This window comes from Chenopodium album, chromosome 15 (assembly GCF_948465745.1).
Source record: "Chenopodium album chromosome 15, dcCheAlbu1.1, whole genome shotgun sequence".
NCBI lineage: Eukaryota > Viridiplantae > Streptophyta > Magnoliopsida > Caryophyllales > Amaranthaceae > Chenopodium > Chenopodium album.
Genome location: NC_137848.1, coordinates 47,782,274 through 47,854,362, shown reverse-complemented (window position 1 = coordinate 47,854,362; position 72,089 = coordinate 47,782,274). Strand labels below are relative to the sequence as shown.

At 33.3% G+C, this 72,089-nt stretch overlaps 4 protein-coding genes across 5 annotated transcripts; 3 read left to right on the top strand and 1 right to left on the bottom strand.

Moving 5' to 3' along the window:
- Positions 1-1,989: 1,989 nt before the first annotated feature.
- LOC145582384 (large ribosomal subunit protein eL33y) lies at positions 1,990-5,283 on the top strand. The gene is made up of 4 exons (XM_081639386.1): positions 1,990-2,145; positions 2,827-3,055; positions 3,141-3,189; positions 5,077-5,283. Exons 1-3 carry the CDS (start codon positions 2,078-2,080, stop codon positions 3,180-3,182), a joined length of 339 nt encoding a protein of 112 aa, XP_081495512.1. The 5' UTR covers positions 1,990-2,077; the 3' UTR covers positions 3,183-3,189; positions 5,077-5,283.
- A 20,362-nt stretch (positions 5,284-25,645) lies between these two features.
- On the top strand, positions 25,646-29,609 carry LOC145582383 (heat stress transcription factor B-3-like). The gene is made up of 2 exons (XM_081639385.1): positions 25,646-25,930; positions 28,957-29,609. Exons 1-2 carry the CDS (start codon positions 25,688-25,690, stop codon positions 29,470-29,472), a joined length of 759 nt encoding a protein of 252 aa, XP_081495511.1. The 5' UTR covers positions 25,646-25,687; the 3' UTR covers positions 29,473-29,609.
- Positions 29,610-30,923: 1,314 nt separating this feature from the next.
- LOC145583242 (ABC transporter A family member 1-like) lies at positions 30,924-62,744 on the bottom strand. 2 transcript variants are annotated; one of them, XM_081640433.1, is made up of 40 exons: positions 62,437-62,744; positions 60,373-60,452; positions 59,640-59,811; positions 55,705-55,787; positions 55,233-55,449; positions 53,068-53,297; positions 52,920-52,980; positions 52,730-52,816; positions 51,384-51,616; positions 51,187-51,301; positions 51,014-51,103; positions 49,702-49,859; positions 49,505-49,617; positions 48,906-49,012; positions 47,912-47,974; positions 47,397-47,483; positions 46,314-46,412; positions 46,042-46,226; positions 45,670-45,724; positions 45,413-45,484; positions 44,420-45,115; positions 44,084-44,262; positions 43,183-43,393; positions 42,329-42,412; positions 40,880-40,921; positions 40,668-40,764; positions 40,124-40,251; positions 39,922-40,026; positions 38,736-38,882; positions 37,530-37,802; positions 37,318-37,453; positions 36,245-36,324; positions 36,059-36,166; positions 35,488-35,638; positions 34,850-34,986; positions 34,685-34,759; positions 34,258-34,561; positions 32,307-32,440; positions 31,326-31,384; positions 30,924-31,250 (listed from the first exon to the last, which is right to left on the bottom strand). In XM_081640433.1, exons 1-40 carry the CDS (start codon positions 62,521-62,523, stop codon positions 31,169-31,171), a joined length of 5,622 nt encoding a protein of 1,873 aa, XP_081496559.1. In that variant the 5' UTR covers positions 62,524-62,744; the 3' UTR covers positions 30,924-31,168. The 2 variants fall into 2 exon arrangements, with proteins under 2 accessions (XP_081496559.1, XP_081496560.1); XM_081640434.1 differs by lacking the exons at positions 60,373-60,452; positions 62,437-62,744 and having other exon boundaries at positions 55,283-55,449; positions 59,640-59,777.
- A 4,094-nt stretch (positions 62,745-66,838) lies between these two features.
- On the top strand, positions 66,839-70,668 carry LOC145582382 (meiotic recombination protein SPO11-2-like). The gene is made up of 11 exons (XM_081639384.1): positions 66,839-67,056; positions 67,131-67,214; positions 67,337-67,466; positions 67,563-67,700; positions 68,173-68,261; positions 69,296-69,424; positions 69,514-69,608; positions 69,696-69,758; positions 69,836-69,912; positions 69,998-70,125; positions 70,244-70,668. Exons 1-11 carry the CDS (start codon positions 66,979-66,981, stop codon positions 70,376-70,378), a joined length of 1,146 nt encoding a protein of 381 aa, XP_081495510.1. The 5' UTR covers positions 66,839-66,978; the 3' UTR covers positions 70,379-70,668.
- Positions 70,669-72,089: the final 1,421 nt, after the last annotated feature.

Sequence of the window (72,089 nt, the reverse complement as noted above, 5' to 3'; positions counted from 1 at the left end):
CCTTAAATACCAAACTCCTTAGTTCTGGACACCATCGCATCAATCCATGTGTATGTTTATTCCATGAGCCATCTACCAATATTATTGTTGTAAAATAACATGCATGCAATCATTCTTTAAAATAGCTCACATGAACCCTAGTGGATGATCCAATCATGCTCTGAAAGGTGCATACACCATAGACTGTCCCTTGTATCCTCTGAAATAGACTCTGCTACCTTTACCCTTCTGATATAATAGTCGGCATCGACAACTGACTGCTATTTGTACCCCAAAAATTTGTTATTCCTTGTAATCCATTAACTTTGTAAAATTTCTTCACTCCTTTAATGTGTATGCCAGAGTGATATGTTGTGATTAATAATACAAAGGAAGTATATACATTGTCAGCTCCGATTTAATTATCACGCCAAGTATTTGTAAACAGATTTATTATTTCAATATAATAGTCTTGCAACAACTACAATAAGAATAAACTCCAAAATCGACAATTGTTAGTGAGGTGGCCAGTGGATTGACCAAAATAGGAAGGAGTCCCCATAAGGAGGATCCACTTAATAACACAATTCGACAACGAGTGCACTTGTGTCGAAGTTAAAATCCCCGAAGGTATGTATCACTAAAGCTCTTACCATTGCAAAAGTAAACATTTTCACATCATTGAAAATTTTAACCAACACCGTCAATTCACAAACGTGAGCGCCATGTCATGGGACGAGCACAAATTGCCCATGCGATGCTCAAGTCCCCGAGGCTCGATCTAGTCTTCTCTATATGCACAACAAGCTAATGAAACAACACGTAATGACACTAACCTACACCACAAACACATGCATAAGTAAGGCACACATGCATAGGGTAGGAGGTTCTCATGCATTTTAAGACTTGTTGTGCTAGGGTATCGAGAAAATTATCGGTTCATGACAACAAGATGTCATAAAACGAAAGATAAATACTTTTTTTTTTAATGGTGTAGCACGAAACCAAGACTTTTCTTTACCAAAATGTCATTTGATAAGCATTTATCAGATTTATCAAAATTATAAACTTGGGTCTCTTCACTAACAAGTCTGATAAAAAGTTTTTTTTTTATTTTTATTTTTTTAATCACAAGAGTAAAGGTTCTACTGTTCAAAAAAAAAGGGGTTTTTCTAAGCTATGCCCCCCAATTTCTTCGGTTTCTAAGATGTACCCATGCTTTTTCAAAGTTATAAGTTGTGCCCTCTACATCACGATATTTTATCAACAATACCCTTTGACAGCCATATCTGTCAACGAAAGTTAAGTTATTTTATCAATAATGGTGTCATGGCGTTATCAATTTGACACGTGTCCCATTCTAAATGGTTTAACACTTTTAAAAAAAATTTAAAAATCAGAAAATAAAATAATAAAAAAAAGGTTATAGTTAAAAAAATTAGTGAGGTTGAGGGCACAGCTTAGACGTTTGAAAAAGTATGGACACAGCTTAGAAACCGAAAAAGTTTGGGAGCATAACTTAGAAAAACCCAAAAAAAAAAAGTAAAGGGTACTACAGTAACTATACTAACTTTGTAAAAAAAAAAAAACTACACTAAGGCCCTGTTCTCTTCACCTTAAAAAAATAATATTAAGTAAAAATAATTTCAGTTCAGTAAAAATAAATTCAGTTCAGTAAAATTAATTTCATTTCAGTAAAAATAATTTCAGCTCAGTAAAAATAAGTCCAGCAGTTCAGTAAAATTCAGTTTTCTTAAAGAAGAGTTATAATAGAAAATTAGTAAAAATAATTTCAGTTCAACAAAAATAATTTCAGTTCAGTAAAATTAATTTAAGTTCAGTAAAAAAAATTTAAGTTCAGCAAATATAATTTTGTTTTAGTAAAAATAATTTCAATTCAGCAAAAATAAGGTGAATAGAACGGGGTCTAACTACTTGTTAGTTGTTACCCAAATCTAGTTAAAACCAAGTTCAAACAAACCAAACCCATAACCCGTATTATAAATAGGATTATAAAAACAGGTTTGCTAGGGTTTTTCTCTATCGCCTTCCTCATTTTCCTGCAACTAAAATCTCCTCTTCAGAAAGCTGCGCAAAAATGGTGAAGGGACGTCAAGGTGAGCGTGTTAGGCTCTATGTCAGAGGTTCAATCCTAGGTTACAAGAGGTATAATCCCTTTTATCCTCTTTCTTTTCAATTAATTCTTATCTTATTTTTTTAGAGAACAATATTTTAATCTACACTATGTTAAAGTTTAGATAAATTGTTGCGTCGTTGTTATTTCAGCAGAAATTTATGAAAAGATTTGATCTTTATTTGGAAAATCAAGCCAGCAATTATATTGAAGTTAAAATAGATTAATAAAACCTGGAAATCTAATTGAACTGCACTGATTTTTTCTCGCCTTTTTGTAATGAATTGAAATGAGATTCTAGAATGTGAGAGTTTGTGATTGAGAGATTTTGATACTGGTATAAATATATGGAAATTTGGCCATTGAAAACTTTATCTTTAGGTTGGTTGTTTGAGATATTGAATTAAAAGGGATTAATAGAGGTGACAATTCAGTCAATTCAAGATATAATTGACTAAAGAAATTTTTGGAGAATGTTAATAGATTACAGACTATTTTGTTTGGAAATCAAAACATGAAAGATGGGAGAGAATTCAAAGAGTTTCATTTGGTTTAATGAGGAAACTGTTAATTTTCCAATGGGGAAATGGGGCGGCACTTTCCTTAGGTTTTGGCCTAACAAGCTATAATTTTTGCGACTTGACCGCCCTAAACCCGGGCTTTCTGGGTATTGTTTGGTTAAATTGTAATTGGGTCATTTGAATGTAAAATAGGTCTAAATCAAACCAGTACCCAAACACATCCTTAGTGCAAATCGAAGGAGTGAACACACAAGAAGAAGTAGCATGGTATTTGGGAAAGAGGATTGCTTACATTTACAAGGCTGAAACTAAGAAGAATGGATCCCACTACCGTTGCATTTGGGGTAAGGTTTGCAGGCCTCATGGTAACAGTGGTGTTGTTCGCGCTAAGTTCACTTCCAACCTCCCCCCTAAGTCTATGGTATATTTCTTTCTCTCTCTTTTTTTAATCCAACTTTTCATATTTTGGGTGAAATTATTGATTTATTTTTTTAATACTATTGTAGGGAGACAAGGTTAGAGTTATGATGTATCCCAGCAACATCTAAGAAGAAGGTAATTGTTACTTTAATTGTCATTTGTGATATATTTTTTTTTTATTTGATACCATTGAGGCATTGATCAGTTTGGTAGATTGGTATGCATTTTATAAATTTTTGTTGGGTGATATAAAATGTGTAATTGTATGAATGAAAGAAAATTTACTGTACCATTTTTACTGATGTTTGAATTGTTGTGCTTAATGTGATGGGGAAAGGGGAGTAGAAGTAAATGCGATGCTTAATGTTGTTTTAACTTGTAACCGTGAAGCTGGTGCCTCATCAGCCCCTTTTGATGAGAGTAGCAAAAGCTTAGAAGGATGAAGTGAATTGTTATTATGCTTCGTGTAAGATTCTTTTGAATATATATAAGCTTCGTGTTAAAATTCTTCAGACTCAGTAGATATATTTTGTTGGGTGTAAGATATATATTCGAAACATGAAACTCTGCATCTCTTATGTTATGACTTATGAGTATACTTCTGAAATCAAGCATATCATGTGAGGCTGTTTGGGACAGTGCTCATCAAGTCATTAAAACTGGCTTTTATTGTTAATTAGTGATGTGTTTGTCAGTGCAGTCATTAAAACTGGCTTTTATTGTTAATTAGTGATGTGTTTGTCAGTGCTTGCTTGATTAATCAAAGGTAATTATGGATCCTTTGGTGCTTGATTGGAATTTGGAAAGACAAAGGAATGTAAAGATTCGAATGACGAACGCTAGTAAAGGTTTAGCAATTTTTGGATACTTGGATATATGTCTTATATATTGCCATGCCGTGACTATTATTTAGGGGCAAATACAAGTTTATCTGCCAGATAAATGAATTTTTATTTTTGTTAATCTGGTGGCTTTTTTGTAAATATATTGAAAAAGCGTGGTTATTTATTCAGTACTTTTGGTGAGCTGTCCAATTACTGTTTGCAACTTGCTTTTAATGTTTGGTAAGGAAATTATACATGTACCCCTCAACTGGTACATGAAAAGACGCATGTACTCCTCCACTGGTACTTGAAAAGACAATTATACCCCTAGTTCATTATTTAGCAAGTTCAATATTTTATGCCTATGTGTTGTAGTGTTATGGAGTTCAATGTCTATGTGACTGTTTTCTAAGGTGTTGGATCATCCTAGATTGATGTCATACTATGCTGGATTTGCTCTTTGTCGTATCGTGAAAATGAGATTTTTTACCCTAAAAATGTTACTCCTGTATAATCAAACTTTGAAAACAGAACAAAAGTAAAGTAGTTTATTGGATATTATGGAATGGTTATATAGAAGTGAATTTATGTTGCCACTTCATGATTTGAAGATTGTTATATATTTGGAACATGTTGCCTGGGTCCAAAAGATTGACTGTTTTTCAAGTTATATTCTCTCCACCCTAATAAAATACATGGATGTTGATTTATTTATTGCATTCTATGTTGTTATATGGTACTCTTTGTGATTGTTTGAATTGGAGGATGAAGGCTTGTGTAGTGTTGTTTAGCTTGTTATTGTCTTTGTTATGGTGACATTCTTTTGACAACATAACAAGTAGTCATGCTGTTCTGTTTTTGGATTCGATTCTTCAGTTGGACCTTGAATGGATTTTATTTAATCTCTATCCTTTCTAGTCATTTTAGATGTTAAAATTTTACTTTTTGCTATGTCTTACTCCTTATTTCTTGAGCTTTGGGTTACTTTAAATTTTCTCAAAATTTTTCACTTTTCTTCATGCTTACAATCTCATGAAGATGATCAATATATGTTATTGTTTGTATGAAGATAAGCAAATTAGACAATAGTATGATTTTTTTTGTGTGATTGCATCATCTGGGCTTGCTGGGTTAGTTTGAGCTTATCATTTTTAAACAAATTTCAAGGACTAACTGATTGCCAAATGTCCTCTTGCAGAAAGTTGGATATGCAAGATGATGGTGAAGTGAGGAATTATTGGACCAGAGCTGTTCACTGGAGTTTCATGCCGAGCCATTTTCTATTTTATCTAGTTTGTAGTAAGATAGTTTTTTGTTCGAGTCAAAATTTTTGTGTTAGGATGATTCATTTGGTTCTGGAATATACTGCTGGTTTTGTTCAATGGCGAAAGAGTTATTGGCCCAAGTTAATGATGATTTTCTGTTTGTTCTCAAACGCCTGATTGTTTATCTGATGGAGGGAACTGTGTTGTAGTTGTCTAATTACTTCCCACCTGAATCACAAGCTAAGATGCTTAGCTGTTTAATCGACTTCCTAGTGGGCTAAATCGCGATGTAATAGCTCAGCAGGTCTCCAAGATTAACCTTTAGGCCCTGCCTGGTTTGGTATTGAAGTGGGAATAAAAATGTAGGGAAGAAAATGAGCTTATCATCAACATGAAAAAATTACGACTTTGTGATCGAAATTGACCAATACTTTTAGATTGGCAAGGTTAAAGCTGAAATTTGAGAACAAAGGAATTAAATTATACGTACCTTGAGAAGGTTTAGTAAACCTTTAATAGGAGGTTTACAAAGAAGAGTACAAGCATTGTAAGGTTGTTGGTGTTGTAAGGTTGTTGGTGTGGTGGCGTGGCTTGTTCAACGTCTTCAAGCAAGTGTTAACAATTGTAAATTTGTTTAAGCTTGTGTTGCTATGGAGGATAGAAGGGATAGAAACCTTTACTCTAGTATTGATGCCAAACTTTACAAAATGAAAGTTTTACCCCGTAATGGATCCTCCAATAAATTTTTCCCCATTGGATTTTAATCCCTAAACTTGATAGGAATCCAGGCATGGGGAAACATATCTTAATATCTTAAACACTACCTAGGGAAGTAGGGAGGGTCAGAGGGGTGGTATAATGTAACTAATTTAAAACTCCAATATTAGAAAGTGTAGCAACTAAAAAAATCAAAGGAGGAATGAGGAGATGGAAGGGTGGTGAATCCCTCCATCTCCCCCCCATGTGATGGGGGTTCGATTCCTCATAGCCCCCTTTCATGTGATAGGAAGGGGGCCCCTCCCCGTAGTTTACCGTGCAAAAAAAAAAAAAACTAAAAAAATCAAAGAAAGTAGGTAAATAGTGCAAAATTCCAAACAAAGCGATTAAAAAGAAATGGATGAAGCATGAGATTGTACAAGGCTAATGAGTTTAGATTGCTTGATAGCCTCTGGTTTTAGGGCTCAGATTGATATACTCATCATCATTCATCAATTCCTATTTTAGTAATCGGATATGTGTTGTGTTTTTAACCGTTTTACTAGGTTATGGGCTTGAACTTAACGTTTCTAAAGACAGATCAGACAGTAACACACTGAGAGCTTAAGGAGTTAAGCACACCAAGTTTCACCTTTGTAATCTTTGTTTTTCTTTCCTCCGTTGAAGATAGTAATAAGATCTCCAACTTCCATCACCTAAAGTGGATGTAGCTCATTTGAATAAATTACTATGAATATCTTGTGTTATTTAATTATAAATTTTAATTGCTTTCTCAATACAACGTGCAATGTTCTTCAATCAAAGTTCTAAAAGGTCCTATTTCATAATAATAAAAACAATGAAGTATATGTTTTTCTAGCTCGATCAACCGGCAAACCTCTAGTCAATCAATTGGAGCATGATAGATTATAAAACATATTCCTGGACCTTAATCATCAGCTTAAGCTGATGGTTGAAGCTCGGAATCGGGCATGATTCTCCGTCCAAATTTGTATGAAAAATTATGAATTCCAACTTCTTTTTTTTTCCACACATTCGTGCATGCATGATGCAAAGAGTAAGCTAGTAGCATGCAAGGTCCCACCATGGAGGCTGGTAGCATGCATTTCATCTTTTTCCTTTCTTTCTACTTTTGCGATTTATCTTTTTTAATTTTCAAATTTAGTGGCTGTGAAATACATTTTGTTAAAACAAACATACATAAATTTTTATTATTCTTCAATTCCTTTAATTGTTAGTCATTTTTACCTAATTTTCAAAATGAAATTCAAGTATGAAATATGTGAGATTATGCAATAAAGGGATTATGATACGTTGCACAATTAACTATATTACATTGATAACCAGTGTTTTTGACGAGAGAATTAAAAAAAATATTCCATTTTGTGGGTTTTTTTTTTTTTTTTTTTTTTTTTTTTTTTTTTTTTTTTTGTTTTTTGTTTTAGACAGACCATTTTGTGGTTTTGCTATCATATTTCAAGGAAAAATCTTACGAGTATAAAGAAAGAACTAAAAATAGTGAAAGAGAAGACGGTTAGCAAAGAAGTGACTATTGCAACCAAGTATAGACAACCACCCTTGTATTTATTTACGAAATACTTGTTTATTTTTAATGATTCCCGTTCATAATATTAATATACTTTCCCTCTCATCCTTCTTGGTTTCTCCCCAAAATTACAAATGGAAAAAAGAACAAAAGAAGCAGAGAAAATGATAACTTTAAATTAAATACTACTCCCTCCGTCCCCAAAACTTCGACCTTTTTGGGTTGATTTTGCGGTTATTAAGAAACTTAAATAAAAAGAAATAAAAACATATTGGAAAGATAAATTTATATGAGGTTTGTAAAAAAGTAGAGAGATAAAGTATTAAAAATACATGAAAAAACAAAATTTTATATGAGAAAGCTAATTTTGCACAAATATTGTTGTAAATTGGTGGGTATTTTAATGCAAATGGATCAATCATTTGGGGACTAAAATTAGGCCAAAAAAGTCGAAATTTTGGAGACGGGGGGAGAACTTCTTAATAGAGTTAGAAACTTTAAATTCATAACCTATAAAAAAGTTTTTTTTATTTTTATTTTTTCTTTTCTTGTAACTCATCTGGATTATTAGCTCGAGCTAGAGTTTAACAACAAGCTCGAGCTAGAGTCAATCAGCTTGTTTACACCCCTATTATGGTCACCCTACTTGGTATGTATTTGCTTGACGACCCTAGCCATTACCTTGGTGATAGTGTGATACCAATACAATGCTTATTGAAAGATAATAATTTAAGACACACATCCTTCGTTTCTTTTTACTTGTAACATACATTTTAGACACGTAGTTTTAAGAGATGATTTCTTAAAGTAAACGAGCAATTTTATCAAATTAATTTTAACACGAGGATTAGAGTAGGATTAGGTATCATGCGAAAAAATAATTTTAAATAATTTATCTATTTAGGCCTCGTTTGGTTGCATATGGGAATTAAATGCCTATAGGAAATTACAATACATGGAAAGTTTTATTGCCTAGGAAATACTAAAATTGTGTTTGGTTGATATATAGGAAATCGTATTTTCCCATGAATTAGTTTCCTATATTTTGTTTGGTTAACTTATGTAATACCCACTTATTATTATAACTTGAATTACTTTTCCAAAATTTTGAGGACAATAATGTAATTTCACCCAAAATACATGTGGGAAATTTGAGTGACCAAGGTAGGGTGTGGGAAATTAATTTCCATGTTTTGTAGGAATTCCAAATTCCTAAGGAATTTCCACTTCCTACATTTTTGCTAACCAAACAACTATTCATAAACACATTTTCCATGAATTTGTATTTCCTCCATTATTGAAGTGCAACCAAACAAGGCCTTACAATATATAATCTCGACCTGTGTGTAACAAAAGGCTATGTTGCAACTAAATAAAAACGGAGAAAGTATAATATAAACTTGATAATAACACTGGAAAGGAAAGGAAAAAGTCACTTCACCAACCGAACATTTAAAAAGGAAGAGAGCTGGTTTCTTCCGAAGGATCCAAAGCAAATGTAAGACCACGACAGTTGATACTCCAAAGATTAATCATCAAAATCAAATTATAATAAAGTATATCAACATCTCAACTACATAAAAAGAGAAGAATGTTATAGAAGGTTAAAATGCATACGTAATTGACACTTTCCAATCGGTGTAAAATGCAATTTCATCAAGAGATTTTACAAATCTAAGCAGGTTTCATCTCGAAAATAAATGACAATAAGATTGGTCATTTATTTTTATAAAAGGTTTGATTATTATTTTTTTTTTTCAACGTGGAACACTTGCATATATTGTTTGGATATTGAAGATTATATTCGAACAAAGAATCATTCCATTGACGGTCAATTGCTTTTGTTCATTCACAAATGTGTAAAAAATACCTGAATGATATTCTCTACTGGCTGGATGGTATTCTTTATTGGCTATATGATATCATAGCTAGATAATATCATATAGCCAATAGAGGATATCATCCGGCCATGATATCATATAACCAATATAGGATATCATTTGCCAATAGAGGATATCATTTGCCAAAGATGATATGTATAAATGATTGCAGGATATAAATTATTTGATGGATTGCAGAGGATATGTATAATTTGTTTTAAGATATGTATAACAATGGCGGAACCTCAATTGAAGAGCTCGTACTAAAGGTCATGGGTATAACATAACTTGCTCAGTTCTCAACCAAAATACATGCATTTGTCATCAAAATGCTTACAATTCAACATACAATCATATGGGACAAACATTTTCACCAATTATACATCACATAAGAAAGCCCCAATTCGATCTTTTGGGCATGTTTCAAAAAATCCGAGAATTAAACTTTCTCCCTCTTTTGCCATGAATGACCTTGCTTCTCTCCTTCACCATTGATGTCGTCATCGTCATCGTCGCCTATAGGGAGAGAAGGAGATCCACCATTGTTCTCATCATCCTTATTGTCGTCTATATCGTTATCGTCATCGTCATCTCCTCCGCCGCACGAACTATTTGGTCAGAGGCTTGACTGACCCAATAGTTTGTATACAAATAATACCCTTATATTACAATTAAAAAGAAACAAAAGTAGTAAATTATTCTCCTTTTCACGAGAATAGATTGTCCACTTTTCAAGTTCTCAGTGGGAAACAAACTTTTGATTTGATAAATAATTCTAAGTTTCTAACAAGTAGTCAAGTAGTAAATAGTAGAGTAATAGGCTAATAACTTGAGTATGATTCTAGATTGTTTGTGCAATTAACAAAAGTCATGACTTTGGATCTACAAGACTAAAATGCATGCTTAACTTTGGAATAAGTAGACTACACACTTCGGATTAGCAGAGAATTTTCAACTACCGTGATCACATATTTCCATATTTAAGAATTTGACTTCGTTAAACGCGGCATATAACAATATTTAGTATTGTATGTTCATACACACATCACACTTTCAATTTGAAAAATTTAGATTAAGTCCTATATTACATTAATTAATCTGTAGGAATATCACTTACAATCAATTACATATATGTAATTGCATATTGTGTTATGGGGTAATTCTTAACACTTTTGAATTTTTGCTTGATATTCTATGCTAATTATCCTCAATTTGACTTGTTATTTGAGGAGAAAGTCTTAGATGATGTATGATATTAGTATTTTACAAGAAAATCCCTAAGTTTTTAATTGGTTAAAAATTCAGCATCATTTGATTTAAAGCAATCAATATGAATAATCATCTACTATGGAGCATTTGAAAAACGAGAAATGCTTGTATATTTTAAAACAGATAGAAAATAACCCAAATGATCAAGTCCGATCTTCTACTATGGCCCTGTTTGACAAATTAGTAGCGGATGACTTTTAGCGGTTGAGTATTGGGTAGCTATTAGATTAGGGAATAGCTAGTAATGATTAGTTGTCATTTAAAGTGGACAGTGATTAGCTGTCAAGATAACAATTAATAATAAATTAGCGGTTTAAATATTAAAATACACTAAAATCTTTACATATTGTTTAAAAAGTAACCAAAATTAGATAAACACTACCGACTGCCCTTGAAGCACTAATGTTTTACCATTTGAAAAAAAAAAAAAAAAAATTACCCAAATGCTACCTCTATCATTAATTGCAACTTCAACCATCCTATCGCCAAATAATCTTATTTTTTCTAGTAGTGGTTGACTTGGACAAACACTACCACCAAACATTATGGAAGGGAAGGGTACCTAAGTTATCTTTTCTGAAGTTTGGAATTGCAAAACTTATATACTCCATACATAATATGTGCGCATCATAGCTAGCTAGTCATGTATGGGAAGCTATTTTGATTTAGTCTTATTTCACAAGTTTAGTTGTTGACAGCTTGAATGAGGGAAATATGTAAAGTAATATTGTGAGGGGATAAGTGTCTACCCATTATTTTTAAGAGATAAAAACAGAGAATTAATATGAGTATTAATGAGGACAATTAAATTAAATAAAAAAAAATATTCGGGATAATTAAATTAATATGAGTTTCACATTGGAAGATTGATAGGAAGGTCAACATATTATATGTTTCGTTTTGAGAGAAGAAGTGAGCTAATGTAATTTCCATATTAACGTAATACGGTGTACTTTGGAAAACATAAATACATAATTAAATTTATCTAGTGACATATGTGTTCTTTAATTTGGTGCTGTAATTTTCAAGTTCTTTGCTAGTTATCCTCAATTGACTTTTTAGTTGAGGAGTAATTAAGTCTTTGATGATGCATTATATTCTTCTATTAGTTATTTAGTTATGACCAAATCCCTAAGCTTTTTAATTGGTTAGAGATTCAGCATCATTCTAAGTCAAAATCGTCTATGGAATTTTTGGAAATCGAAAAAAAAAAAAAAAAGAAGAAGAAGAAGAAAAAGAATATGACCCTATTAATCAAATAGACGATTTTTTTACATATGGATTCGTGTAAAAATAAAAATTTTCTACGTCGAATTGAAATATGGCAAAAGCTAACGAACGTCCTGAGGGTGTTGAATAAGATAAATAAAAGTAGAAAATTATATTAAAATGTACATTAATTATACCGATCGACGAATGATTTTATCATACATTTAATAACATTTTAAGTAATAATATAAATGCTTATCTAACGCTCCCGGACATTCATTAACAATATCCTTAAAATATTGATAGGTTGGTAACATCCTAACATGCATATAAAATTTGTGGGTTTAGAGGTTAAAGTATTACAAATTTACAAGACCTAAGAGAATGAAACTGATAGATGGAAAGTTTAAGGAAAAGACTTTTATTTATATACTCCATATTTTTTTCAAAGTCTTCTTACAAGGCTGTAACCTAATTTATCAAACTATGAAATTAAACAAATTAAGGGTAATGCTATACGTAGCCCGTTATATGCAAAGGCTACATATAAGCATTTAATATACTTCCTTTTTTAGTATTAAGTTGGGAATTTATCGACATTTCACGAGTAAATCGGTGTAATAAATACTTATTTATTGTCAATTCTTTTAGATTCTTATATGCAGCCCCAAGGGCTACATATATCTTCTTCCATAATTTAATGATTTTAATTTTACATCTATATATGTTTATCATTTTCCATATATATATATATATATATATATATATATATATATATATATATATATATATATATATATATATATATTAGTTTTTTAAGGGAAAACATAAAACACATTTTGGTACTTAGTACTGGTAGAATTTACATTAACTTGTACTTTTAAAAACATGACTTATGGTTGTTTAAAAGATATTTAAATTTTAAAACGCTCCTTAATAAAGTGTGAAATAGACGACCCATCATGTCCATTGTACAAGACTTTCTGACTTTCTCTTTGAATCTTTGGTTGATTGGAAACTAAAATACTCGTGTATTTAATTACAAATAGCCAAGGAGTTTATTAATTATGCACTCCATATTTAGAATATTCCAAGCTCACCTAACGATGGATCAACTTGAGGTCATTAACGTTACGGTATTGTACCTCAAAGATAGTTTAATAGGCTTAGTACATATTGGTAGAGATGGCAATGAATCCTGGATTTGATCTGGACATCGGATCCAGATCCCCTTTACAGGATCTGGATTTCCAATTTTTGGACCCGATGGATCTGGTTCTGGATCCGAATCCGTTTTGATGGACCGGATCTGGATCCTTTTTTTGAGATTTGAATTCGGTCCGAGTCCGACCCGTGAATCTGTTTTTTAATCTTTTTTTTTATATATTTATTATGGTGTTATTTAAGATTTATGTACGTACTAATTAAGTTGACTAGTCTTACATGAATATAAACCTGTATTTTTTCTATTATTACATACTTTGTTTGTTATTATTTTATGGACTAAATTTTAATCAATTTTCAAAACAATGATCTAATTTTCGTCAAAAAATAAAATAAAATAAAATGGATAAATCATGTAGATACTCCGTATATATTAATTGAACTTATAAATATATATTTTAGCTCCTTTTACACAAACAAAACTTTTAAAAGTAATAAATTTTTAAAACAAAAAAAATTCATACAGATCCGAATCCAAATCCGTGGATCCATTACATCTGGATCTGGATCCTAAAATTTTGGATCCATGGATTCGGATCTGGATCCATGTCCTTAAAATGGATCTGGATTCAGATTCAATAGGATCTGTTTCAGATCCAGTGCCATCTCTACACATTGGCATATTGCTAATATATACACATACTCCATTCTTTTTTTAAAGAGTTTATGGAGTACTTGTTTGTAATTTGCGCAATCTTTATGTACAATTTTGGGTTTTGAACATTGATATTAGATAGCTAGGACAATACTTGCAAAATAGTGAGGTAGGAATAGCTTAGGTAGTCTCTCTGTTTCAGGAGATTCTGAGATCAATTCTTATCAACTGCCATGTATAGAAACAAAATATTCTTCGAGATCAGACCTTTGATCAAAACATCTATTCATAAATCACATTGATGTATACATTTTTTTAGATATCAAATACATAGTACTGTATTATATATAAAGCATGCAATGCTTGATGGAGGTGGTGGGCATTTTCTATAGGGGGTGTTTGGTTCCCAAAGAGGTATGACTGTATGAGGTGTTTAGTTCACAAAATGGTATAGTCAGCTTGGAATCAAGAAAAAAACTAGGGTGAAATAGGGGTTAGAACTTGATTCTAATTATAATTACCTTACATTTGGTTGTTGTTAAGGAGTGAGTTTTTTCTTTTTATTTAATACATGGAGCCATAGAGGTGTGGTATGAGCAATTGAGCCATACCCCTCCTCGAGTTTCTAAATCTAGTCCCATATACCTTGTGGTGGGTTTGAGTTTTGACATATGACTTTAGAATTTGAAAATTTCATAAACAAATATTCGGGATGGGTTTTACTCGCTCATTCCAAATTAACCCAAACTCATACCTCCTTAAAATATGTACGTGATGTATGCGATGCTTTAAAAATTATTTATTTTAACTATACATTACATATTTTTCACAAATATAAGGGAAAAAAAATATTAAAGATAAAATATTACATGAAAATAATTATATTAATTCTCGAAAATGGATAAAGGTAGATAGTTGGGTTTAGTACTGTAGACACCTAAATGTGTCTTCCCAAAACCAAACCCAGTGATGAATACCTTTCACGTCATTTGATTATCGAACGAAGTGAAAGTGTGGAAAGTCTAGTGATGAGTATTTTTTTATTAAAATATTTCTTTTCTTTTTGTTTTCAAAAATATTTCTTCTTACTCTATATAAAAATAGCCAGTCCAATTTGGTTTGGTCTATGATAAGGGTCCAATAATAGTGAAGTTGGATTGAGCTTGAAAAGAGTTTTCCAATGATATATTATAAGCTCAATTCCGATGAATTATGAGGAAGTTATGGATTAAATTAAATTAGGCCCAAAGATTTTAAATGTGGCCCAGTGATCTAGAGGAGGGCCTATTAATTATTATTCCTAAAGTAATTAGGATTGATTTTGATCTTCTAGGAATATCTAGAAGGTTTTCTTTAATTCTAATAAGATTAGGATTGATAATTATATTTTAAAAAGATGTTTTATTTTGAATAAAATATATTAAATCTGCTTGGACGCAGAATTACCTGTAACCGGTTTTAAAAGTGATTCTGCGTGTAAAAGCGTGTTGTACTTTTGAACCAGCGCGAGACGACAGAGTCGTCGCTTGGCGTTGACTTTCGTCGTCTGGCGCTGACTCCTATCGTTGGCGACAGGAGGTATTTTATTCCGAATATGATTTTCTTTGATCCCGTGCTATTTTTCCTATAAATAGGGGTCGTATTTTTTTTTGAATCATCGACAACCATCATCTCTCTCTAAAAGCTTGAAGCTTTCTCTTTCTCTTCTTTTTCTAAACCTTCCCCCCTCTCAAAATTCCTCATACATTAGTTCTAGACACACCTAGCCAAGTTCGAAGTTGCCTTCGCCCTAGACGTGAAAGGTTTAATATTTCCGAGGGTTTGGTCCCAAGTTTCTATTTCAATTATTTAATTGTTTGATTTATTATTTTCCTTGAAGTTACTAACGTGTGTATTTTGTTATTAGAAAGAGATACGAGGCATCCAAGTAAGTAATTTAATTACTTTCTTTTTCTATAGAAATTATGCTTTAATCATATTAATTCCTAGTATCATGTTAGGATGTTATATTGCTTCCTAGTATCATGTTTAGGATTAACTAATATTTTTGATATTATTATGATGCTTCCTATTTCTTTCCTTATATCATGTTAGTAGCATGCTAGGAATAAAGCTTTGATCTTTAATGTTTGGTGACATGCTAGGGTTTGTTATTAATTTTGTTAGTATCATGCCTAGGATCTTGCTATTATTATTATGCTTTGAGATTGAGAATATTATTATTATGATGATGATTGTTGTTATTATGTTGCTTGATATTATATTTATTGTTATTGTTATTGCTTGATCACGCTCTCTCTTGCATGTTTAAAGGGAATTTGTACTTGTAATCACGCTTAATAAGATAATTAATAATCTTGTTTAGGCTAATATGATTATAATTCAAGTGATCGCCAATAATAGTTTTGTTTTTGCATTAATATTCAACCAACATAGATTAAACATGTTTAGGGTAAATCTATTGATTGTATGTTAATCAGAAAGCGCACATGAATACGAGAAGAATAAAGTAGAGGCCTATTTAGGGCAGGTTCAATCTCTTTTAGGTTGGATTTGTACCTTCACCCCGAACTTCCAGTCGTGGTTCCAGACTTATTGGAGTTAACGATCTCCTGGATCGTTAAGGGGTGTAACCTTCACCCTGTGAACGGTTTACAAGTTCCTAAAACTTGTTGGCGACTCTTTTATTCTAGATTCCTTCCCTTTGGACGTCACCATGCTTAAGTGTATGATCACAGTGGGGCTCAAGTGTGGGATGACTTGAAATATTCCCTACGAGTACTCAACTAACAAGATGGTATGACTCGTATGAGTTTGATTGACATACATTATTTCATCGTCAATATATGAAATTTAATACTAATGCGTCGTATTAAACAATGAAGGAGTTATGTCTTCGATAAGTGCAATTACTAGATATATCATAGGATCACAGTTATGGAGATAATAAGTTCATACTATAAGGTTGCCAATGTCTGTTGCTAGATATGACAATTGGACTTTGGGCTTGTCAAATGGTCCAAAGCCTTATAGGATGGATCCTACAAGGTCACACACTAGAGTATTGGGTTAAACAAGTTGGAGGCCCATTATTGGGCCTCATGAGTATATGACACATCTTATGTTTGGGCTTGGAATGTAAGTAGAGTTCAATTAGGATTTGGACATGGTTTTATTTCTAGATATGATCTATAAATATAAACCATACCTAGGGTTGCATGACATAACAATTTGACACACTGTGAAATTGTCAGACAAGCAACCAAGAGATCCCAAACCCTGATTCTCTCTCTCACTTTCGGCTCTCCTCTTCTCCTCCCTAGATCCGTGCGTCTCCCCTCCATTGGTGGTGCGTGTGGTGGTGCGTGGGTGGTGTTGTGGTGTGCTCGTGACTCTAATCTCCGTAGAAGGTTGATTGAAGTGTTCGGTCACAACTAACTAGCATTAGTGGAGGTTTAATCCGTGCTCGTGGACTAAGTAGAGGAATCAAACGTGGGGTTCTTTGTCTCCCTTGTTCTTGCTCGATCACTAGTGGAATCACGCTTCAAAGGTATAATTCTTACTTCTTTATGTGTTATGCATGAGATCCTTGGTTTGGTGCTATATGAATATGATTCATGTAATTTCCGCATTTAGTACCTATAATTGTTCTCGCTCCATGCTGGTTTTGACATTGTGAGACTTTCTCATAATGATGAGGGATCATCAGCGAATTTGATCAACATCTTACTTAACCATGCTGAGGAGTACCTGATAAGGAGAGATTGCCAGTGCTTCTATTGTGGTGGATGGCAAGCCCATACACCAGGGTGTCCCCATTATGCACCAGTGAAAACAGAAGGTAAGGAGTTACTTGATGTTTTTGTTGTAGAAATTAATCTTACTTCATCTTCCACTTGGGTATTTGATACCGGTTGTGGTGCTCATATCGTCAATGACGTGCAGGGCTTGAAAGGAAGTAGGAAGCTAGATCCAGGAGAAGTAACGCTTCGAGTAGGAAATGGAGCAAAAGTTGCTGCACTTGCTATTGGGAGTTATCATTTGAGACTACCTTCTGGATTAATTTTAGTACTTAATAACTGTTATTTCGTTCCCATCATTACTAAAAACATTATTTCAGTTCCAGTTTTAGATACTGAAGGTTTCTCATTTGAAATAAGAGACAAACGTTGTTTTATTTCGAAAGAAAACATGTTATATGCTAATGCTAAGTTAATTAATGGTTTGTATGTTTTAGAATATACAACTCATGTCTACAACATTGATCATAAAAAGCAGAAAACAGATGGTTCAAACCCAACTTACCTATGGCATTGTAGGCTTGGACATATTAACCAAAAGCGCATCCAAAAATTACATAAGGATGGACTCCTTTCTTCTTTTGATTATGAATCATTTGAAAACTGTGAGTCATGCTTGCTTGGGAAAATGACTAAGTCACCCTTTACGGGTATAGGTGAAAGAGCTAGTGACCTTTTGGGGCTCATACATACAGATGTGTGTGGACCAATGAGTTCAAAAGCTAGGGGCGGATTTAGCTACTTCATTACTTTTACTGATGATTTAAGTAGATATGGTTACATTTACTTAATGAAGCACAAGTCGGAAGCCTTTGAAAAGTTCAAAGAATTCCAGAATGAAGTACAAAACCAACTTGGGAAGACAATTAAGGCACTACGATCTGATCGTGGTGGCGAATACTTAACCCAAGAATTTGACGAACATCTGATTAATTGTGGAATACTTTCACAATTAACCCCTCCAGGGACACCTCAATTAAATGGAGTGTCAGAAAGGAGAAATAGGACTCTACTAGATATGGTTAGGTCCATGATGAGCTTTACTGATCTTCACATATCCTTTTGGGGATACGCATTAGAAGCAGCTGCGAATATACTAAACAGAAGCCCATCCAAAGCAGTTGAGACAACACCATATGAGTTATGGACTGGAAGAGTTCCAAAATTGTCTTATCTCAAGATTTGGGGGTGTGAAGTCTATGTAAAACGTTTACAAAGCGACAAATTACACCCAAAATCAGACAAGTGTTTCTTTGTGGGTTATCCTAAAGAAACAAAAGGGTATTACTTCTACAATCGCGAAGATAACAAAGTGTTTGTTGCTCGCGATGGTGTCTTTCTAGAAAAGGAATTCCTCTCTAGAAAGCCAAGTGGGAGTAAAGTGGTTCTCGAAGAAATTCGAGACGAGCAACAAATGGATGTGGATAACACCACGTCAGAGGCGAGGGCACATGAAACGATTAATCATGCGTCGGAGCAAGCTAATTCCACCAGCGAGACTCCTATCGTCCCACTTGAATCTAATTCATGCGAAAATCTTCAAGAAGTTGGAGAGAAAATTTCTACTGTTGCTCCTACCCCACGTAGGTCTGTCAGAATCAGAAACAAACAGTATGTTGAGGTTCTGTTAACTGAGGATTCTGAAATCTTCTTATTGGAGAATGAGGAACCCACAACCTACAAGCAAGCTTTGGTGAGCCCCAACTCAGATAAATGGCTTGAGGCCATGAAATCCGAAATGGAGTTAATGTCTGAAAATAAAGTGTGGACCCTAGTTGACTTGCCCAATGGGGTAAAACCCATTGGTTGCAAATGGGTCTACAAGATTAAAACAGACAAGGATGGAAATGCCTACATCCATAAAGCAAGACTAGTTGCAAAAGGGTACAGACAGATTCATGGTATTGACTATGATGAAACTTTTTCCCCAGTAGCAATGCTTAAGTCCATTCGGATTCTTCTAGCGATTGCCGCATTTTACGATTACGAAATTTGGCAGATGGATGTCAAAACCGCCTTCTTGAATGGGTTCTTGACGGAGGAAGTGTATATGACACAACCTGAGGGTTTTGAAGATCCAGAAAATCCTAGAAAGGTATGCAAGCTTGAGAAATCCATTTATGGATTAAAGCAGGCATCCAGGAGTTGGAATCTTCGTTTTGATGAAGCAATCAAAAGGTTTGATTTTGTCAAAAGTGAAGAGGAACCTTGTGTATACAAGAAGTTTAGTGGGAGCAGCATAGTTTTCTTAGTCTTGTATGTGGATGACATACTTCTCATGGGAAATGACATACCAATGCTTGAGTCAGTCAAGGAATGGTTGAAAAGTTGTTTTTCCATGAAAGACTTAGGAGAGGCCGAATACATATTGGGGATCAAAATCAATCGAGATAGGTCTCGAAGGATGATTGGATTAAGTCAAGAGACTTATATTGATAAGGTTCTTGATAGGTTCTCCATGAAAGACTCTAAGAGAGGATTTCTCCCCATGTCTCATGGCATCACTCTCAGTAAATCTCAGTGCCCTAAAACGGCAGAGGAGATGAGAAGAATGAGTGATATACCTTATGCTTCGGCAATAGGATCAATCATGTATGCCATGATATGTACAAGGCCGGATGTTGCATATGCTCTAAGCATGTGTAGCAGGTTTCAGGCAAATCCAGGAGAAGCACACTGGATAGCTGCCAAGAACATCCTTAAGTACTTGAGAAGGACTAAAGAGATGTTTCTAGTATATGGTGGCGAAAAGGAATTGGTTGTCACAGGTTATACGGATGCGAGTTTCCAAACAGACAGAGATGACTTTAGATCTCAATCTGGATACATTTTCTGTCTGAATGGAGGAGCAGTGAGCTGGAAAAGTTCGAAGCAAAGCACTGTCGCAGACTCTACGACAGAATCAGAGTATATGGCTGCTGTTGAAGCAGCTAAAGAAGCAGTTTGGATAAAGAAGTTCCTGATTGAGCTGGACATTGTACCAAGTGCTCAAAAGGGAATCGAGTTGTTTTGTGACAATAATGGTGCTATTGCTCAATCAAAAGAAGCTAGGTCACATTTCAAATCCAAGCATGTAGAGAGGAAGTATTACCTCATTCGAGAGATCGTTGACAGAGGAGATGTCAAGATGTGCAAAATTCACACGGATGAGAATATCGCTGATCCACTTACTAAACCCCTTCCAACTCCAAAGCATGAGAAACATGTTAATGAAGCTGGATTGAGGCGAATGATGTAATTAGAAGTTGTATTTTGTTTTGAGAAAATAAATTACATATGTAATACATTCATTTGCAGAATTATGTTTAAATCAGAAATTCCATTATTTCTCTTATTTAATTGTGGTTTTAATATTAAATAAAATGTCCAAAATAATTATGAATTGATGGGCTCACTAGGTTGATGACCTTTTGAATGAAACCCCACAGGTGAACAAAATTCATACATTATTTAAGTTCCTAGTTCGAGATCATTAAACTGGACATAAATGATTTCACAAATTAGAACTAGCATGTAAGATTGATTGGATAGTGCAGTTTCATGGGCTATGGGAGCATAGTGATAATGCTCGGTCAATCACATGGATATGCATGAATGATGCAGGATCGAACTATAGACCTACTTTGAAGTTCAAGTATAGAACTTCCGGATATATTAGTGGATTCCTTTGACATGAGTGGAACACTGATTCTATTCAATGATTGTTTTGACTGTGGTACATTCAAACGTCTTGCCGTAAATGGGGATTATAAAGGATGTTTCCCGGTCACTTCATGAATTGAGTGGGAGCTTTAGTTGCCACAAGATTGGATTGAGTCTACCTATTGACTAGGAATGTGTCTTGGCCCCTTGAAGAGGGAGAATTCAGAAAAATGCATGGCCGTGCTCAAATGTGTTACATAGTAACCATTTGTTTTGTAATTCTAACTCAGATTTCAAGAAAGATTTGTAGACTAATATGATCATGACATGAGATGCAATCATATTATCAAATCGACACACATTGACTTAAGGAATTTGAATATTGTGCACTTGTCTCAGACAAGTGGGAGATTGAAGGAGTTATGTCTTCGATAAGTGCAATTACTAGATATATCATAGGATCACAGTTATGGAGATAATAAGTTCATACTATAAGGTTGCCAATGTCTGTTGCTAGATATGACAATTGGACTTTGGGCTTGTCAAATGGTCCAAAGCCTTATAGGATGGATCCTACAAGGTCACACACTAGAGTATTGGGTTAAACAAGTTGGAGGCCCATTATTGGGCCTCATGAGTATATGACACATCTTATGTTTGGGCTTGGAATGTAAGTAGAGTTCAATTAGGATTTGGACATGGTTTTATTTCTAGATATGATCTATAAATATAAACCATACCTAGGGTTGCATGACATAACAATTTGACACACTGTGAAATTGTCAGACAAGCAACCAAGAGATCCCAAACCCTGATTCTCTCTCTCACTTTCGGCTCTCCTCTTCTCCTCCCTAGATCCGTGCGTCTCCCCTCCATTGGTGGTGCGTGTGGTGGTGCGTGGGTGGTGTTGTGGTGTGCTCGTGACTCTAATCTCCGTAGAAGGTTGATTGAAGTGTTCGGTCACAACTAACTAGCATTAGTGGAGGTTTAATCCGTGCTCGTGGACTAAGTAGAGGAATCAAACGTGGGGTTCTTTGTCTCCCTTGTTCTTGCTCGATCACTAGTGGAATCACGCTTCAAAGGTATAATTCTTACTTCTTTATGTGTTATGCATGAGATCCTTGGTTTGGTGCTATATGAATATGATTCATGTAATTTCCGCATTTAGTACCTATAATCTCCTACAAACAATACTACGGAGTATCAAATTTACTAATATATAATCATAAATTAAGTTGATGATATATGAAAGATGATTTTGATTGTATATTAATTAATTAATTGATTGAAAATTTAGAATTATGTACTACCTCTATTCTTAAATAATTAATACACCACATGTAAATGCAGCAGTTTGACCTTAGATATATATGATTAAATATTACGGAGTAGTAAAACATATAAAGATAACTTGATATATAAAGCTTTATGTTAAGGAAAATGTTATATATAGCTTCTAGGGCTACATATAAGTAGCTAAAAATGCAAAAAAATTATGAAAATATAACATTAATTTATTACACTAATTTACGTGTAATTTTGTCATGCATTCCTAAACTAATATAAATAAGGAAAGTTATTAAATGCTTATTCATAGCCCTAAGTGCTACATATAGCATTACTATTGTATTAATGCGTATTTAACAAAAAAAAATTCAATACAATTTTTTATTTTTTTTTATATGTTACTAAAAACTATAGTCCAAGTTAGTATATAAATAGTGAAAAAAGTCAAACGTGTCAATTAGGCCAGGTTCACTTCACCTTAAAAAAAATAATATTCAGTAAAAATAATGTCCGTTTGATAAAAATAAGTTCTGTATAGTAATTTAATTTTAGTTCAGTAAAAAATAATTTCAGTTCAGTAAAAATCAGTAACTTTAAAGAAAGAATATAATACTCTCTGTTCCCCCTTTGATAGTCACTTTTGAAGAAAAATCACGGGAATTAAGGAGAATTAAAGAAAGTACATGGGAACTAAAACCCAATCATTTGCAAAACAAAAAGAAGAGAGAGAAACTGATTTGCATTAAAAAGGGCGGATAACAAGAGGAAACTCTTGAGTTTTTTTTGTCTTTATTACACAACCAATGAAATAATAGGATTGCAATACTAATCCATGTGATACAATTTAAACCAATCAAATTAGCAGAAAAAATTCTGCCATCCAATAGAATTAATGTACATAGATTGATGACTAAGCAACTGTAATGAGGTCCTTATAAAAACCAATCCTTCTCAAATTTTCAAATCATTTGAGAGGGAATTACAGAGTATAATTAGCAGAATCATCTTTCAAACAATAATATATATATATATATATATATATATATATATATATATATATATATATATATATATATATATATATATATATATATATTTGCCCCTAAACACATCATTGCCTCCAAACAAAAATGGCTTCAGACTTCGATTTGAATGATGACATGGATGAAGATGCTGCTGCTTATGATGCTGAAATGCAAGAAATGTTTGAGTATGATCTCAACTTTGCCTACGAAGATGGGTATGAATCAAAAAACATCCATGACAACATTGGGGTAGACTTAAACAAAATCCCTTCCCCTGGCGCAACAGATGCAGCTCAACCAACAGGCAACCAGATTGAGACAGAAGGTATCAACAACAATCAGAAAGCAACATGAGATCAACATTAACATAATCGATACCTATCACCTTAAAAAAGGGCGGATTCACAAAATTAGTTGAGGGCTTTGATCCGTTTGAACAAGTAAAGCACCGATCCACAATTTTTACAGCGATTTTCAACCCCAAATTGCCCAAATTGAAGAGAGAGAAGGAAGAAAATATGATTCTTCAATGGAAGAGTGAAGAAAAAGAGTGACATGTAGATCCAGAAATGAAGAGAGAGAAATGAACGTTACAAAGTAAGTCATAGTAGCAAAAATCAAGGGAGACAAAGAATTAATTAAGGCACAAGTACAGAAGCAAATATAAGGGCATTTCGGGAAGCACAGATAATACAACAAAAAAAAGAGGGTATATTTGTCATTTTGAGTTGTTGTTTGGCACCTGAAATTGTGAAATGTGACTAACATTTTGGGTGCCCAAAAATGGCATAAGTGACTATCAAAGGGGGATGGAGGGAGTAGAAATTTAGTAAAAATAATTCAATTCAACAAAAATGATTTTAGTTCAGTAAAAATAATTTCAGTTCTGCAAAAATAATTTCAGTTCAATAAAAATAATTTCAGTTCAGTAAAATAATTTCAGTTCAGTAAAAATAAGGTGAAGTGATCGGGGCCTTATTTAGAAACGGAGAGTTATTGATTGATTGTATAGACATAAAAATTGATTAGTCTTTAATTTTAATTTGCTGATGGATTTAATCTTTCCTTTCTATTTGCTGAATGATTAATCTTTCCTTTTATTTGCTAATTGATAAATATTTCCTTTTTATTTGCGGATTGATTAATATTTCCTTTTTATTTGCGGATTGATTAATATTTCCTTTTATATTTGTTGATTGATTGATCTTTCCTATTTATTTACTGATTAATTAATATTTTCTTTATTTTAATTTTCTTTTCCAAAATTTAAAAAATAGTGATGTTGTTATCATTTTAGGTGGACACCACAACCTCCTTCACTGATATAATAGAGATATGTTCCATCGATTACAGGGAGTAGAGTTTGTTCTCCGTACCAATTTAATACGGATTAATTTGGTCATAAATTTTTGTCAATAATATTACAGTTTACCAAATATAAAAGATGTCCAAGATATCACTTAAGATAGTACGAAGCATTTTAGTACAAACTCTTTCAGAAATAATGGAAATCAATTTTACATAGATCATTTTGATACTTTGAGATGATTTCAACAAGCAAAATACCATACATCTATTTCTTATGTATAGTATAAATTACTAATATCAATGAAAATAGATTATATAAATAATGCAAAAATCAAATTGTAAAATTTAAAAAAATAGAAGGGGTACTAAGGGCTTGTTCTGTTCATCTTAATTTCAGTTCAGTTCATTTCAGTTCTTAATTTTCTTCTCTTATAAACAATTTATTTCAACTCTATTCAGTTCAATTCAGCTCCAATCAGTTTAGTTCAGTAAATCGGAACACGCCTTAATTCCAAAAAAAAAAAGAGGACTTTAAACGAGAAAAAAAATAAAAAAAACAAAATATATACGTGTACCTAATATGAAAAGCATGAAACTAACCGTTGTTTTAGTTAGTACGGACTATATAAAGACGGTCCAACATTGAACATACGTTTCAACAACTTCATATTACATAATTCTTCCAAACTCAGAAATGTAGAGAGAGAAAATCAAATAAATAAATACAAAATTTAAAGAGAGAAATATAACAAAGGGAAGAAATTAAAGAAAAACATCATCTAAGAAAAGCTTCCTTGCAAATCTCATGAACTGTGGTGTCGTCTTGGGTTTCTACTGCTGGGGTTGGGAGTTCTTAACTGCCCTTCTTCTTTTCTCAACCCTTTTTTATTCTTCTTTTTAATCTTTTTTTTTTTTCTTCCTTTTTTTCAAATTAATTTCTAAGATTTTTATTTCTTTTATAACATAAAAAAGGGTTAAGAAAATTAGTACTATTTTTTTTTTAAAAAGCACAAAAACATACAAGAAAAAAAAAAGGATTTTAATGGAAGGTGTTTGTGAGAAGGGGTTGTTTGAGTATGGAATAATAAGGAAATCAAATCCACCACCCTTTTTGTTGAAGACATACATGCTTGTGGATGATCCCGAGACCGACACCGTTGTATCGTGGAACGAAGGCGGTACCGCCTTCGTGGTGTGGCAGCCGGCCGAGTTTGCCCGGGACTTGCTCCCTACTTTCTTCAAGCATTGCAACTTCTCTAGCTTTGTTAGACAACTCAATACTTACGTAAGTTTTGCTAAACTACTATTGTTATAGTCAACTTTAATGGTTAATTTTAAAACATAATTTTATGTACACTTTGAGCAATTTTGTAACATTTAAAAATTGACTAGTCATATACAAGTAGTAAATATTTATTTTCTCAAAAAAAAAAAAAAAAAAAAAGTAGTAAATATTTATTAAAAAATGTCGTCTAGTCTATTGCCAAAGGTATATAAGCATACATTTAATTAGAAAAATTAATCAAAATTAGAAACATCATTTTGATTTTTAATTATGATTATGTTGATCTTAATATTGTTGTTTGTTGTTGCGGGTTTGCCAAGTTTATTTAATCATGATTAGCAAATGGGAAAAGGATTAAAGGTTAAAAGCTATTGTCAACAAGTTGATTATGATTGTAGTTGGTATTTGTCTGTTTATAACAAAGATATAAGTTAATTAATGCTTCAAGTTACGTTTACTTGGGTAATTACAATTTTATAGATTTACTTCAGGTAAACAACAATGTAAATATTTTGTATTTCATTTGCCTTGAAAAGTTTAGTAAGCGGTCACATGTACTATTTTAGGATATTGAGGCTCTGATGAGTAAAGTTCGCCATGCTATAGTACGGAGTCTTACGTAATGATTTATAAGTCATAATCTTGAATCGAACAAATGTAAAATATAATTAAATGGTTACCTAATGATACCTTACTGGACAAAATTACATTTAAATCTTATTATCAAATACTTCGTACAATACAAGTATTATAGTAATGGTTTATCTAACTTATGTAACTATTATGTAACACTTCGCTCAAAATAAAATTGATTATGAGTAGTAATTATAAAATCCATGCCCGTTTTCAAAATTATTCATAAATTATTTTACTCTGTATTAATTTTCTTTCCATATTTTAATGATTGTAATTAATATACAAATAATACAGAGTATTTGCAAATTTGTAGACATACATGCATCTCTCCTTTATAGGATGGATTAAGTTAATTCTTTTTTATTTTTTGTAATTTAAATGATTTTAGTGAAATTTAATATAGGTTGAATAATGAGAAGTTGAAGGACCCATATCATTAACATTATTGATAAGATAAATGTGGATAATTAACAATAAGCATTTAATTATTCCAAAGATAAAATAATGAGCTTAATTAATTAATCCAAGTCAAATAAAGAAAGTTTCAAGTAATTAAAAATCTCATCAACTCAATATGACTTAACACTTATTTGCTATGTTTTCGATAAAAAAACCCTTTATATGCTAAAATTCCGAGATTCATAGACTCGGATAAAGGGTATAAGAAAAATCTCCACCCGATAAACCATGACTATTAAGGACCAAACCCCTAATCTCAAGATCACAAGATAATAAACTCTATAGCTTACACTCTTGATAGATAAACAAAATTGATAAAAGAAATTTATATGCATTCGTGTATACATAGAGAGGTATGTGCACCTGAATCAGCTAGGATACGAATAATATTATCGATTTGATGTGTAAAGTACTAGTTTTGTACTATTGCTTACTAAGTAAATGGTCAATTACTGTGAATATGATGGGGCTAGATGAGTCAAACTCTCAACGAGAAATTTGGAAATTGGAAGTATCAATCATCTCTTTTTTAGCTTTGTTCTAGATTGAGCTGGAGAATGTGGAATAGCCACTCGACAATTAAATGTCACTTGAACATTCGTCTTTTTCTAATAGTCATTTTTTTTAGAGAAAAACAAAGGGAAAATTTGACGAAAAAAAAGAAGGGGTTGGTAGGTTTTGTATTCTACACGTTTTCTTTCCTTATTTTCTTAATAAGGTGTCAATTTTTTAAATTGCGGAATTGGTAACATCTTTGGAAAAATGTATACAAAAGAATAAAGTTGAAAACTTTATTTATTTTAGTTTTAAATCCATGGGCTGCCCTTCTATTGATCAAATTATGTAGTAGGTGGTGTAATACGTCAATTTTATGGTTTGAGATTCAATACTTATCAATTGTCGATATTTGATGACACTTGATCGTGTAGCATACATATGTAGCTTTCTCCTAATTGATACATTATACATTATTTCAGGTATAAGTGTGAGTAGAATTTGTCCTATATTAAAAAAGAAAGTAAAGAGCTTTCAATTTATAATCTAGGTTGCACAAGTATGGATACTGACACAGATACGAGAAAACATCTATCTCAAAATAAGGGACACGAATACGAAATGTTAAAATTCATATAATATATTTTTAAATAGAATTTGACCATATATTTGTCATTTCATTTGCTCATTAGATCATATCGTATCATATTAACAATGTGATTTATACGAAGGCACTCCTATTATTTAATAATTAACTTATATATCTTAATTTACTTAAAATTTCTCATTTTAAAAAGTTGAACAACCCATATTATAGTAGAATACGGTCCAAGACATATCGTCGTGTGTCCCACGAGAGTCGGTGTCCGACACGGGCATTGGATGAAGTGTCCATGCATCCTACTCCCTGCATTTCATAATGATGTTCCTGTTTACGTAAATCGATACAAATTTTTACCTATTTTTGACCGCAAATATCTTTAGTATTACATTAGCAAAAATTATAAAAGTTAGATATTAATAATGTACTCATCAAGACGAATCAATCTAGATCCCACATGACTATATTTGTTCTTATAGATTGAGAGAAATTTAGAAGATTCTCTCTTATTTTTAAAAAAGTCAAATATTCCAAACAAGAACATCATTGTGGAACGGAGGGAGTAGTTTATAATTCAAGCAGGTTATTCCTCCTATTGTCAATTAATTTTAAGATGAAACCTTGTTGTGGGCTTTGGTTTGTGAGCTTATCTCTCTTGTATCCTCTATTATAGTACTAATATTGGGTTATTTGTAGGGACCAATAAAATAATCGTTTTGTTTTATTGCCCTCAATTATTGCTTCAATATATGCCCTATTTTCTCTTTAATCATGCACTATTTGTTTTACTCAGCTAAAATAATACTGATAATGTATTTCCTGTTTTCATACTCAGGGGTTTAGGAAAGTGGCAACAAGCAGATGGGAGTTCTGCAACGACATGTTCCAAAGAGGCAAGAAAGAATTGATCGGCCAAATTCGACGTCGGAAAGCCTGGGCACACCGTCCACAACCACCAACAGTTGCAGCCAACCCAACAAACTCCGAAGCTGCTCCAAATAATCATGATGAAGATCAAAGATCCTCATCAACTTCATCATCCTCTGAGCTCAACATTCTAGTGGATGAAAACAAGAGACTAAAGAAGGAAAACGGGGTGCTAAGCTCAGAGCTCACAAATATGAAGAACAAGTGCAAGGAGCTACTTGACTTGGTCGCAGTCTACACAAACCGAAAGGAAGATCAAAGCCAAGGCAGCAACAGCAACAATGATGATGACGAAAACTATGAAAAACAGCCAAAGCTGTTTGGGGTAAGATTAGAAGTCCAAAGTGAAAAAGAGAGAAAGAGGAAGAGGTCAGAAGAAGTTTATGAGACGGCAAGACTTTTATTATCTCAGTCATGCAAGTAACAAGGCTGCAAATATGAATACAAGTCCATTATTAGAACTTGGTTTAATTTAGCTGTCTTAGTCTTAGAAATTTATCCTGATGAAAACTACAGTTCAGTTAATTAAAAGTATGATGATTGAACTTTAATTAGTGAAGAATTCAGTAACATAATTGTAGATAAATGTTTGTTCTAGTTCACAAGTAAACTAGAAATTATGAATAAACGTTGACATATGATATAAGTTTATCTTATTAGTCTTTCTTTCACTCTAAAAGATATGATTGTGAACTAATAAATAGAAAGGTACTTGTTCCACACTTTAGAATGTGATCAAGAGAAGGTCAATAAGTGAAATAACAATCAAATCACGCTATCGGATTTTTCAGTTGAATTTTCTGTAAAGCCCTCTTTCTTTTCAATCTAGATCATCTGTTTAAAGGATGGATTTTCTGCTTGTATGAACCAAAAATGTATTTGGACTAAGTGACTAACCCTAGCCACAAGCCATAAAGAAACATCTTTTGCAATAGAAAATGACATACTAGTATTTGTCTTCATAAGAACTATACTAAGTCGGCTGTCACTTAAGCAAGTTAAAAATGACAGTTTAATAAACATAGATTGCTGCATTTATTTTTTCTAGAAAATGTGCATACAACACTTTGTTAGCAAATAAGGTGCTAAAAGTGGGGATATTAAGCTAGATCAAAGATTATTTAGACCTATCGACCAACACCATGATTTTTTATTATTATTATTATTATTTTTTTTATCTTCCGTCAAAAAAAAAACATAAAAAAAACTGAAAAAATAAATAAAAAATTAAGAATTTAAGACTCCCGTCAAAAAAAAAAAAAAAAAAAAGAAAAAAGAATTTAAGACAGATTATGAAAATGTACAAATGTGTATTAAGATAAGCTATATTCCTTCCAAAAAATAACCAAGATATTGTTTCCATTCATTAATTAGTTAAAAAGAATAAGTAGTGTGTGACTGTGAGGCTTCACACTGGTATGACGACACACAATGAGTCTGATATTGGCAATGAGTCATAGACTCATAGAGCCAATGAGTCTTACGTGTTGAACAATTCACAATAGTCTAAAATTTGGAGTCTCGGGGTTAGGAAATTACTTATCGTATATTGGATAGCGAGTCGCAATATTGGGGTCTTAATCTTATATATTTGACACTGATTATCTAGGGACTCAAGTCACATTGCTGATCAAAATCGAACAATTCCCCACAATATAGTTCCTTGGATTCAAATGTTAGTCCCTCGGGTTAACAAAAAGTTAGTCCATTACATAAATTATTTTTTGCGTTTGTCAAGGGTATGGAAAGAGTTAACCCAAGCAAACAAAGTGGCCAAAACGACGTCACTTCTTGAGCACTTCTGTAATTGTACAAGCTCATCCATGCTATTCAATATCTTCATCTTTACGAAACCAATTAGATGTGAAACGCATATCATGATTTCAATTAGATTGATTCACATCTAACTTGTTAATAATATACATAAATATTCACTCAATACGTTGGTTATACAAGATAAAACAAAATCAAAATTTGTGCTCAATCACTGTATAATTATGAGGTTAATATGAACAAACTATTGTGGTCTCTACCTATTGCAGGCACGTCAGTGACACTAACCTTGAGTTTGCCTCAACAAGATACAGAAGCCTCCTAGATATTCAAGTTCGCATATAACATCACGAGTTAGCAGCAAAGTGATTAAAAATGGTATCCAAAGTGGATTGACTGATGCTATATTCTGCTATACCAACTTGAGTCCTGAAAGAGTATTTTCCATACAAGTTATAAATAAAAAAGAGGCAGGATGATTAATAAATTTGAGCAATTCTTTACCTGTTCCGTTCGATGTGACCAAAAGCATCTGCCAATGACAGATCCTCGCCAAATGGTAACTGCAAAGAAAAACTTTATCACATACTAACTTGATTTGAAGCAGCTCACCAAGAAACAGATGAACATCAATGACTTTCTACTAGGTATTTAAATGTCAAATTATGGTTCAAATTGGCCAGAAAAGAACTCCATTGAACATAAATGTACATTTGCAAGCTACAATGGCAAATCCATGATGGTTTGAGTACACACGCAGATCCTTTTTGGTTGGGACCAAAGGTTTACCCCTTCCATCCCGTTTGCACCAATTTCCTTAAGCTGCAGATTACTCCCTCTATCCTGTAGTTTGCACCGATTTCCTTATGAGTTTGTCCTTTTTAGTTTGCCCCATAATATTAATAACCATGGGGACAATCACTTTACTCTGACCAAACAAAAGGGGAGGGAGGGATTATTACCTATGATGCAAAGCTGTGCCGGTTTACCCAAATATCAGAAACACTAATTGGGGGGACAGAATTGAATGTCTAATGCAATAATGCTAGAGAATTATAATACGGATACTATGAGGGATGTAATAAGGCAATTGCACAGACTGGATCACAAGTCACTGAAATCATACAATAGATACACAAGTTGGACACAAGGGATGAAAGGCAAAAAGGCTTATTGATCAAAGCAGAAAAAGTCATAGGATCAGTTTTCCTTCACACAGTATTTTGAGATCAGAGTGCAACTGTGGTATAGTGGTATTTCTACTCCAATCAAGATAAGCCAACAAGACCAATCATTATTCCAGACATTTTAAGTGACAACATCCACAAGCTAATCTCAAAATCTTTAACTAAAATATTTGCACGAATTTTTACCACTTTCTTTGCCCTATAATTACAAAAACATTGGATGGCAGGTAGCAAATGAAAAAAACAATAAAAAAAATATCAAGGATAAGAGAAGAAAAACAGCAAAAATTTCCAGTACCTGGTATCTAGCACTCAATCCATTGCACCCCTGAAAAGTAGAACCAGGAAATGATGATAGAATAAAGGACTCTATTACACTGAACTTGTCCTTTGTCAACCACCATTCAGTGAAAACCGGTAACGGGATGCCACCTACAAAAAAGCATAATCAAGTTAAAAAATGCATCACTTCTATTCTTATAGCTAGAAGCACAAAATAGCTTTCTATGAAAGGAAAGCTCAAAATAGTTTCAACAAGCAGTACATGAATATTTCGAAGAATCAGAGCAAGAAAAAATAGCATAATTAGAACAATAGTTACAGCCCTACCACACCGGTAGTAAAATAGCTTGCATGAGTTCAATCTCACTTTGGGAAATAAAAATTTGACATTAAATCTACTCATCTAGTTTACATCGTGTTCTTGCACCAATATATCATGAGAATTTGTCATACAAGACAAAGCGCTCAAGAATTTAACAAATATTGCAAGCATCTTAGGTGGATTAATTCTAGGGAGGTTTTCAGTTTATCATACTACATAACATTGACAATTGCAGTGAAACTAATTCATTTAACAAAATATCATAGGGGACAAGCTACGATTATCGATATGAAGACAATTTCTTTGTTGTGAGATAAAAAATAAATGTCCCATCTGCCATTTGCACGTGCTTCAAGGAAGGTGAATAAGAAAACAAAAAATAATTTGGTTGATTAAAAGTGAATATAAAAAACAAGATAGTGGAGTTTGGTTGATTTAAAATTTAAAATTGAATAAAAGAAGAGGACACTAGAATTTGGTTGTTTAAAAGTGAATTTAAAATTAGCAAAGGTGAATTAAACTTTTATATAGGGACAAATATTTTTGGGGTGAAATGAGACTTTTATTTGAGGACAGAGGGCGTATAAAATTTGCTGCTAGCAAGTTGGGAAATCAAGTAAGCCTGTTAAGTCCAAAATATCTGATCGCAATGCCCCACACAATCCATATAGGGCTGGCGGAATTTTCTAGTTGAGAAACAAATCCAAAATTGGATTACAAATATTCTAAAACCATGGTTTGGGTATTTTGATTTGACCCTAGTTCGAACGTTTGATACGATTTCCTTTCACTGTCAGTGGTGAAGGGATGGAAGACTAGGACAGAAAGTAAGAGCGTCATTTTTGGCACAATGGGCCTCTTGTTGGAGGCCTGCATGACGAAATAATAACTCAGTAGTAAGGGCACGGAGCCCCTCATAATTGCATGGGCAGTCAGGGCTTTCAACCCCTAAATCAAATAGTGAACTGTATATGCTTTCTGCTCTTTGGTAGTTTAAAAATTCACAACTGTAAATAATCAGCTATCTTAATTAAATAATGTACCTAATCCACAATGCAGTGAAATCAAACATTAGAATATGTATATTAGACGATGAACCCATACTCTTCCTCTTGAATGACCATTAAATCAAAAATATAAAAAGGATTATTGATTCTCTTTAGTCCATCAATCATGGGTATCATAACATTGTGCAACCAAGGCACCAAGTTCTCATTACCTTGATTTAAAAGGCAATGAATTTCATTACTAATATCAATTCATAATGCAGACCATCTGCAAATATCAATTAGTTGGCAAAGAAGTTAGCAGGACACATGCACGAAAAACACTGAAAATTTGTCTGAAAAAGAAAATCCACTTCATTTTCTCACTTAATTTCTGCAATTATTGCTAAGCTTCCGGACCAATTGCATACACTGGTTGCCCCTTCATAATCCAGATTATATCTCAATTATAAATAAATTGAAATTAAAATTACAAATCCACATTTTAAACCAAAACATGAAATTAGCAGGTAATCATACTATCCAACATGCACGCTTCAACTATAAATATATGATCCAATCACTTTTAATGAAAAGAAAAACCATAAGAAGCTACATATACAGTAAGAAAAAGCAGAGATGGAGGGAAGAGGCCATACCGTCACGGATCAGTTGATCTGATAACTGTTCACTTAACATCTTATCAGATGCCATACTTGAATTTATTAGAGTACCTACTCGTTCTTCATTGCCAAGACATCGAGCTATCATCACTATCAAGTCTCTTGACAAGCTGATTTCAGCTACCGGTATACTGTCAGCTGTGATATCATCAGCAGTCCCAATGCAAGTCTCCAAGTCTCCTAGTAAGCTTTTAGGATGAGATGGAACTTCAGCAAGCTTCTCTTGAATCATCAACAATAGAGCTTCCAGTTGCTCAGACTTTACTTCCGTTGGTTTTATCTGAAAAATAGAGGTAAAGTTGTAAGATATCCCCAGTTACTCACATGTTCTCTCTTTTCTAATTTCTTGTGCAATATACAATTTTCCTTCCAGAGGGATTAGAGTTGAAAATATGATTAGTACCTCCAGCTCAAGATGATTTCCAAATCGTGTCTTCAAATGCTGTGGACTTCCAATACATCTTAAACGTCCCCCAACCTTAAAATCACAATAATTAATAATATGGTCACTAAAAGCTGCAAATTAAAAGTAAAGCTTAAAAAAGACAATGAATAATATTCTTCATACCATTATTCCCATCCTGGTGCACAGTGCCTGGGCTTCATTCATGCTGTGTGTAGTGAGTATAACTGCTGTTTTCCCTCGTCTTGTAGACAGGTGGGAAATGACATCCCACATGAATCTTTTAGCTATAGGATCCATGCCTACAGGGATAATTAATTACACAGAATAAATTTATCTTTAGTTGAGAATCAACATATTTTGAAAGAGGGGAGCGGCCAGGTGGGGGGGGGGGGGGGTCGGGGTGGGGTGGAGAGAATCAGATCAAGTCTGCACACCATTAGCTAAGAGCAATACCAATTGAGAGTTCATAACATATTATAATTCTCAAAAGATCATTTGATTAAGATTAAGACATGATTGTTTTAAAGAATATCAAAAATAATTATAACTGTCTAAACGAGGGTTGAGGGTTGGTTTCGTTCACCATCCAGTCTAGACATCAGAAAAAAAAAAATAGCAGAAGGCAAAATGAATCTGGCATAAAAATGTTAATTCACTCACTCTCATACCTAGCTCAAAATTTATTATCAGTCATTTACCGAGATCAATAGCAAGATCATGGAAGTCACAAAATGAAAACATTTCCACAGAAGAATTTGGAGAATTATCAGAAACAATGATGCTTTATCAATTTAAATTACCTGTAGATGGCTCATCAAGTATGACTATGGAAGGATCTCCAACCATTGCAATTGCCACAGATAACTTGCGCTTGTTACCCCCGCTAAGGGAAAAAGATGGTTTATTGGCGTGCTTCAACAAGTCAAATTCAACTATCTTCTCCATAACTACCTATAAAATATTTGATTAGCTTAAAGAATCAATTAATAATTAAACAGATCTATAGTGATACAGCCTAAAAATAATACATATAAAACAACTGAAAATAACAATGTAAGCTGGTCATGAATGATGATCAAAAGGACACTTTTTCAGAGCCAAGACAAGAAACACCTAGAGTTAACTTAGACTGAACTGTACTCAATTATCCAAGATACTAAGCTGTTGAGCCATTCCAAAAATGATAAAATTGTGGATCTGAAAATAAAGTAATGTTAACCATCCTGTACACATAATGGAACAATTGAGTTGCTTAGTAAGGGAACAATAGGAAGCAAGAATAAGAATCTTAATGCGTGCAGATGGAATATTTAACATATATACCATAAACAACGGATAGAATTTTCTCCACAGCATTTCATAATTTCATACCTCTTCAATCCGATCGTCTGATACTCTTTTAATCCTTGCATACAGTTCAAGATGTTCCCAAACGGTCAAATGTTCTAACAAAGCATCAAACTGGGGGCAGTAACCTATCTGTAAAACAACAAATTACTATTCAGTATGTAAACATGTGAGTAGGTGATTAATTACGAGAAAGAAAGAAAGACACACATGCTGACGAGCAGCCTTGGGATCCGAGCGTATATCTTTTCCAAATATAAAAGCAGTTCCCTCTGAAGGGAATTCTTCGCCTGCATATGAAGGTTAGAATAGATTATCAGTCAAGTATACTCAAAAATCATAATCTGTTGAAATGAACTTACTTCAAAATGCTCCAAGTATAATTTTAAGTTAAGTACTCAGAGAATATCAACTTCCAAGTAAGGTAATCTGGTCTTATACAGAAGGAAAAAAAAAAAAAAAAAAAAAAAAAAAAAACACCTTCATAAAAGAAATGTAGAAAGCCAGAGAAAATTTCGTAAATGTTAACTACTCCGTATATGGCAAATTTTAACATACACAGTAATCTGTAGCATCTACTGTACTCACAAATATAGAAGAACAATTAGGTACCAATAGAAAACTAAGAAAATATGTTACGTAACACTTTTCAATAGCATCTACAGTAATAACAAATAAAGAGAAGAACAATTAGGAACCAAACAATAGAAAACTAAGTGACTATACGTAACACTTTCCAATATGATTTCACAACTTTAATTTTCCATGGTTATTCACATTACTAAGGTTCCCAAACAAACTATCCCCATGATTTCCCTTAAGAAATTCATCCTCTTACTCCTTAATTTCAATGACTTCAATGTCCCACTCGGATAAAGAAAATTCATTCTCTCCCACACAAACAAAAACGAAATGTTTCTGCTCGCATAACTGACAACAAGTCATCAATTTGGAACATAAAATTGAAACTTAATACCTCACATGATTTGCCTAGTAGTGTTTTACTAATACATCAATCAATACATTACCCATTGCTACCCAGAGTTAGTTTTGTGGGCTTAAAGGGCCAGGAAAGAAATATTGTTGTGACGCAAAGCATAATGCAGCCTAACGCTTTTATGGCAATCCCTGTTGCACTTGAGGTTAAAAAAGAATGCAAATGTTTTCTCAGGAACCACACAACTAGTGATTTGCAATGAATTAAAATAAATATCTAGAATCTTTATGAATAAAGGTAGTGGGGGCATTGTCAATATATCTATTTCAAATTTTTGATACTATACCAGATAACATTGACAATGTGGTTGTCTTTCCCGCTCCATTTGTCCCCAGAAAGCCAAAACATTCTCCTTCATGGACAGCAAAAGTTAATGAATGAACTGCGACTTTTGGGCTTTGAACTTTTCCGCCGGGGTAAACCTAAAAATTTCACTGATCCATGTCAATACTACCACAGCAAGATAAAACAACAAAACTGAAACAGCAAAAGGCATACCTTGCGCAGGTTACGCAAGTATATAATAGCTCTATCAGCAGCACCAGAAACCACCCTATTTCTTTCTGCTTTTACATCAATATCCTCATCAAGGTCAAGAGCCACAGCATCAGAAGATGAACCCAATAGAGGTTCTAATATATTGCTGGTGCTCGGACTGTTTACACAGCACAAACTCTTAATTCTACTCCAGCACAAATTAATTGTAATGGGTGTTATTTTGCGAAGAGGTAGAGCTTCAAGTCCAAGCGTTAGTAGAAAAAAGAAGATGCTCTGCAAATATAAATAAATAAATAAATAAAATAAAATAAAATAAAAAAGCCATTTCAGAGACCTTTGTGATCCTCCTAATAGTACAAGTAAAAGTGTTCAATCTATCAAGTATGCCCAATTGCTTTTAATAATTTTAGAGCAATTACAATGAAAAATGTATATACAATGTTCTAATATCAAAAGATGAAACACGTACATACAATTTGAGTACTATTCTGCTATTATTTTCTTTCAAAAACAAAAGATTGAAATAATACATAAAATTAATAAGATATTTTGACAAAGAAACAGCATAACTTGCAAATAGATTGAATACCATGGGGATGACAGTGTGAGACACCAACACCCAATTAGAAAGGAAAATCAGAGCAATTATTGCTCATGCAAGATATCATGTAAAGTTTCACATAGAGTACAGAGAATAAATGTATTGCTACAGTACATCATTTGGCAAAAAAAAAAAAAAAAAAAAAAAAAAACACTTTACAATAAGAAATCTGCTATCATCGCCCAAAAAACAAAGTTGGTGATAAACCAAAAGGGAACCAAAAGACAATTCTACTCCCAATTCGGGTTCCATTCATAACAACACACTTGAGCTCACTTTGATAGAGACCAAGTTACACTAGGCCATGAAGGTGTGATTGGCTACTGATAAGTCAAGCGGATGTAGGAGACATACAATCCCAATTTATCCACAAACACTCAGCATCAAAGAAAGAATAATTCAGAAGCACTATGAAAATGAAATACACAACAGGTAATCCCTGGAAAATTGCACATATAATACATGTGATGGTGATTTGAAGTTTAGAAGAAAAAAAGGCAGAAGTTGGCAATCACAATATTTATGAGCATTACAACAAACATAAGTGTGATTGTTATTCTTGAATGAAAACATTTCTAAAGAATAATTTGGGATGAGTAAAGAACCTCAAAACCTAAATAGCAAATAGAGGCACCAGTAACATTCCAGTCAAGAACCCCATGACTGGATTTATCTTTCATCCCTTGGCGTAGAAGGGCTAATGATGCAAGTCCATCTGCAAAGCAGAATCCAGGTGCTAGTCTGAAAATGTTCTGCAAAATTAATAACATATGTCAGGACTATTATCAGCACTGTCAGCAAGAAGGGAAAAAAATAACATAGAAAGAAGAATATTAGTCAAATCATCCAGATAATTGATAAACAAATCAATTCTCCCAAAGAGCAAATGTCATATAATAAGCATTACCAACAATATAACATGTCAATTAAAAATCTCAAAACCCTGCACCAGTAAAACTGTTGCAATTAATCTGAGATGAATGAAGCAAGAAGAAAAGCACCTGGCATGGTAAGATAGAGCATCTCCAATGGCAGCTAACTTGCCATGCCATGTTACCTCAACAATTAGCTACTAGCTTGATAATTATATAATCCTAACTTGTCAATCAACTTTTAGTAAGGAATTTGCTTGCCCAAGAAAAAGCTAATTTCCCATTTCAATTCTAATGGACAAGCTAGTAGCTTAGAACTAGGGGTGGCAATTCAAGTCAACAGGTTGGGTTGGGTCAGATTTCAGGTCGCTTTCGAGTTGGGCTAAAAAAATCTACTTCACAGTGATATTTTCAAATCGGGTAAAAAAAATGCACATTACAGAATTAATCATTTATAACGAAAAAAAGCCTGCTACACAATGCACTTGCCACCTCACAGTGAAAGAAGAGATGAGGAGACTGAAGACTAATTTACAGATATACAACGGTTAGATTCATGTCTTCTGTAACAGACTTAATAGGATTTACAAAAGAAGTGGCAGAAGAATTGGCAAGAAAAACATAAGAATTAAGTAAATCATAGAGAGACCAATCCTGATATTGTGAATTTCTTATTTCTTTTAAAAAGGTTCCAAAACAAGTTGTGTACTTCCAAATTAGAGCATGAACAAGACTGTAAGTGATAAAGCCAGGGGAGGTATATCAGAATGAATTACTAAATTTCTGGTGAATAATATTAATTTTTTTGTGCCACGGCCATATAATTGCGTTCCCATAGAACTAAGGAAAAAACAAAAGCATACAATTGTTATCAAAGTATAAAAGCTGAAACAGAAAAAAGCAACAATAGAGCCCAAACCTTAAGATGAGAATTTGCTGTAGCAGTTGTTTCCATAACCCCCATTACAAAGGAGATGACCATAAGAATAAGTCCGGTAAAAAAGTGGACCAGTAGAACAACATTCTGTGAGAAAAAAAATAACATTATGCTAAGCAGGGAACTAAATCTGTTTAGTATAAAGCTATACAAATCATGCAAAACAGCACAGAAGAGAACAAACCTGTGCCACACTATGGTCAGAGAAAAAAAAAGTCAAGCAATATGTTGAAGATGCAACTGCTAGACCGTACTCCAAAAAGATAACAACTGTTGGGAAAAAACCGCCTGTTCCCACAAACTGATCCAATCCTGTAGATCAACATGACAAACGAAATTTTTAGGCACAACACTGAAAATAAAGAGTTAAACAAGAAGTACCAACATGAAAGAAAAGAGAAAGTTGGCCAAAAGAGCACATTTTCCCGTCAAGATTCTCAGGTCAGAAATATCAGTTTCCTCTTATTTGCACTTTCAAGACAAGGACCAGTATGTATGCTGCCATAGGCAGAGACCACGAAGAGGAGAATAACAGCATAAAAGATTAAATTTTGGTAGATTTGAAGACAAAGACTCACTTTGTATAGCCTATAATAACAAATTCTACACTATAGTTGACATGTAAAAATGAAGAATAAAAATCGGATATGATACAGCACCAGCATGTGACTCAAAGTTCCATAGAAGACATGAACCAAAATTTGGGAAACTAAAGGAATGATGCATACCAAAGATGTAGAAAAGAACAACTGCAAAAGACGTCGGTAAAAGGAAGCTGACAAAGTCCCATAAATAGGTGGAAGCCCAATACGATAGTACAGATACCTGAGGCAAAATGAATAGCTACATGACTTTCACCAAAAGAAAAATAATAATCACCCATTACAATAGCATAATATCCAAATTCCAAGAGGAATATAAAGGGCCAAATGAATCATACCCCACTCAGTAACTGCTGATGCTTAGCTTTTACTTCACGTTCCTGCGATCACACATTTCGACTTCTTTAGACCATTGTTAACAATCCTCAAACAATACCAACAGGTAAAATAAAAACCTTTACCATAGAAACAAAAGAAAGTAAAGGCAACAAATCAAGCAAGTCACAGCATAATATAGTTAATTTTACTCTTTCTAAAAGGAGCTACATTCTGTATATTTAAGCTTAATGATTTTTCTATGCACACGTTTTTTACAGATATGGACAGAATAATGATAAAAAAATATTACTACACTAATCTTAACATTTACTATTTGCATAAATTTATAGAAGCTTAGTGAGCGAGTGGGTGGGTGTAAGAAAATGATGGTTAACGAGAGAAAATGTACAAGAGTGGGTGGGTGTAAGAAAAAGGTGAATTAAGTAAGAGAGTGAGTATAAATGTGAATATTGTGGGGTAAGAGGGGTAATGTAGTAAAAGGAGTTTGCCAAAGTGAAAGTTTCGAGTGTTGACATATTTTAGAAACGAACCAAAATGGAAAATGTTAAGCTCATTCAGAAACAGATTTAGCAGTAGGAGAGTAGATAATGATGCTTAGGAAAAAAATTCTTTGGTATATGGAGAAAAATTCCCATGCACTTGACGAAGACTTTGGCAAAACTCATTATAAAATATGCATAGGAACTAAGTGACTTGGTCAGCTGGTCCACCAACTTCACCATATTACTCATTAAGAGAGTACATTTCATACATGCCTTCTCTATAACAATACTTGTAGGGTTGTAGAGGAAAAAGGATGAAGGGACTTGGTCAAAGTGCTAAGTTACAATTGCAACAACTCAATAGCTCCCTTGGCAAATATATCATGACAACAGACATTTAAATGGTCCTTCAATGTACCACTTTGTCTGAAGAGGAGCTCCATATCACTCGAGTAAAAAACCAAATATGTAAACGTTGATTTCACACTTCTCCTAGACTATCATCTATAGTGGCATCAGTTTGACAAATGCATCCAACTGACGTCTAATTTTGGTTACTTTAAACATGAAACAGGCTATCACAGAAGTATTTCAGTGGCAGATTTAATAGAAACTTACATAACACAACATTAGAGCCATATAACTGCAGATATGGTACTCTTATGCCTTTCCAGAAAAAGATAATAAATCTCTAACAGATACTAGAAATCTGCCACATCTAATGCAAGGAGCCAAGGACTAATTACACGGCAGCAATAATGGATTCGCTGCACACTAATTTAAATGTCCATAGCACCATCAAGTACAGTAACCAACAAACAGCTCTATTGCCTCTATAAGCTGTTTTCATTATTATCAATACAGTAAACCAAAATATAAGCATTTTCTATACAAAAATAAAAGCCTGTAATATAACCATTATCTATATAAAAATAAAACCCTGTGATACACAGCTAATACACGTACCTTTACTATAGGAACAGCAAATGAAGCAGGAATAAAAGAGAAAGCTATGGTGACAATAATTGCAGCTGAGAATGCATCCAAGTCCTGCAAATCAAGAATGTAACATGAGCTGCATGCCATGTAATCACAGTCGCATCTAAGGACACTTAGAGAATGTAACATGAGTTGCATGCTATGTGTCACACAACAGTTAATAAATAGAGTCATAACAAAAATAATTTGTTTGAAACTCGATCATCGAGTTTTGGTAAATCATTTGCAAAAATTATTGTTAATTGCAAAAGCAACTTTAAAAAAATAAATAAATAAAATAAAATAAAATAAAATAAAATAAAATAAAATAAAATAAATGCTAGCTAGTTCATTAATTTAGTGACAAAGAGTCGCATATGGGGAAATCTCACTGGAACAATTATTTTGTGCACTTGTTCAATACCAAACTGAACTAGCTTAGTGAGATGATTTTTCCACACTTGTTTAATAACAAAGAGTCCATAACTCCATAAGTACATATGAGGAAGTATATTTGTTAATTGCAAAGCACCTTGTCTCATACAAAAAATTTAATATGTCAATCATTCAGATAGGCTGGTGGTGGCTAGCTCGAGATTTCTGATAAGAACCTCTGTAGCCAGCTCTTCAAACTAGTCAGGCAAGCAAAGGTTGGCTAAACATGTTCATACTTTGAAGAAACATAACAACCCCTAAGCTACCTCTTAAAAACAATTATCATAGACGAAGTCATGCATATGAAAACTTGAACATTTGTGGTTATTGAGCCAATCAAACTTGTCACTAATCACTGGTAAATAAGTGAGCACAAAATATCATTGCAGTAGGATATAGGGTCATACATGGTGCTGCAGGTGTTGGCTTTTTGTCATTGGTAGAGGATGATTACGTGTTTGGATTGTCATGTTTCTATCAGAAACAGCAAACCTGAGGATTGCTGAATTCATCAAATTAATATAAGTTGGAGCAGCATGCTGGCAAGTACTGTTGTGTAGCACTGTATAACTTAGACTTCCATCATCATTTGGCTTATCCATTACAACAGCTCCATATCTGCATGGTGTAATACAGCCAATAATAAATCCAAACAAATCATTAAGCAAATCATTATACACAAATTAAAGAAATATATGAACCCATTTAGAATGTCTCGTTAAAGAACCAAAACTTTGACCATGAATATTCACCAAAATGCAAGAAAATAAAACAAGCTCATGTGGGGTCTTGTTAGAATCGTTCGATATGTAGTTTCAAAATATCAACTTTTAAAATATTAACAATACATAATTAAAGATATTGATGACAAATAAAAAATGTGCATTGAAGGTGGAAAAGCAAATGGATACTCATTACACTATTTACATAATGCCATCAATAGGACAAGAATTTAGCAATCAACATTAGTGCTAGGAGTATGTTTTAAATTAATGCTTTTTAAAAGTAACAATGGAACATAAAGGACACAAAGGTGGCAGGGTCACCCATATAGAAAAGTGAATGTACAAGGGACAGGAACGTTAACGCCTCACATTCATCAACAGAGGTGGAACTAAGCAGCGCAGTGGTATTCCTAAGTTGTCTTCTATTAATAGAGATAATAGGTAAGATAACCTAAATTAACGGAAATGCATACATGTAAACCATAAAAGGAAATTGACTGCAAGTGTAGAACCGCCAATCTGCTAAAGCAAGAACAGAATTATAGAAACAAAAAGTATGATGTCATAGGAGTGGAGCTCATACCTTGACTGATAGGATTCATTTAAGCTAGACATCAAAAATTCACTCATAGAAAGTAAGCGTGGTCCCAAACTTGGCCCAGCAGCCTCGATGGCATCTGATAGTGCCTTTTCTGGATCAGGAAATCTGTATGTAATTGGTTTGAACTCCTGAATCCAGCCACCATCTATCCGTGATGCAATCTGAAATAGAATTCTTTTTCTGATTACGTTGTTTGATGCATTCTATTACAAATAATTTCACCAATAAACTTTGATTTGCTTTTATGCATCATATTATTCTTCACAAAATAAACAAAAGAAATTGTAAAAATCAAAAAGAGAATCCTAATCAACAAACCTCTTCTGAGATAGGATAGGCTAGATCAAATGGAATTGGAGCACCACCACCACCACTCAACAGAGGATTAAAGTTAGAAGTTGTAAAAGTTACAGAATTTTGGTCAGGATGAGGCTTCAGTTTAAGAAAAAGAAGTCCAAAAAATAGGAAGACTGCTGGAATTAGAAGCTGAAAAACAATTGTTTTCTGATCTCTCCTAGCAGATACTGCTCTCTTTTTAAGTAATGCCTTTGAGTGTTGCCAAAAGTCTGACCTCGAAATTACAGAAGTACAACAAAATTGCATTAATAGAAAATTAATGAAACACCAGATTGCAGCAAAGAACACTCTCACGGTCCTCCCTACGATAAGAGACATGACCATCATAAAGTCCATGTAACTTCCACAAATCTTAGCAAAGAAGCTTTTTTTAGGCGTTTGATATTCTGAGGCTGAAGTAACCAGAGAATCCTGGGGAGTTGATTTCTGCTCTACAGACTCCAATTCTTCAAGGTCAGACCCAGCCACTCTCAAAAATACCTCTTCCAATGTTGTCACAGATATGCCATAACTTTCAATACCAACACATTCATCCTCAGATGCACCAGCTTCAAAGTTTGATGTTGACCTTTTCATACAACTTTCAAGCTCCTTGAACATTTCTTCAAAACAAGATGATGATGTCAAAGGGAGCTTAAATGAAATCTCTGTACCCACCTAAGACATCAAATAAATACCAATATCAGCATGCAATGAAGTACTTAAACCTTAAAAACTAAGTCATATAATCCAAAATTTCACTTAGTATGGACAGCCTATCAACAAATATGAATATTACATCCGTAGTTCAGGATGGAATGAAAAATAACAAAATAGAAACATCATTATGTCCAAGATCTTCACAAATTTCAAGAACAAGGATTCAACTATTAAAGTCTGTTTTCCCTTATGTGGTGTTCAGGTGCAAAGCAACAAAAGGCTATTCTCCCACATTTTACAAAAATAATCACATACCTCACTCACTACAGTGGCTGCAGGTATATGACGATAAACAATATCTGCAGCAAAAGTGGCACCGGGCGCAGTCTGTAAAAAAACAAGAAGCAATTAGACTAGTTATGTCATGTAATTTTTTGTAAACCTAAGCAATACAATTATCCATATGTGCAAAAAGCTAGTAACAGAAGATGCGATGAGACTAGTGAAATCATGTAATTTTTTCTTAAAATAAGCAACACGATTATCCATATGTGCACAAAGCTGAGACTAACCTTCACTAAAGTAAGGGTATAACCAACCCCATATTGATGCTTCAAGAAAAGGGAACTGCAACAATAATAGATCCAATTTCAGAATAAATAGGGAGCTGGGATTCACTATCTAATCCAATAATTTGAAACACACACACACACACACACACACACACACACACACAGCAACACACTATGTGAATGTAAATAACTCCGTAATTTAGGTGAAAAAATTTCAGCCCTCTCCCTCTTCACATGAGAAGAGCATCACTATTAAGTAATAACCAACACCATGAACCCTACGGAACAAGGAAAATAAAAATATAATGCAAATTACTCATTTTTTATAGTTCTACTTTTTATTCACGGTGATGACTCGAGATAAGAAGGAACCTTCCACAACATTTCAAAGAGCCATTTGCCATGATAGCTATACGATCTCCTAATGCTTCAGCCTCATCCATTGAATGTGTCGTCAATAATACTATTCTTCCTTTCTTAATCTTCTTTATTAGCTGCCATGTCAAGCGCATTGAATAAGGATCCATCCCACTAGTGGGTTCATCCAGAATAATAACCTGCAAAACACATGAGCAAGCTTGTAGAGAGATTCGCAAAAAAGATAAATATAAAAAGGAAATCACCCTAACAAAGGGATACCAAACCTTACTGTCTCCTATAAGAGCAATTCCCAGAGAAAGTTTCCGTTTCATACCACCAGATAAACAGCTTACTAGGGTGTTAGCTTTGTCAGAGAGACCAACCTGTCAAAAAAAGATAAACAAGGCGAAAAGCTAACTACCAAAACTGTAAGGAAAAGAATCAAGATAATTTTTTTTTTCAAAAGGATATTACATTTCAAGAAAAACCACCCTGATATTGTGCAAATTTCATGGAAAAGCTTCAGTCTAAGTTTTCTAATAGAAAGTACCATCAAAGTCTAAGGAAGGGTTATTTTGCACAAAAAAAAAAAAAAAAAAAAAAAAAAAAAAAAAAAAAAACAAAACAAAACAAACTATCTTTAACTAAGGATTGTAATGTGATGGGAGAAGGCTGAAAGGCAAATATCAACATATTTTTACTCATAGAATGACTGCACAAACAAGGAGGGCCATAAAGAAAGAAAAGGCATGATCCAAGAGAAATAATTACAAGAGAGCCTCTCTAGATAGACAGGAGAGGACAAGGAATACTCAAAAATTCAAAAGGAAGTGCATGAAGCCAACTATACAGAAACCTCTAAAAAGGGTCTAAAACACATGAAAAAAAAAATCAATTCTAAAATCGATAATTATTTAACTTCCAGCCCCCTAATTGCCACTAAGTATAAGAAACACAATAGATTATTCTATCCATAAAAATGTAACAGACGCAAAAATATACTAACATGTGAAAGAGTCAGTGCACAGCTCTGACATTAGCTCAGACAAATTCCTTCAATTTGAAAGTTCAATGATTAAATCACTACATGAAGTGTCTTCATGACATCAAGTTATAGCCTATTGAAACCACTATACCAATATATGATAAATCATCCTGCTAGCCAGCTCTCTACTGGCTCTTTTGTATAGACTATAGAGTTATTTCAGATAACTGAAACAACTAAAGATACCGCAGAAATGGGGACAGTGAGTCCTCATCAATGAGATAGAAAACATGAGCAGATGGAACCAAATAAATAAATAAATAAAGAAGAAATTAGCAGCAAGCATAATTCAGGAGCCCAGAACACCATCAGTACATAATACCTCATCAATCATATCTGTCACAACCCTTTCTAGAACATCTCCCTTCACACCTTTCAGCACGCCAAACAATTCCAAATGCTCTTTCACCTACAAAGATTTGAGTCATGTCAAAGCATACCAGCAGAAGTGTTCAAGCCAAAATCACAGAGCAAACTAATAGAGACATTGACATCAGAAAATCAGCCCTACAACTCCTTAGCAATGACTCAATACAGAACCAGTCACCACCAGCACAAATGCCACTTAGCATAGGTGTGAGTGTTCCCTCTTCAAAAGGTCAAAAATAGTTCTCATTAGCCTACAAACATTTTGAAGCTATCAATAGATTTGAGATGAATCATTTCAAATCTCCAAATAACCAGAACAATGACAGTCTTATCGCCTCTGAAAGGCCGAATAAACCTCCAATGTGCAGTTGTCGGATCTGAGGAGGTCTAGCTGTACACCATATTTTATCATACTAGACTATCACAGTTTTCAAGGAATATACTATCCAAATTGCTTGAAATGCTTACACTGAGTTCAGGAAAAAGAATATCACTTTGAGGGCATACTCCCAAGTCCTTTTGTATGTCATTCTGCATCAGACAAGAAAGTATTACATATTAGACTGGATTCAACACTTATAAAGTTAGAAACAACCACGTAGGCAAGTAAGACAACCAGTAAAAGAAACACTAAATGTAGATTGGATAAGCTCATTCACTCTCTCTATATACACGGCCCACGGGTAGGTCGCAGCGGCACACTGTGAGATTTCCAAATCTCACATAGTACAATTTTGGTACCAATATCACATATTTTGGTACCCAAAAAAATTGGTACAAAACCCACATGATATGGTACAAAAAAAAATTGATTTTGGTACAAAAATGTGATTGCTTGGTATTTTGGTACCAAAATATGCAATTTTCGTACCAAAATTATATGGAAATCTCACACAATGAGCAGCTAGGAGTTCCCTCTATATACACTAATATGAGGACGATGAAATAAACCATACAGAGCAAATCTGAATCTCTTTCATCAAAACATAAACATTTTACAAGCACAATGTCTTTACTAGGGACATTGGTAATTTTGTTAGGTACACTATTATTAATTGACCCAATAGCGAGGCCTTAAACCAAATCACTTGGCGTTAAAATATGACATCTAATCATGAAACAACTTTTACTATCCTCTAGTAACAAAAGGTGGAAAGTCTTTACAAGAATAGCCAAATCTATGAATCCACAAGTCTATTGCTCATATTTTCAGAAGATTTCAAAATGTGATCTCGTTGCTACAGTATAAAGACAGAAAACAGTACGGATAAATTAAAATCATCCAATCTGGAAAGCGAACTATTATACGAAACATAGATGATAGATGTACATACACATACGTAAAGCACAAAATCAACAAACATCATCATCCACATGAAATCCTAATTGAAGATATATAACAAAATAAATGTGGAAAGCACATATAATTAAATTATACAAAATCTTCTGAGGAAACACATACCATATCTGTCAAAATATTTTTTCCAAAAACCAAAGCATCCCCGGAAGTTGGAGGAATAAGTCCAACAAGCATAGATATGGTTGTGCTCTTACCAGCCCCATTGTGTCCTACATATAATAAAGTAGAAATTTAGCTACAAACAAACATATTATACAGAGAGAAATCATGCATAGTCTTCCTAGATGACATAAAATAAAGTGGTCTACTTCATATTCGTATTAAACATTGCTTTGAATATTAACAAAGCAATGTGTTTTCAGAGTACTCAATTTGGGATAAGAGAACTAGGAAGCCATTAATTTTCTTAAATTATTTTTTGAAAATATTTGTTAGCTTCGTACATCACTAAAGTTAGCAATAATACACAGATGACACATCTCTTAGTAGTTCGGCAGTTTAAAACCCTCCCATCCATCCTACAAGAATGCTGACCTCTTCAATTCTAAAGCTGGCTGTAATGAATAATTTGATAAATAAATTGCAATGTATCTGGAAACTTAAGCTTTTAATCACAAATCTCCCAGTAACATATATTCAATAGACATTTTCAAATATTTGATTGTTAAAAAAATAGAGTTAAGGGCTGCCTGCATGCATACCTAGAAGAGCAAGAATCTGATTTTCATACAAAGTCAGCTGCAATGAGTTCACAGCACAACAATTCCCTTTTTTGGAAGCATATACTTTATTAAGATTTCTTATTTGGAGGCACCTGCACATCAGCATGCTAAATTTAAAAAAGTAAAGGGGAAGGATAGAATTTTAGTCACATATATTTGTGGATGACCCAACCTACCGGCCTTCAACTTCTTGCTGTTTCATTTCCAAGCTAGTACCCTCGACTTTCAATCCAGATTCAAAAGAATAAGGCTTAATTTTATCTTCATTTCTCCTGAGGCATTTAGGCAGTATAAGCTTCCATGAAAATTTGGCATGATCCTCTTTTGGTAATACCTGAATACACAATAAAAACTCTGTAAATTATTAGCCATACATAAACCATTTAGTCAAAAAGAATTACTAGATATTTCAACAAATACTTTTGATCAACACCTTTAGAAAAAGACTTACTGATACCTAAATGATAGTTTTTCTTTTCTTAACAAAGGTTAAAGTGAGAAAAAGGGAGGAGAGAAACTAGGAAAAAAAAAAAACATTTTCCTGCATCAAGCTTGCATGTCTGTTCCAATGAAATTTCTACTTAAACCAGAGGAGAAAGACTCATGACAATATCGGCAAACATGATAACACATTAAGTGCAATAGTTATCTAGTGGTTTAGATCTGCAAATAATCATCACTTCATCAGTACTCCCTTCTCTTAAAAAACAACACTTCATTTTTTTTTTTTTTTTATTGCACCATTTTCCTTTTTGAAAAGTTGCATATTAATTGCACCATTTCCTTATGTGGTATACTTTTTTTTCACTTTTTCGATGTGTTCACACATGAAATTCCCTACCTACCCTTGTTCACATGTTATAACAACTTTTAATACCCTACCTTTTCTATCTCTCATTTGTTTTTTTTCTCATGGGCACTTTTGACATACTCCGTATTTTACACCTTTTCTCATATCTTGTGCCCAACCCAAATGGTGCAATTATAAAAAACAGAGGAAGTATTTCATATTTCACACCGTACTTTTGTGATCTAAGTGTCAAACCATATAAGCTTTTGACCATAATTTAGTTCCCTCATGCCACTCAGTTATAAAATGATATCAAATGCAAGAAACATTATTACATTAAAACAAGCTTAACATTTCACCAAAAAAAAAAAAATATTAATACAAGCTTAACATGATATCTTTACATTATAACACAATTTATTTGACCACCAAAGTGGCACAATATCTTGAAATGAAGGCAGATTAATATTATCCATTTAAGACGCACAAAACTGAAAAGTCTCGTTGTGCAAGCAACATTTTTTATTTTCAAGAAAAGGAATAAAAAAATTGTAAGGCTGGTATTTCAAATAAGTACTTCCGAGTTAAGAAGCATTTAGCAATTAAAAGTTAGCAAAGGAACAAGAAGCACAAATTGTCAACCACGTTTATTCCTTCATCCTTGATAAGGGAATCCAAGGAGGTTTTGATGATCATACCTTATCCAAGTAAATACCAATCACACCGTATAGCAGTGCATCAAATACCATCATGCTCAGACAGACCAGAAAATTAACCCCAAATGATTCCTACATGAACCATTAACATAGACACTTTAATACTTGTAGGAAGCCATACTGAGAAATGCATCTTATAAATAACGTAAGCATACACGCCATATATTGCTCCAACGCAATCCAACATGTGCTCTCTCATAATCTGCAAAGTTTATGGATCCCAATGCAAAGGCTGTAGGAGACAGCAACGATGCAGCAGCCTTCAATACCCTGGAATAAAGAAAATTAGAGAAACGATACAGGCACACAAATCTAACAAACTATCACCATCATGAAAGACTCAAATACTGACATTGGTACACCTGGATCATTGACAGTATAATAAGGAAAGAAGGCTCCTAAAAATGCAAGTGTCCCAACTGCCACAGCTGTTTTAGCTCTTGTAAAAAATGTAGAAATTAAGAAAGAAAGTGTTATAGCGCTAAGGCCAAAGAAAAAGAAGTATACAAACACCAACGACTTATCACTGTACTCAAACAGGGAGCACATAGTGAAAGTGGTAATGATCCCGGAAGATACTGCAAACTGCATATTGGGAGAGAAGCCAAATTAAAATTTCATCAAAATCCAAAAATGGAAGACAGGCAAAATAAGCAACCACTACAAGCTACATAATCCATGAATCAATTACAGCCAGAGGAGGACCAAAGCCCACCAAGATAAAGTATATTGGAAAACAATTCGAGTTAAAAGTTATATACTTCCATTGTTCTTTAATAATTGCAAAATTTGGTGACTATGTTTTTTCTTTAAGTATATATATCACAAAAATGGTCGAAGGAGAGTGCATGAATGGTGTAAAAGTCTGGAGTTTGTATTTTAAAAATAAATAAAAAAAAAATAAACAGGATGAAGTATGAAATAGATATGCCAAAAAACACCCAAGTGAATGGGCCCAAAAAAACGCTAAGCACAATTTGCCCCAAATATACACTTGATCCCCCAAGATACCATCAATTCTGTACAACCTCATTAGACAAGTGATCCCCAAAATCCCATTTTCTCAAACCAAATCACTCAGAAAATTGTAAGCTGAATAGAGGGCATAAGACCCTAAGCTTGCCCAGCTCCTAGCTAAATCTGTCAAATTTGTCAATCGTAGGTTTCAAGTTTGGATTATTTAAAATTGGGTCATTTTCAAATACAAGTTGTGAATAGTGAATGCTAGCAATGACAAAAAAAAAAAATAATTAAAAAAGAAAAAAAAAGTTGCAAGTTTAGGGCACTTAAACAATTTCAAATGTTGGCAAATGTTTGGGTATATTTCAATGTGAATTTATTTTAAAATTTTCATAACCTAATATAAATGTATTATCAATATTATACTACCTCCATTAACTTTTAGTTGCAACTTTGGGGTATTATTTGTGAGATATAAAATATTCCAAAGTTACAACTAAAAGTTAACGAAGGTAGTACATCTTTTTTTAAATGATTTTGTAATTACCAACCATTAAAGTTGTCTAAATACAAAAAAACCATAATGACGTCAATTCAAAAACTAACCTAATTATTCACCATAACTGAATTAAGGCTCAAAATAACAATATTTTTAAGCAAGCAAAGAACAAGCAGGTCACATCCGACAAAATAAAACTTGTTGTGGTTGAACTTCAGAAGGTGTAGTGCATTAAGTACCTGTAGAGCGTAAGTTATAAACCATGAGATTTGAAAAATGTCACTTTTAAGACCCATCATGTATAGCCCATCCTTGATTTTTTGCTCCTAGAATAACAAAAATGATATATGCTCAGGCCAGAACTAAAAAGTTTAAGATATACATAATAGTTATTTGCTTGTTTCAAGTATCACCCATTCATTATCCAACCTTTTCAAAAACAGAATAACTTATCAGACGAGATATGGGGTAAAGAAAACCCAGCAGGTACCTGTGCATCACAATACAAAGACGTGAACAACTAAAGGCTTATATTCTGCAAATGTAAGCTTATAACAAGAAAACAAATGTTACATACAATACTCCCATAACTTTCTTAATAATAAATTGGAACTCATCATCAGTGTAATCACGAGTTGGAAAAGGAACCAGCCGTATGTTTGAAGGAATGAACTGCATTGAAGGAAACTTCAGCGAGGATTGTATGTCAAAGGAATTGAACACAGGAGCTTCAGAGCCATCAGAAATGTTGCTAATATCAGATTCCTGAGCAGCAAATATTATGAAGGAATCGAGAACTTGTTGAAGCTGCACCAAGAATTAAATTAAAATGAATAAAAATCAAACCCTGCAGTGATAATAATTAACATACGATTACTGCACACAGTGGCGACGATGAAGAGTCCAAGAAGGCAACTTGTAGTAAATGCTAGATAGCAACATAACACGGCTGGAGGCCTAACTTACACCGTTGGCAATCACTTAGTTATTTGGCTATTTGAATTGTAATAAACTTCAATATTAAATAGAAGCTTGGTCCTACGTTTATACATAAAAGTAACTTGGGGCGATTGAGTTTACAGGTATAGATGATAGTAATATGCAAGATTTAATCAAAACAGTTATAAAAGTATACAGTAATCAAGAGTCAGATAACCTACTAACCAGGCCCAAGAAATGCAAAAAATGTCATAACTTTCAACATAGTTGTGTATGCAAAGCACATTCTGACATACGAACATGCTAATCGCCATTTCTGTTGTTATAGGTCAACAATTACTCTTCATATAATAGGAAAAGTTTCAGAATATAGAGTATGAGCTGCACACATGAAATCTCTACAATCACACATATTTCAGAAATTTCATACAAATCAACAAAAGAATTTTAAAGTCGTATATCCTAGATCTACAAAGTAAGTCAAATTTTGTTGATGACTATAAAATTACAGGTATTTGGTTTGTTATAGAATGTAGAAAAGCCATTTAGTTTGTCATTGAAACTAACATAAGAAATTTCTTGATTTCACATAAATAAAGCCAAACTTCAATGTTGACCTAAGATAAAGCACTCCTCTACCATGCTGCAGAAACAATACAAGACTCAGGCTCCAAAAACTCATCAAAGATGGTTAGTAGTACTTGTGGTTGTATAATGATGTCTTTAATTGAGGGAGATGGGATAGCTAACGAGATGTGGTGTGCTCTGTGTTCATTTTGCCCACCACATAATAAATTAAAAGTATATAGTTTCTCACAGAATTGTCGAAGCTCGTGTGGCTTAGTATATTTAGAGCATAGACTTGGGAATAGTGGCGGACCTTTGTTTGGGCTGGCAAGGGCCCGACCCCCCTAAGTATTTTGGAGTTGTTCCTTATAAGTAATTTGATGTCTATTTATTGCATATAAAATGTTGTGGTTAAGCATTGTTATTTTTGAGCAAAAGTTTAGGGGGTCAAACCTTGGCCCCCCTAACTTTTTGGCCCCAGATCCACCACTGCTTGGGAAGATAGAGATCTAAAGTCACAACATAGCTATCATCCTTTTATGATAATGAGAAGACACTACCAATTAATGAATCAAGTGCCAACTCAAGTCACTATGTTGTAACTAAAAACAAGGGGTTCCATGTGGCAAGGAGCTGTAGAAAGACATTGCTTTTAACAAAAAAAAAAAAAAGTAAACACCTACACTAACACTTAAAGTTTCTAAACAATGTTTTACATTATAGGATCTCCTAGTCTCTCTGATGAATACGAGACCTATGAGACAAATGCAACTAAGATTTCAGTTTCACCAGATCAACTGTTTAACAATAGGCTAAAAAGAAATTTCATGGTGCAGTAGAACTCTATATCACTAATTGATACACATTATCAATTCCAATAACATAAAGACTAACAGTCTAATAGTGAACTAATGTCTTTATGAAACACTAATACATGGCCCCCACATGTCCATTAACTAACACATATCACCAAGGTCCTAAACGAAAGAAAAAGTTATAAATTCAGGTACATTATTCTATAAGCATATAGTATGCATAATTGTAAAATATGTTTTTTTTTTCCTTCTATAATCCTATTTACCATACTTGATACCAACACAGGACTGCACATGTAATTCCTACAATGCAGCTCTTTCCCAGAGAACTAATTACAATTGCATAACTGATTATAAAAAGGCAGGCAGATAGGTAAAAAATGTGCAAAAATGGTTGTATAGGTATGGGAAGAGATCATACAGTCAAGAAACCACTAAATCCATACTGCAAAATTGGAACAGTGTTCACACCCAGTTCCAAGTCATTAAGATAAGGACCATCAACATCCATGATGGATTTGACATCAGGAAACCCGGAGAAAGCCCATGTGTGGTTAAGGCGAATACTGTAGTCATATAACTTAGGACCTTGACTGTGAAATACCACTGCCCCTCTGATTTTAGGATATGGACAATTCCTGAAAGAAAAAAAAAAAGACAAAAAAAAAAAACCATGAGTCTACACTGAAAAACAAGCTGAATAAACAGAATTTATATGGCATGGTTTGGCACACACACATGCACGCACACACTTCAAATCCTACAATAGTTGAATCTCCTGTACTGAGACATTCTATCAGGAATCTTGCAAAATTTAATCAGCCCACCATTCTAAAAGGGTAAAACAAAAACTTCAAGGAATGTTTAGTTAAACACACATATAATGTACTCACTTCTCTTGATGGCAGGTACCATACAAATCTGAGCGAATGTAGGTTTCAAATTCCAATTCGTCCGTGTAGACTCTAGCAACTACCTGTGAACAAGTTAAATCAATATAAATAAAAGCTCATAAAGATTCAGGAAGTATCTTAAGCTCATATAAATCTGGTAAATGAAAACTTGTAGAAGAGGTTTTCAAAGAAGGTTTTAGAAAAACAAGATGGCCGAGATACAAACCAAGAAATTTCTTGTGTGATTGGATATTTAGTGTTCTTAGCTGACTTAATCTTGTTTGCTGGTTTGGCTTGGCTCCTTGGTTTGGGATGAAAAAAAAATTCAGAAGGAACATATGTCTTGTACTCCCTTCATTTGGAAATAATGGTTACGGTTTGCTTTTCATCACAACCAAGGCAATCATTGGAAAGTAAGAGAAAAGAAAAAAGTGAAGAGATAAATTATAAGATTATGTATAGTTAAGGAATGTCGTAAAAAAAGTATACTTAGATAAAGTAAGTGGAGTAAATGTTTGGAAAGAAGGAATAAATAATGTATGTCCTATGTTCCAAAATAGAAATAGTAAAAGTGTAATCATAATTTTGGAATGGCTGAGTGTGACCATTAGTTCAAAGCGGAGAAGTATGACAACCATTATTGCTCAGGATTCATAGAAGTGATAGAATAGCACCAACTAAAGCTAGTGTATAGAGTTGCACCAACTTTAATGTTGGTTGTATAGGGAAGGATCAACTTTAATTAGGGTGTGCATAATGACAATTCAACACAACCCTTCCCTCTCCTTTCTTCGGTCCACACCAGCCTTGCCTTCACCAAAAAAATACAAAATAAAACTAGATATGCCAGCCTTGGACAGTTTGGAAAAATTGGGCACGGAAAAGATAGGGGCTGCCACTATTGCCCTTTTTGAGCTCCTCAAATGCTTGAGTCACTTCTAAACTATGCCCAACACTATCCTTCATAAGTTGTTTAGTTATACGCAGGTTGCAGAATTTGCTATAAACACCTGTTTAATCAATTAAACCTAAAAATCCACATATATCAGCCTTCCCTATCCTTTTTAAGTTGTTCCCTTGTTCTAGAATAAGCTATGAATGTTTGCTTAACCAGCTAAATCAATCAAAGCCTTAATCGGTTAATCCCATAAGTGATGCCAGCTACATGAACCAAAAGTAATTATTCTATATAATCCCCCACAAAAATCTTCCTCCTCCATCGCTTACGATCAAATACTTCATTCTCATGCAAATCCATGTGCTTCATATCCTTCCTAACTCCTTTTAACCAAGTCATTTTCGGTCTCCCTCTACCTCGTTTAACCTCTCCATGATCCCACTCTTCCACTCTTCATACCGCTACAACCTAGAGTCTTCGTCTTACATGCCCAAAGAACAGGCGATTTTTCCTTAGTTTGTCTGCAATGCCTACGACACCCACTTTCTTCTGGATAACTTCATTTCTAATTCTATCTCTTAGAGTATTCCTGCACATCCATCTTAACACACATTTCCATAACCTCCATCTTTTTAATGTGCTCCTTAGAAACCCAACATTCTTGTACCATAGAGCATTAGTTTTATAGCAGTCCTATAGGATTTCCCCTTCAATTGTAAAGGAATGCTTCGGTTAAATAACACTTCCATGGCCACTCTCCATTTAAGCCACCCCGACTTAACCAGCTAAACCCAAAAATCCATATAACTCTGCCTTTCAATATTCGAGGATGTGGCCATGGCCTTGCTAGATGTCTTTCTATTGGTGTACTATCATGGAGACCCACTAAGGGACTAGTAAGTTTTTATTTATTAATTTGACTCCATTATAGCTTTCTCGCTAATACTATTGATGCACGGTTACAAACTGCACACTAGGGACATTCTGTAAACTTGTTGTATTTTATATTGCTAATTAGTAAATACTGAGGGTAAGCACGTGTGCAATTGCATATGTCCAACTACCCTTCTCTTTCTCTATCTTAATGTAATAAATTATATGTCTTGTGGTCACTAAATAATAATGGAATTATTAAATTGGTCTTTGTTCTTGCGTACTTGTTTTACGTGCTCAAAAATGTTCTCAAGCATGGGATTTGAAAATTTGGAATCACTTCGCTATTCTAATTTTTAAATAGTTTTCTTTCTTCCTAATTCTCTTTAATTTTTTTGGTTGGTAAAGGTATATGGATATGAGTGAGGAAGTGTTTATATAAATGACTTAATTACGAGACAACTTAAATTTAATATCTAGTTTTGAATCTTAGGGATTTGATTGGGATTGCAAACTAATTTCATGACTTGTAGGCCACCTAAATAATGGTCTGAATAGTTTTAGTTTTGATTTCATTGTTGTACATTCCCAAGGTTTGAACCCTGGTTTCAAATAAAATATGGATTTTGATTAAATAAAGAATTTCAAATTTTGTGCGTGAAACAAACTTCATTGGTGATGCTTCAGCGATTCAACAAACAGAATTCTACATGCTAGAAATAACATTGCAAATACAAGTAATGTTTTAGCAACATCCTTGAAATTTGATGATGACTACTAGCAGCTATCACCCATAATTTTCCTAGCAATCTTATAATTGAAACACCAACACCTTCTCTATTGCCGCTACTACTAACCATGGAAAAAAAACTCGGCCGTTCCGTTGTATAACGGCCGCTTTGTAACGGGTTTTAGAGTTGCCGATCCGAAAAAGGCCGTTATATAACGCCGAATTGAAATTCACACCCAAATCGCCGAGTTGGCCGTTACGTAACGGTAGAACGCCGTTCTGTAACCGTTACATTCGCGAGTAATCGTTTTGGGCATACTGAGATGCTTGGAATAACCTTCATCTCTGTGAACCAGTGCGCCATGGCTATGGAGAAGTCAGAATTTTTTTTTGACGGGAGGTTGAAGAAGAAAGGAAGTACAAAAAGAAACTGAAAGTCAAAAAAGTCACATGATGCTTTACAGCTGTCTCCCTTTTCCCCCTTTTATTGGTTCTTTTTTTAAATCCTTTTTATTGTAACATTTGTGTCCCATCACTTTTTTACCCCTTTTACTTATCCTTTGTGGTAAGTTACTGACTTACTTATTAAGTAGTCATCTTTACCCTTTTTCTTTTTTTAAAAAAAACCCAAATCAGTAAGAAATCAAAACCAAATTAATAAGTGCTTCAAAAAAATAAATTAATAAGTGTAATTGTCATAGCTTTAGCATAATATGGTATATTTAATTAGGCAACAAGTAAACAAGCTAAAATTCTACTTATGTGTTTTTTTTAAAAAAATTCACGCCGCGAAATCCGCGATCCGTTCTATTTAACCGTTACAAGCCGTTTCCGCGACAACGCGACCCTTACCGCAAACGCGACCGCGATCGAGTTTTTTTTCCATGCTACTAACTGAAAATCTCTGGTCAACCCAAGAATATGGTTGGAACATAGATCACCACTAAATTTTACCTCCAAGAAAACCCTAATTTAAGATTAATCCCACAAAAATAGTTTCATAGCCTGAACTTTCCCTTTCCAATCCTCTTCTTACTGAAAGACCTATCCAACCAGCTAAATTGACCACAAACTTATCACATCTACCATGGAATAGCAACAGCACCATCAATGTGCATAGCAACTTCTCACATCCCCTAGATCCCAAAGCCTTCATCTACAACAATGAGTGTCCGTGTGGGCCATCATAGAAGAATAAAGACAAAAGTGTATGGTAGAGAGAGAGAGAGAGAGAAATCCCTCAACTTCCCAAAATAGAACTCCAAATCCATTCAGTTAATATCTAAAAAGTTTGTTTCAGCTCACAAATATTGCAGCAGCAGTGAATCATAAAGGAATACATAAATATGTAATAATTTAAATTTGAAGCAAAAGGTAGACTAGCAAAACCTAACGAAAATTTTATGAACCAAGGTAGAGCCAAGCAATGCAAACCTTCAGCAAGGGGAACCGCAATGACAGCAAGTTAATCATTGCTCTTGTCTCGCTTGAATTGGGAGTAAAAGCTAAATACTCATTCTTTTCAGCTAAGAACTCCAAAATTTGGTCAAAGGGACGAGATATATCGCCTTTACCAACCTCCAACAGCATATCTTTCCGAATATTCCTATAAGAAATTTAGCAAGTCAAGTATCATTTTACTTCTACAAATGTTAATATTTACATACAATTCAAAGTAGTTCCTTTGGGTAAAAATTGCCAAAAACTAAACAACATAATTGCAACAAATAAGCAACGAGGACAAAAATTATATATCCAATATCTTTTAATTTCTGGGTTCAGGTCAAAGGAAGTAACTCCTAGCTCCAATGCTGGTCTCTAAGGATTTTCAATGATGTGAGTTGCTACCAAGTCTGGATTAACAATTTAATTGTAAATTTTTCTCTTTTCTTATCTTTTTAACATGGACATTGTGCCTCAAATTAGAAATTTTCACTCACAAACTTATAATTTGGATAAAACAAAGAGATGAAAAGTACTCCCCTCTTCCAATTCATTTAAGTTGCAAGCCATTTGGTTTCTAGCCATTTTAATTTAGCTCCTTATAAATATTTTATATATCAGAAAACTAGCTAAGCCATACAAACAGAAAATGGCATGGTCTCATGTTGATGCAGAGAAAAGATGACAAATCAAAATAAAATATCAAAAGTTAAGGATAGCATACGGTTGGGAAGGGTGTATGCGTGTGTCAACTTGAGTTCGAACAGCAATCAACATCAGCATCACAACTGTAGGAAGAAATATCTACATGAAAAAGAAAAGGTAAAAGATGAATAATTCAGAAAGATGAAAAATACATCTTAGATATCCTTCTTGCCATCATCACATAATTCATATGCCACAAAGGATCAACCGTAGCCAAATAAATGCATACATAAAATAAAAAACAAACTAACATGAATTAACAACTAGTATTGGTCTTTAGATAAATTTATCAAAATCGAGATTCTATTTTGAATCGAAGGGGCTCTAAGAAGTAAATCATAAAATTGAACGACTCTACTGCCATGCATAATCAAGACGTCATATCCAAATTTCGTTGAATATACACAAATTCCAGGTAAAAAGCCTAATTATTTATTAAAAATAGTTGTTTGCCCAATAAGCAACCAATAATTGACAATATATATTTATAAATAAGATTGTAGGCATGTTTTAAACTTGTAAGGTTTTCACTAGTTAAGACAAAATATGTAAAATAAGGTAGAATCTTCAATCTAATCGTATGGACATACATGAATCATAGAATAGTAAGTAACTAAGATTTGAATCGGATTTTTATAACTATGGTGCAAAAAATACTATTATCGCAATTAGAAACACATTCCCCAAAATTACAAACAAAAGACTAATGATGGATGGATAAACCATTGTTTACCTACATTTGACAAGAACAAAGTTCCTGTTCTAGCCTAGAGTTATCGCCTTACTAGAAAGGTGACTATCATGAATATTCATCCAAAATTTACAACAAAGATCCCTACATCTTTATATATGCAAGTCCACTAGATGCTTTGTTTCCATCTCTATTAAAGATTTTGTGACCCACAAGTGGTAGATCATTAGATGTAGGAAGCACATATGTATTGTAATGGCATTAGAATTAAGCGCCACATCGTGTCACACAAGTATCTAAGAACCATACCTTTGACCATTGATAAATTGAATTTCTCATATATAAATTTAAAAAATAAAAACAAAAACAAAAAAACCTAGCCTCGTATTGAAGCAGGGAATGCACTTAGGCCCCGTTTGGTTTGATGTAAATATTTTCAATGAAAATTAGTTGTCATGGAAAACATATTTTCATATAAAAACAAAATTGCAAATTAGTTTTCCTTTATTTGGTTGCATACAAGAAAAGTAAAACATAGGAGTGAGAATGTCACGATGAATGAGAGGAAAGTAAATAAAAGGTAGGGAGGAGGGAGGAAAATGTGGTTTTCCTTGTTTTGTAAAGGAGAATATTTTTGTCAATTTTTTCTATTTTCTATCATTAAGGACGCAATTTTCCACCATTGGGAAAATTGTTATTTTACCCCTTCACAAACCAAAAAAGGAAAAGGGAAAAAAGGAAAAATCTTTCTCCATGAAAACATTTTACATCAAACCAAACAGGGTCTTAAAGGAAGCAAAAAGTAGTGCATTTCTTCCTTTCCAAATGCCTCATTTAACCCAAACTTGAAACATCGAGGTTGTTTAGGTGAGCAAATTAAGCAATAATCACTTCCAAAATCCTAGTCGAACACCAATTTTCCTCTATCCATTTAGTAGTCCCCTCCCAAACTATTCTATATTTTAATACACCTCTAGCAACATTCCAACGTACCCTAATTCGAAAAGTAAAATCTAACGGCCAAATTAAAGACTAAATCAAAAATTAATAAATAAGTAAAAAAAAACTGAATTATAACCATTTCATTCATTCAATCCCCTGCTCAGACTAAAGAACACTAGAAATGAACCAAAAACAAGAATTTTAATAGTTCTAAACACAAATTCAAGCAAAATAACAAAAACTACGCGAACAAAATTCAAAAAAAAAAATTGAGACAGGAACATGATCAAGCTTTCATTTTCGGAACTACAGGACACCCAAAAACAAAAATCAACTGTACGATCAAAAATCTTAAAACAGCAAGCAACAATCAAAAGTAGAAAAACAACAAAAAAATCAGTTCAAACATTCAAAACATCAACAACAACCAAAAAACCCAAGGATCAAAACCTCAGCAAAAGTAGCATAAGGATGGCGAATTTTAAGGAGCCAGTTTTTGCGAAGCATCGCCTTCAACTGCCGCCGTGATTCCGCCATAGTCGGAGAGAGAAAAACCCTAATTTCAACGATAACGTCACCGGAAAAACATCGGAGTTGGAGAGAGAATTTAGTGAGAGAGATAACAAAAATTAAATAAAATGCAGAAGTAAAGTGGAGGTGGCGGGCGGGAGGTGTTGAAAAATAGAAACAGTAGAAACAAGTAGACAAGTGTTAGGAAAATTGGATGTTAGTGTAATCGGAAGTTTCCTTTGATTTTATGTTAAAAATAGTATTTTAGTACTCTGTTGTTTTCAATTGAAAATACAGTGGGGAATAATCGTCGTTGAAAATACTCTTTTCTATTTGTGTTTGTAGTGAAGCTAACGTTATTTATTCCTTGCTATGTTTGTAAGTAAGCAATTTGATTTTCGAATGGATGGGGACAAGTTTATTTATTATTAGTACTAGGACGGTTTCGATCGTCATTACTTTATCATAGTGGTTCGTGGGGGTATAATTGTATACTCTGTAATTATTTTATAAATGAGTTATTAGAATATTCTCTGTGTTTTTTTTTAATGTATCAGTTTAATCGATACATTTGTCAAGACGTAACTTTAAACATTAATATTTTTAATTGTGCGTCACTAAAAATTGTAACAAAATTATGCTATGAAAGTAGACATTGTGACGAATCTAATGATATACTACCTCCATTTTTTAGTTGACACCTTTCTATTATCATGCTTGCCAATTTATGTTTTTAACGCTTAATATCTCTAATTATCAATATTGTAAAATTTTAAAAAGTGGATATTTTATCGTATCTAGAAATCACAAAAGCGAGTCAAAGTTTAATATATGAATAGTGTAAAAGTCAAACGGTGTCAAATAAAAAACGGAGGTAGTAATAATAACATTTATTTATTTTATAATAGCAAAAAAAATAAGTCAATTATGACATGTGAATAGTGCAAAAGTCAAACTGATGCATTTTAAAAAGACGAAGGGAGTATAATATAAAATGTGTGAGCTCATTTGTCAGGCTAATTTACAAATCTGAAAATCAGTACAAGTCCACAAAAAACGGTTGTTGATAATTGAGGATAAAACGGTTAAAATTTTGTCAACAAACAGATTATTGTAGCATGTCTCTGAAAAATTGAAACTGAAAGATCTCTTTGAAATTTTCTTCTCTCTCCTTTTTCTGTAATGATTTTTTTTGTGAGTGTGTTAGCTACTCCTCCATCTCACACTCATGAGGCGTGATAGCCCACTACCAGATATGGAGTATACCTTGGGGCAAAAATGTACTTTCACACAGATACTTGGAGAGTAATTCATTTAGTTACTAAGCTGTTAAAAAATGTTCTCTCTCCTCTTTCCCTCTTTCTACTATTTTTCCACCGGAATTCTCACCTGAATAATAACAATATATTCATCAACAATAACACTATAATCATAATAATAGAAAACAATTTTTATAAAACGACAACATTTAAATTATACCAACAAAAATCCAAAAAATAGAGAACATATAAACTTGGGTTCACATTGATAAAAATAACTTTTAACAATTTGAAAGTAAAAATAATTAAAATTCAACAAAAAAAATTATCCGTTTATGCAACAACTGTATATAAAGGTCTGTTCACTTCAGCTTAATTTCAGTTCAGTTCAGTTCGGCTCCAATCAGTTTAGTTCAGTTCAGTTCAGCTCCTATCAGTTCAGTTCAGTTCAGCTCCTAATTTCCTTCTCTCATAAAATATTCACTTCAATTCAGTTCAGTTTAGTTCAGTTCAGCTCCAATAAGTTCAGTTAATGTGAACAATCCCTAAATCAACAATAATGGTATACAAATAAAAAATAACGGTATAAAAATTAACAACTATAGTATTCAAATCAACATTAACTATCACCGACAAACATTTCACGTCACTGACTTCAACCCCCAAATATACAAATCCAAAAAACTTTTTTCTCAAAAAAAAAAAAATTAATTGTAATAACAATGCAAGTTGAAATGAGAAAACAAATAAAATTAACAAAATAAAACACATAAGATTTATAGTGGTTTACTCAAAATGAGCTACATCGACTTTAGGGAAAAAGAGATAGATCTTCAATTACCAACTTCAATGGAGGAAAGAAATTACAAGAAATGAAGCTATGTGTGCTAATACACTACGTGGTTCTTCATTCAACCAACATGAGAAGACTTTATGTACTAAGTCTTATATCTCATACTTCCTCTGTTTTTTTTAGTTGACATCGTTTGACTTTTACACTATTCATACAACACGCTTTGACTCTATTTTGTTGTTTAAAGATACGATAAAACATATTCATGTGGAATATTGTTTGAATCGCTTCAATGTATATTTTATTAATATCCACTTTTCATAATTTTACAATGTTAATAATTAGAGATATTAATCGTTTAAAACATGCGTTGGCAATTGTAATAATAGAAAGATATCAACTAAAAAAAAACAGAGGAAGTATGACTTAAGAAGAAGAAAGATATAAGACACCTATGTCACCATATTTGCATGTGCCCCTAAAGTCAATAAAGTAATCATGACACTAAAGTCATCATGACATGCAAGACTAGACTATTAGACATCATCATGACATTCAAGACCAGGCTATTAGGCATCATTATGACACTAAAGTCATCGTGACATGCATGACTTAGACTAGTCATCACATGTATAACTTTACCGTTTTCTCTTAAATTCTTTGTAATCGAACCCCAATTACGAGTCACACATTAACACCACGTGTCAAACGCTATGTTAATGTTAAATTTATGTTGCATATAGGCTTAAATGTAATGAAAATTGCACAGTACACTAGGGTGTACCATACTCATGGTACACCTAGTTTTAAATGATGCGTTTTTAACATTTCATTTGCTAGCTGTCAGTTTGTTATTTTTTTTAAAAAAAAAAAAAAAAAATTCAATCTCTTCCACAATTCATGGGATTCAACGTGATATCCTCCATTTTTACATAACTTTCAAAATTAAATTTTACCTTATTTCAATTTCGAATTAAGATAGAACAAAATTTATAAAGAATTTTGTAGAGAGAAAAATATACAGCAAATTATGATGACATTGTAATCGATGGATCGGAAAAGGTAATTTGATTTTATTTGTTATGATTTTAATTTCGGGATTTTTCTAATTAGGTTGATTATATTTCGCTATTATTTTGCACGATTACTGTTAAATATCATTGATTTTTTTTTTCTTTCAATTTTGATATTTATGAATTTGAGATCCATATGACAAAGGTTGAAGATGATGTTCTTTTATTTTATTCATCAAAGGTTGAAGATTATGTTCTTTATATTTGTCAAATGTTGAAGATAGTATCCTTTATAAATTGTACTTATGTTCGTTATTATAATTATTGAACAATAATTATATGAATGTTCTTTATTTTTATCCTTTATGTTGTTTGCTTCGATGTTCTTTGATTTATTCTGTATGTTTTTTGAATTATTATAATATTTATTTAAATAATATATAATTTATTAATTCTATGTATTTTTTAAATATTAATTATCACTAACTACATATATATATTTTTTTAAATCAGGATCGTGAAGGTTGATGACGATATTCTTTTGAGATCTCCTCTATTGATGATTGTTTTTCAAATCTAAAGAACATCCGTAATATTATTAAAGAACATGATAATATTATGTAATGAACATAACTTATATATATTCCTGCCACGATCCAAAGACAAAATTCAAAGAACATTTCACAATAAGCCATGAACATGGACATTTAAAATAAACTGTCAAAAAATCTAATAAAAATCATTATATGATATAATTATGGATATAAGGAAAAAGATATAGTTTTAACAAATAATTGTACATTACAAACAACTATAAAGTACACATGTTTTCTAATAGAGAACATTATTAAATCACATATAGAACATCACAAAAAATTTATATATACCAACCCTAAAATGAATATTGTAACTATATGGTGAAAAATATAAACAAAATTAAAAAAAAAATTGAAAACTAAAATTTTGAAAATGAAAATTATAAATTTAAAATTTTAAAACGAAATCTTAAGTTATTTTTAGGTGAAATAATTTTAGAAAATAAAAATAATTTTTTTTTATAAAGAACATTATATAGTCATATAAAGAACCTCATAAAAATTACATAGAACAATCATTAAAATAAATATTATAATTAAATATTTTTTAAAATTGGTGAAAAAATTGAAAAGAATATTTTTTTAAAGAAAGGAAACGAAATATAGTATTTTGGATAATAAAATTTTGAAAATGAAATTAAAATTTTAAATTTTAAAATTTAAAATTCAAAACAACTGCGTTTTAATTCAAGTGTACCATGCACATGGTATACCTGGGTGTAGGAACCATGTATTGAAATGTAAAACCTTGGCGCCAAAAACTGTTAAAAGAGCAAGTGTAGCAACTACCAGCAAACACCTGATCATTTTCAAAGCGCGCAATGTGGGAGCTCTTCCAATCCTCTCTACTCTTCTCTCATCAGCAACTCTGCTATGCCGACATTCTCTCTCCTTCTCAGGTACTCTTTCTCTCTCTTAATTCTTCTCCTTCTCTCTCTAAACAACTCACAATTTCTGCCTGAATTTCCAACAGGTTCGAGCTCGAATCGAGGTAGCAGTCTTGAATTTCCTGAAGATCTTGAACTCGCCGAATCCAGAAATCTCCGATCTTCCTCTGGTTTGATTTCATCTTCATCTTCTTACTCTATCAATTTCAAAATCAAAATCTTTCTGTTTCAATTTAAATTTTGATTGTTTTGATTGTGAATAAAAATTGGAAATTCTTGATTGAGTGAGCAGACGAGTCGAAATTCGAAGAATACGAATGTTTATCGAGGATTAATGAGTGATAATTCACACATTTCTCTCTCGCACTCGTTCTCGAAACGATCATTGATGAGAGAAAATGCTACAAAAGCCTTTGTTCGAGGTCGGTCTATCTATCGCCTTCTAAGTGTTTGTTAAAATGTCAGTGAGAAATTTCTTTATTTTCTTCAGTTTTTGATGGTTTTAATGTATTGTACAGTGTGGAAGGTGATGGAAATGTGTTACCAGATATTGGTGGAGGAAAAGAGAGTTACTCAACGAGAACTCTACTACAAATTGCTTTGTACTTCATCTGAATATTTTAGCTCCCAAACACAGGTCAATAGGACTGTTCAAGGTCAATTTTTATGCTCTCGTTTTGGTTTTCGTGTTCTTTTATTGGAAATCCTTCTAGCAATTTATGTTGAGACATTCATGAAAATAGAAATTGCATACATAAATTTTATTATGGAATAAAATATATATACTCCCTCATATTCAAATTATGTCATTTAAGCTGATTTTGTCGGTTATAAACAAATATTCGTCGTTCTATATATGTATGTTACAGGTCATATCAAGAATAAAAACATATGAAAGGCTACTTTACCATATTGATGCAATTACCAATTTCTTAATGTAGGAATATGTTAATACAGTGGCTAAAATCACTCATATTCTGGATAATAAGGACTAGAGTTAGTTACTTGAGGCATCACATTGATCTTTTTCAATGGCGTTTAAAAGAATCTTAAATTTCTTGTTTCTGTGGCAAATTTGGGCTAGTCACTTGCTACAAGGTGGGTAAATGTTTGCTATATATGCTGCAGATGTGGTTGCATTGCTTCATTGCAGCCGATATAGCCTTGGGATCATGGCTTCTACAAGAGGGCTTATTGCTGGCCGGATACTGCTTCAGGTACCAAGCCTCTCTCTTTCCTGCTAAAGACTAGTACATTAATGTAAAATTCAAACTCGGGGACAAGGATTTGGTTCAAGTTCGGATACGATTGTTTGACCCCATTTATCATAGTTAAGTTGAACTGTCTAGGATTCCAAATGTCTACATATATGTTCTAAGTTGCAGCAAAGAGTCCCAGAAACATAAGTTGGCAATATTGAATAGCAATGGTGCAATACATTACTAGCAACTAGACCTGGCAAATGGGTCATTCGGGTCAGGTCTGGGTCGGGTCACTTTCGGGTAGGGTCATTTCGGGTCAGCTAACATTCGGGTCGGTCGGGTTGATTCGGGTTTTGGGTCAATTTCGGGTCAAGAATCAGATCCAGTTCGGGTCGGGTCAATTTCGGGTCGGGTCAATTTCGGGTCAAGTATGTTCGGGTCATATTCAGGTCAGGTCAAAATCTGGTCGGGTCATGTTTGGGTTGTTTCATTTGTGAATCAAGCTCAAATCAATAATTTTATACGCAGTATATATTTTGTTATTGTTATAACACACACTACCAATTCAGTTTATAAGCTTATCTATAATTAAAGATGAACAATTTGAGTTATTTTTGGTACAAGACATTTTAAGTTCAATTATAAGGTAATTTTAGTTCAGGACATTTCTGGTATCGGGTTTGTTCGGGTCAATTTCGGGTATCGGGTATGTTCGGGTCGGGTCACTCCATTTTCGGATCGGATATGGGTCGGGTCGGGTCAATTTCGGGTTTCGGGTCATTTTCAGGTTATGGGTCGGGTCATCGGGTCTGGGTCAGGATTGCCAGGTCTACTAGCAACGCCTGAGATGTGGGGTTTCTTCCTTTGCAAAAATGATCATGTACTATATTCCAATTGTTTCCATTAGTTTAACATATGAAGGAAAACTTATAGAGCTTTGAAGAGGTTGCTGCCTCTGTCCACAATATCCACGTATTATAATCACAGGTCATTTGGTATATTTATACAGAACTTGCTGACTTGTTGCATGCATTTTCAATGATGGATAGGCGCCAAACAAAGAGGTCGTGGACTGTTCAGTTTGTGGGTCATCAGGGCATCCTATCTCAGGCGATCTTAGCATACTAGAATCTCTCAATATGAAAACAGATGCACGATACATAATTGTGATAGAGAAGGTATTTTTATCGTTATGGATTGAACTATTGAAGTAGCCACCAAATGAAGGCTAGTTGCATTTCTTCAACAATTGTTTTGATCTGTTCAGCATGCCATATTCCAACGATTGGTTGAAGATTGCTTCTTTAACCAAGTCCCAAGCATACTTATCACAGCCAAAGGGTACCCAGATCTAGCCACAAGGTATGCTCCTATGGTACACGTTAACCAACTTGCAGCTTATTCTAGGCAAGATTCATAATCAACTCCCTCATTGCTCTTCCAAAGCAGGTTTCTGCTTCATAAGATGACCAAAGCTTTCCCAAATCTGCCTATTCTGGCACTGGTTGATTGGTAAATATCTCCTTTTCTCTTTCTATTTTATCCTTGCGTTGCTGATATATTGATCTTTCTAGCATCCTCCTGTGAAGGAATCCGGCAGGACTAAGTATTCTGTGCACCTACAAGTATGGAAGCATTGGAATGGGACTTGAGGCATATAAATATGGTAACTGCAGCTAATACTTGTACAAGCACATAGATGTAACTTTCTCAAGCTGTGGTTTGACTCCTATCATGTTTTTGTGTTTCAGCTTGCAATGTGAGATGGTTAGGAGTGAGAGGAGATGATCTGCAGTTGATACCTGAAGAATCTATGACCCCATTGAAGCCAAAGGATAAACAAATTGCAAAAAGCCTCACATCTTTGGATATACTTCCGGTAGTCAAGAGAAGATAATTACATTTCACGTTCAGCACTAGATCTTGAGAAAATTACTTTAGACAAACTTTCTTAGAAGTTTTTGCAGCCTAAATTGAGAACATTTTCGTCTATGCAGGATGACTACCAGGAGGAGTTATCACTGATGATTCAACACAGCCAAAGAGCAGAGATTGAAGCTCTCTATTGTCATGGATATGATTTCTTAGGAAAATACTTGGCAAAGAAAATAGTCCAGGCCAATTACATATAGAAGATAGACAAGAGTGGCACATACACAGTATCATGAGGAGCGAGTCTGGTAAATACTTGAACCTTCTCCGAGGAAGACTGATCATTGTGATAAACCAAACAATTATGTGCTGCTATTAGTCAATTACATCAACTGGAAATGTAGTTGAACAATCAAACGCAAGTAAAATAGGCATACTTGATATTCCTTTATACTTTGATGTATGTAAATTATAATACCAAGAGTAAACAATGACCAACATGTATAACTCTCACAAACAAGCATCATAGTATTAAGTGTGAGAATGTGAATGAAGCACCCTTATTCTTTCATAGTGAATGGTTGCACTTATTTTAAACTAACAACTATAGTACTCCCTCTGTTTTTATACTTGACGTTTTAGCCTTTTTCACTTGTTAGGCCCTGTTCTCTTCACCTTAAAAAAATAATATTAAGTAAAAATAATTTTAATTCTGTAAAAATAAGTTCAGTTCAGTAAAACTAATTTCAGTTCAGTAAAAATAATTTCAATTCAGTAAAATTCAGTTTTCTTAAAGAAGAATTATAACAAAAATTCAGTAAAAATAATTTCAGTTAAGCAAAAATAATTTCATTTCAGTAAAATTAATTTAAGTTCAGTAAAAATAATTTAAGTTTAGCAAATATAATTTTGTTTTAGTAAAAATAATTTCAGTTCAGCAAAAATAAGGTGAAGAGAACGGGGCCTTAATGTACTTAGAAGTTTATAAGTGATTTTGTATAAGAAAGAAAAAGTTTGGCTTCATTTCTCAGTAGAATATCAATGTTTAAAATTGAATTTAAACCATATCAAATGTATTACGAAGTCCATCATTGAGAGAAATTGAAATCCAAAACATTGCACCTTTAGATTCAAAAAATTGTGTAGAACTTAAGGAAAAAAAATAAAAGATAATGAGTAATACTACCTTCTATTTTTTTTTTACTTGCAACTTTGGAATATTTTATATATCTTAAATAATACCCTAAAGTTCCAACTAAAAAAAATCGGAAGGAGTAGTTATCGTTGGTTTAAAAAAAATAAAAAAAGGTAATAATTATTGTTATTGGCAAAATTTATTTTTTAGGAATTAATTCTTCAATATATGTCTATGCTTTTTATTTGAGTATAGAATTGTACTTTGTACATTGCTATTTCTTTGGTAAATAACTAAATATTAATGCGGGATCAAATAAAGGTAAGAACCACAATTAAATGAATCAATGAGAAATCATTTTCGTAAATGGCTATAATAGATTCATAGATCGATAGACTCATAGACACCCTGTGTTGAAACATGAAAGAGGGCATGCAAAATCTTCCTTTAAATACTCTTTAATGATGTATTTAACTATAAAAGCAAATGTTAAATCTCTTAAAACTCTCCTATATGGCTATATCATGAAAATAAGGGTAGAGTAATTTTTTTTTTTTTTTTTTTTTGACAGGATAGTAATTGAATACGTATATAATCTCATAATAAACTCTTACCAAATACGATAAAAGTAGCAAAGAGAACTTGCCTCGTGTAATAAATTTAAACAACTCTGGGCGTGTTCGGCACTAGCTTTTGGGTAGCTTTTAGGTAGCTTTTAGTGGTTTGACTTATTCAAACCACTACATAGAAAAAATTATGAGTGTTTGGGAATGTAGTGGTGGGGGTAGAGTTTAGTGGTTGAAGTAGCTTTTGTGAAAAGTTAACATTATTAACTT

Excerpts from the sequence above, each read along its gene's own strand:
- LOC145582384 (XM_081639386.1), top strand. The coding sequence starts at position 2,078 with ATGGTGAAGGGACGTCAAGGTGAGCGTGTTAGGCTCTATGTCAGAGGT. Across the intron at positions 2,146-2,826 it reads TCAATCCTAGGTTACAAGAG|GTCTAAATCAAACCAGTACC; the intron begins GTATAATCCCTT and ends AATGTAAAATAG. Across the intron at positions 3,056-3,140 it reads ACCTCCCCCCTAAGTCTATG|GGAGACAAGGTTAGAGTTAT; the intron begins GTATATTTCTTT and ends ATACTATTGTAG.
- LOC145582383 (XM_081639385.1), top strand. The coding sequence starts at position 25,688 with ATGGAAGGTGTTTGTGAGAAGGGGTTGTTTGAGTATGGAATAATAAGG. Across the intron at positions 25,931-28,956 it reads TTAGACAACTCAATACTTAC|GGGTTTAGGAAAGTGGCAAC; the intron begins GTAAGTTTTGCT and ends TTTCATACTCAG.
- LOC145583242 (XM_081640433.1), bottom strand. The coding sequence starts at position 62,523 with ATGGCGGAATCACGGCGGCAGTTGAAGGCGATGCTTCGCAAAAACTGG. Across the intron at positions 53,298-55,232 it reads GATTTAGTGGTTTCTTGACT|CTTCAACAAGTTCTCGATTC; the intron begins GTATGATCTCTT and ends TTCTTGGTGCAG. Across the intron at positions 42,413-43,182 it reads GCCAACACCTGCAGCACCAT|GACTTGGATGCATTCTCAGC; the intron begins GTATGACCCTAT and ends CTTGATTTGCAG.
- LOC145582382 (XM_081639384.1), top strand. The coding sequence starts at position 66,979 with ATGTGGGAGCTCTTCCAATCCTCTCTACTCTTCTCTCATCAGCAACTC. Across the intron at positions 67,467-67,562 it reads TACAAAAGCCTTTGTTCGAG|TGTGGAAGGTGATGGAAATG; the intron begins GTCGGTCTATCT and ends TGTATTGTACAG. Across the intron at positions 69,425-69,513 it reads ACATAATTGTGATAGAGAAG|CATGCCATATTCCAACGATT; the intron begins GTATTTTTATCG and ends TGATCTGTTCAG.